A 72,089-nucleotide genomic window follows, 5' to 3' on the forward strand; every position below is an offset into this window, starting at 1 on the left:
TCCTACTATCTTCGCAATCTGAAAGGCGAGGTTCTCCGGCATCCTTGGAATGCTAAGTGGCTCAAACCGTACTACCCATAGGAGCAACGCAGCTTTGCATCTGCGTGAAGACTACCAGAAGAAGAAGGCAGTGTAACCGCTCTACATGTTTCTATCTCTGGACGAGGAGTAGCAGGCCTCAACCTATCAATCAAACAAGCTTTCTGAAATTCAAGTAAACAGAACTTATCAACAATATTGGGGAAAGTAGTTAATATACAATCTCTCAGGGCTCCCCCATCAGTGTCCATAAGTGTAAGACCGGGGGGAAGGCACCCAGCAGAAAGAGATACCCAACCAATCTTAAGGCAACGGGTCGACGAAATGGGTGTATGTAAATATTTTAAACCCATATCCTAGAACGTTGCCTCGACCCCCAGCGTCTGGGAACCCTCTGGCCAAGGGTTCTCCAGCGGGGTGACAGGTCTCAAGACGATCACGAAGGTACCTCCCTTCGGTATCGCACCCAAACACTTAAAAAACTCTTCTTTTGTTTTTAGTTTCCTTCCTCACAATGCTTAAAATAAACAACAAACTGATATTGCAGGTATATCAAAAGAATGATCCATTTCATAAAGGATTGGTTACAAAAAGTGGCAAGGACAATACAAGGAAAACACATCAAAAATATTCTTTTTACAAAATACTAGCAAAATCTAACGGAAGGCTAATGATGTCGCGGCCTCTACTTAGATGATGCCGCCCCATCAGCAGGGTTGTTCCGAAGAGTTGAAGGGACGCTCCCACCAGATGAGGGTCCCGAGGAGCCAGGCAAGGAGGAAGGTACAGGACGACGCGGATATGTCTTCACGAGGCCATGCTCGGTCTTAAGGCCAAGCTCAATCTTCTCCAGCATCTTGTTTGTATCCTCAGCCAATTGACACCGAGCCTTATGCATAATAACTGTCGTCCGCTGGTGGGCTTGAGATAACAACGAAGATAGACGATTCACTTCTTTAGAAGCATCACCAACGGCCTCCTCGCGGGATGCCGCCAAACTCTTAAAATGATTAGTCTGTTCTTCCTGCTGCGCTAAGGAAGATTGAGCTTTTTCAAATTTTTCATTTGCAACGCGGAGTTGTCCCTCGAGCTCTGAAAAAGACAACACAAGGGAGTTAGCACAGAAAAGACACAATCACACTCGACGAAATAGGGTTATACCTTCGACACAAGCCGAAGCCTCTTCATACTCATTAACAACCGCATCTCACGCTTCATCAAGATAGTCATATTCCTCGGATAATTTCTTATAATCTAGTTGAAGGTTGGTGAGAGTAAATTGACTGGCATCTAATTCTACCTGCTTCATTGAATCCATGTGACGAAGGTGGTTGACTTCGTTGTTTATCTTTGTTACCCCTTTGCTAAGTCTGTACATACATACTTCAAGATTCCTCTCAGACTCAGCCTGGCGGGCTATTTCAGCGCGAGACGCGGCAAGGGCTTTGCTGAGAGCCCCAACTTCGGCTCTGGCATCGTCCCTTTCTCTAGTAAGTCACAGCATACTCTCCTTAATTCCCGGAAAAGGAAGGGAGCGAGCCTTTTGTAATTCCTCTTCCAGAAGATGTATTCTAGACTCCAACAACGAAGTACGCTCACGGGATTCCCGCAGATTCTCACGTGTCCACAGCAGCGTACCATTGAACAAAGTACGGTCATGATTATACAGATTCTGCATATCAACCATCTGAACATGCCTTGCGCGCCATCCCTCAGCTCGAGCGTCCCACTTTTTGGCTTCGCTCTTAATTTTTTCGACCAGCTCATTGATACGAGATTTTTGTCGGGCCCTTTCGTTTCGAAGCCATATCAGCTCGGGGACACCACCCACTGAAGATAGGGTGGGGAGGCTCAGACAGAACAACTAAGTAGTAGATAGGAATTGCGAGGGATAAAAGATGAAGAAGAACCAAACCTGTGAAAGCTGAAACTTGGCCGCGAGCTTGCTCTAACTCAGCACGAACGGCGGCAAGCTCTGAACGAAGACCAGCCTCCGCTTCACCCAACCTTTTTTCTCTTTAAGGCTTTTCTTCAGTTCTTCTATCTCCACCTCAGTCGCAGATAATGCCTTTTCTCTGTGACGAAGCTTAGCCACCAGCTTCAAAGATTTCGCTTTAAAGAATTGATACAGCACATGGTTACAATGCTCACTCCTCATCATCTACACGTCAAACGGCAAACTTATTACACCGAAGGATTCAATTGTCACGAAGAGATACATACGAGGACTTACTTCCAAGACACGCTGCTGGGAAAAACCATATTGGTACCCATCGGCTATGGCAATCATGTCAGCAACAGAAGAGGGAGGGTCCGATACGAGGGTAGCCTCTGGAACACTCAAGCTTTCCCCCCACATCTCAGCAACACGCGCCTTGGGAGATAGTTCCATCATCCGACGGGTATAAGCATCGGAATCTTTCTCACCAGCAACCACCGGAGCAGGGTGAGGAAAAAACAGCAGACTCTTTTTCTTGAGCCAATCCATTATGGCATCCTCACCCTCAAACATCAGCGAATGAGGGAAATCCTCGAAGGGAAAGTCAACCACAGACTTCCCCTTCAAGTTTCGGCATCACCACGCGCATTATGATCATCCGCGCCCTCATTCTGAACAGCAGCATCTTCCTTACCATAACCCACGAGCACATCCCAATCATCATTGGGAGAAAGCAAAGAAAAGTCTTCGGGAAAATCGAGGGCATCGTCAAAGAGTTCCCCCGCGGAATATATCATGTCAAACGAGAACTCTTGAGAAATGGTGGGGACAGTTTCCACAGCCTCACCAGCAGGAGCATACATGTCCGCGATAACACCTTCGTCAGCCACCGCGGCGTTATTCCTCCCTACAACACCATCACACCCCGCACCAACCTCTTCCTCGACATCAGGAGGGGAAGTATCAGTGCGTTCTTCCCCATCAGAAAGTTCTTCATCCTCGGCAAACTCTTCGTTCACCGGACTGGTAACTTCTTCATGAACCTCAGCCTCACCCGTTACAATGGTAGAAGACTGCTTGGGCCCAATATTTTTCTTCTTCGACACCTGCAAACCAACACACGTTCCACAAAAAGAGTTATTTCTTCATACAAAGTTTGATTTTCAAAAAAGGAGGGGCACGGACAGAATCTACAATAACCATACCTTGGCAGTAGTGGCACTCTTCGATGGAAGTATAGCACCAGAACCTTCCTCCTCGTCTCCTTCAACGACGTCAAGAGCATAAGGAAAGTTCATGCCTTCGAAATTTAAACGCCAAGGACAGAAATCTCCATAACGAGCAGGAGGAGATTCACGAGGCCTGCTGCTCTCAGAAGGACGCCAACCGCGCGGACCGGGAATCCAACCATACGCCCAAGGACCAACAATTTCAATAACAGTGGCGTGCCACTCATAATCCTGGTCACGCTTGATCCTTTCGCGCGCGGGAAAAAGTTTCCGCTGACTCGACCCCTCGGTGCCTGGAACATATTTCAGCTTGGCATCGCTCACCTCACTTAACAGACGAATTTCGCCCCGAGGAGCAGCGAGGTTCCGAAGGCTAACACTCCACGGTTTACGGTTCCTACTATTGACATAATCCCCAAAGGAGTTGTTGAAGTTTTCAGGAGTATACCATTCCCTCTCAGCGGGATTTGGAACGTAACATGTCATCGTCGTCTCCCCCTTACTCCGCAGATAACATTCCCTCAGTGCACGGAGATAATTCCCCGATAATTGCGACACGGAACGACTGTGAGTATTGGTGAAAGAGCCTTCACGACCAGACAACACATCGTAATAAAAGGAATCACCAGATTTGTACAACGGCAGCATAAGACCCGCCTCGAAAGCTCCAACCGTAGTCAACAGGTGAAACTCATCAAACTGATACTTTGAGATGAGCTCGTAAGTAATATCATCCTCAGGGGCATATAAACGAACCTCGAAGGCTTGAAGCTCATGCTTTTCCTTGAAAACTTCAAGGTCAATGTGCTTGAACGTGACTTTTTCTTGCTGACCGAAACGCTGCGTATCACCGGGGCAGCATCATCCTCTTCCGCGAGATCGTACGAACCAACAAAAGCTTCGGAAGCTTTTCTTTTCAAAGGAGGATTCTTAGACGATTCAGTTCTCGGCACACCACCTTTGGAGTTCTTCCCTTTGAAAGAAAGTACTGGAGGCGGCGACAGAGGGTGCTGCACGGGCGCTACAGAACGAAGAGGAGGAATATCGAAGGCGCCACCACGAGGAGGTGTCTGCGTACACCTCGAGTCATCACGAGGACGAGAAGCAACACGACCGGCAGCATATCGAGACCCGGAAGGACTCTTCGATGGATCCCCTTTCCTAGGAGGAGAGGCATTCGTCCCAGAAGAAGACGAAACTTTACCACCGCGGGGATCCATTTGAGATAATCTAGAGGGATCTCCCCCGGGTGGATATGTATCAGACTCTCTACGAGGAGGGGATCTCGGTAGACTGGATGCCGGAGTTGGATAAGGAAGCCGCGGACGGTCAGACATGGCTGCGAAGACGTACAACATAAACAAGTTAGAACCAAACGAGGACATCACCAAAGATCAAAAAACCACAAAATTAGCAATTCATCTTAATATAGCCCAGAAACCATAAAACTAGCATACATGCTTGAATTCCCCAAAACCCTAAACTTAAAAATCCAATCAAAACAAAACAATGCCCTCCTCGACTTGAGAAGAAGAACAGGGGCAAACTAGCATACATGTATCAAAAGATGTTCTTCATCACAAACAAGGGACGACAGCAGCAGAAAATTTACAATCAACACAACTTAAAACAACAGAAACGAAGAAAAGAAACCTTACCACCACAAACAAAATCCCGAAAGAAGACAACAAACCAGAAACAAAGAAGAAACGAGCGTGATTAATGCTAGGGCGTACAGAATTTAATGGTTGAAGAACAAAGAATGAAGACTGACAGGGAGAATAAAATTAATTTTGTGGAACGTTGAATGAAATTAATTTTTTCTCCTCTCCTTAATATACTCGAAAGAAAGAGAAGGAAGTTAAAGGAGGAATGGGAAACGTGCCCATTAAATGAGCAGTTAATGCACAAGTAAGAAACATGCCCAAGTATCTAGGAGAAGTTATTAGGAGAGAGGAAGAATATGTAACGTCTGTTTTCTTCAATGCTCCCACTAAACACTCAAGCCCGAAGAAAAGGGGCAAATTGTGTGTACATATTTCATCATAAAACACGTGTATACAGGAAGACACGTGGAGAGCATGCGGACAAAGTCATCAAAACATGATGACACACGCCCACAGCCAAGAAGCCCATCCCGTCGACGTTGGATCTTTGCCCGAACAAATCTAAGGGCAGAAGTCAAAAGATGTATCGAAAACACGATGTACCGCGGAGCACCAAATAACTCCCGAAGAGTTACTTTATCTCATCCCCAAAAGAAGCTAAGATCAACGGTGAAGAGAAGGTTAACTGACATGGATGTGACAGGGGCAGAAGACACTTATCTGACACGAGCATGCGTCTCAACTACCCGCATTAAACACTCTGAGCAGTATACGTGTCGATCAACCCGTGGAACGAACGAGGATGACTCTGCGTGATCAAGTAATGAGCGAAGATCTCCGCGTGATGGACACAAAACACAAGAAGATAAGGTTCCAACGGCCCTCAGAAATGGGTCCCACACTCTAACCGTATAAATACCCCCTCTCCACTAAGAGTGGGGGGATCGGAAAAACGGGGGAGAGAAGGAGAGAGAGAAGGATTGTGAGTGTAAGTTTTCCCTTTACAATACACAGACCTATGTAAACTCCAAAGTCACTCGACTATCTCTGTAATCATCAAGTACATAGTGAAACAACAACCCCGTGGATGTAGGCCTTAGTGCTGAACCACGTAAATCCCAGTCTTATTTACATTTCAGCACTTTATATTCGTTTAACGCTCCATGAGTTTTACTTTCATACTTCGTTTTCTTTATCTTTCCTTGCGTAAACGCCTCTCGCGATATTATTAGATGAGGCTATGATAAACCCGAAGGTTTTGAGCCAAGGGATCAATGCAATTGTATCATCAGTGCGACTATGTACCTAGAGTGCGAACATTGTTTGTGAATATATAGATACCTTCGTGATTTACGTGTTCACAACGCCCTTTGAACTGTTACACAGGGGGTTTGTTCTCTGACTTTCCCTACTTAATTGTCGTATGGGATTTGTGCATTTACATTTTAAGTGAACCATGTAATGAAGCAAATGCTTGGTGTGAATTACATTTTCTATTATTTTCCGTTCATGGCGATAATGCGCTGATTTTTGTTACATTTGGTTCTAAAAGTAAGAACTAAGCTATTTACACTAAGAGCCACAAAATGTGAGTAATAGAAGACAACTAAGAACCCGCCAGCTTTGTTTCATTTAAGGAGTATCTTCTTTCCAATTTAATTAGTGTGTGTTAGTTCGGTTGTGTGAAAATGGAATTCATGCTTAGGTTTATAAATATAATCTAATTAGTTAGTGGTTTCATTTCTCCAAACCTTTGATTTGAAAGCTCAACTACCGTGTGTACTTGGACTGTGTTAAAAAGATTGTTGTTGGAATTATTAGATCATTAATTAGAATGCTATGGTTTGTGCTAGCCTAGATGGACTGTAGTGGGCACTTGCAAATTATAGTTAAAAGTATATGCATGTGGTGGTGATAATCTAGACTCCATAAATAGATTCTAGTAACATTTTATTTTTGTATCTCTTTTGTCTTTTAATATTCAGTTTCCTTGTTCTGTTTTGGTGTTGGTTTAGTCGAATTTGGAACCATCTACTGACTTTAAAGAATCCTTCTCAAATTTGAGAGTTTGTTTTATGATTACGGTAAAAAAGAAACATGCGAGAGTATATATGAGGATACAAGACATCTAAGAATATTTGACCGTTTGTTGGATTTTCCATAGGAGGTCGGTGGTCTAAAAATATGCCTTTTGATGCAAGGATTAGCTAACGGTTGTTCCCTTGATCTACAAATTAGCTTACTAACTCTGTGTTTCGATGCCATATATTTTGATGATATTAGTTTCAACCGTGTTATTGCTAGACTTTTAGGTGTTCATATCCTTGCATTTTACCTTTTGCAAATGATAGGAACTTGTCCTATCATTTTAGAAAGCCGAGTGATGCTTCTTCTTCCTATCTGATAAAGCCTACTTGTAGTATATTTTGTTGGTCGTCGTTCTTAGTATTGTCAGATGACAATAACCAAGTTTAAATGGGTGACTTTTATTGTCTTTTCCCACTTGGACTTTACTATCTTCTAAGACCACGTAAATGGGTGATTTCAATTGTACTTGAATGGAAGAGAACCAACAAGAATAATTGTGCTGTATGAAGGAAATGTATTTAATAAGTTCAGTTGCTATCTGTTGTTGTATTTTGGGAAAATGGATTTTAAAATCATATTAAGTGAAAAGAGGATTTACAGTACATTAGTGCGATTTGGTCAATGACTAATTAGTAGGTATTCTTCCGGGATTCTATGTCACTTGCGTCTGGGCGGTTAGATCATACCAGTTGGACATGAATGGGACAAAAATGTCACAGGGATCTAATCTCGACATGTATGTATGTGAGACGAGTAAATCCTTTAGTCGACAAGTCCTTTACAAATCATTTGCTTGTCAGTTCTTATACAATTGAGCTCTTTTGTATCATTTTGTTTGGCATCTTTCGTATCCACCTGTTGGCTTGTATAAAGACTAATATCTGAATTTAGTTTCGTGATTACATTTACATCAAAATATTTACATACAGATCGGTTCACTGGTTTGTATTTGGTTTACTTACAAATAGTTTAGAGTTGATTCTTAAATTTGTATAAGAGACCGGGAAAATATGATGGTTGTGTTTTGGGGCCTCAATTTGGGATTAATGTTGTTGTGCAGTAATAATTGTATTTGCACCTGTATTTGGTCGCTAATCTTAGATTGGATATACAACACTGTTGTAGTTTGTTGTTGATCTGAAGTTGCAGGTACAGAGGTCGACACTTTAACATTCATGGGCAATTACTAAGGCAGTTGCTGGTGATAAGATACGCCAGGGATAGTTGTTGCTATGCATCTCATACTGTCTATGTTATTAACTTCCACGGTTAGCAGTTCATACTATCCAAGTATGAGATGATTGCTACGAAAGTAAAGTAGTTAATATCATCTAAGAGATGGTTGTTGCAATTCTGGGTAATTCATACTATCTAAGTAAATGACGAACTACGGTTGTGTTTGATCCCTTCGAGCAACGGAGAGGGTACGTAGGCAGCCACTTTGCGGTTCAACACAATTATGCGGGGTTGTTCATATCGTCGGAATAGGTTGGTTACTGCCTGGCAGTTCGTACCATCTATTTAGAGATGGTTGCAACCTTGGCAAGTGTATACCATAGGCAACTGGCCAATGATGGCTGGTAACCAGAACTACCTTGATTTTGACAACTGGTCATCTGTCATTTTTGGGAAATTAGCCCGTGTTGAGTTTGGAAACTGGCCGTCTGTCATTTTTGGGCAGTTGGCCCGTGTTGAGTTTGGCAACTGGGCCTCTGTCATTTTTGGGCAGTTGGCCCGTATTGATTTTGGCAACTGGTCGTCTGTCATTTTTGGGCAGTTGGCCCGTGTTGAGTTGGCAACTGGCCGTCTGTCATTTTGCGCAATTGGCCCGTGTTGATTTTGGCAACTGGACGTCTTTTTGGGTAATTGGCCCGTGTTGATTTTGGCAACTGGCCGTCTTTTGGGGCAATTGGCCCGTGTTGATTTTGGCAGTTGGCCGTTTATCATTTGGGCAACTGGCCAACTCTAATTTTATGTAGCCGATTGTCTCTTAGTTTTTGAAATCGGAAACCTTGTCGAATTTTATGAGTATTATGGTATGGGAGATATGCTCATAGAATTACGACCTTGAGACTAATGAGATTTCTACAGTGTGCAGGTTAAACGAAATTTTTACTTTAGTGGCATATTGGAGGGTTTGAGCTTGCCAAGCGGATCGTAACCCGACCCGCTGGAAGCAAAAATTCTCTGGTCCGTCACAACGGACTTAGCTTCTGGACATCCTGAACCAGTAAAGTACGCATATTTAGTTCAAGGATTTTAACCAGTAAAGTAGGCATATTTAGTTCAAGGATTTTGGACTTGCACAAGTATGAGTTCACATACAATGTTTATATCCATTCAAGGTTATATATTCTAAACTCTCATATCAATCATTGAAACATTCTTAAAGGATGTTAAATAGAGGTTATTCACACACTATTTTTCATCAAAGCGATTTTCAAGATATTGAAATAATCAACATGACTTTCGTCACTTGTAAAGATGAACTTGGCCAAAGCGAAAGCTTACCAACACATATTTCGAGAAATAGATAAGCGAGATAGACTCTGCTCGAAATATCAAATGTGTATAATCGAAGTCTATATAGCAATACGACTTTTGTCTCAAGATGGGAGATAGAGTAGATATACTTTTGAGTGATAGATAATTTCAAGTCTCCACATATCTTTTAGTCGATGAAGTTCCAGCAGTTCCTTGAGTAGTTCTTCGTCTTTGCATGATGAACGTCGTGGAGTCTAGAGCTCAACTACACTTTCTATCCTAGTCTGAGACTTTGCTATAAGTAGACTAGAAATCAAGACTTGTAGTTTTGGCAACTAAACTTGACAAACAAGCTTGAGATAGCAACGCTTGCGAGTTCGACCGAGCAGTGCTCTAATAATCTCCCCCTTTGTCAATTTTAGTGAAAAACTATCAATACATATGGAATACAAAACAGATAAACTTTGCAGCTTCTCTTCCACATGCATGATCTCCCAGGTTCTTCAACACTACTCGAAATCTTCGTCACTTCCAAGTACTCCAATGATTCCAAAGATATTCAAATCAGCGTCATCGTTGTTGAAGATACATAGCCATAACAATGAGAAAAAAAAAGCTCTAAACCATTGTCACACAGTGTCATAGTATTCTTACACAACATCAAAGTTCAATTGTATCACAACTTTGACAATAATACTATGGTGATATGTATCACCGCCCTTATTCAATACTTCATCTCACATGAAAACCACTCCTCCTTACATAATGATCCGAAAACCATATGTATTTGTAGTGTGGACTACACATTAATTCTTCCCCTTTTTGTCAATAGAATTGGTAAAGTTACGAAAACTAGTGGGGTCCTAATGAAATTTCCATAGAGACACTTCATGAACAAAAGAAAGCACATATCAACTTTTTAGATGCAATAATATAGCCGAAACAAAATGCATTCATCAAGGAGTTTATAAAGATACAAGATAACCTCTATAATATTCCACAGCCGCACTCCCCACAAAGATTTGGCAATTAAGCACAAGTTCAATTAAGAGCTCTCCCCCATAAAATGTCATTCCTGAAAGAACAACAAGAGAGACCTTAATTTCACAAGAAAAGAAGGATTTCTTTGGACATTAACAAACTACATAAGAATATGAATTTGTATCTAAAAATCTCAATTAAATTAACCACAAGAGAACCCATGACTAATTCAATCGGAAATGCTCACATAAGAGAACTTACGGAGCCACACAGTATTCACATCAAAAATATGGATCAGGGAAGATCAATACTACGGAATAAACATATATTCATTCTATTTCTCATTACCATTTGCACAATGACATATAATAGACTTAATCTTTGTAAACAAAAGCTCATCCTTTCTTCCATCAATATTTGAATAATGACATAAAAGGCTTAACTTTTTTTTGTCAAAAGTTCATTCAATATTTTATCAATACTTGCATATTGACATATGAAGGGCTTAAATTTTGACCACGTATGGGACAATCACAGTTCACGGACGCAAACACACATATCCCATAACAAGTTGCAATATATAAAACCATAAAGATTAATACTGCAAAAACAATCTTTGCCTTTAGAAGGTAGAGAATCAATCTTTTTTGCACGGATTTACACCAAGAGTGGTTACCAAAGGCGTATAAAAAGATTTTCTTAACAAAGAAGAACATACAAGTCATTAAAGACCATGCATCATAGTTCACATAAGATGATTGTGAACATTCAAGAATCTCATAGCAATGCGTACTACTGCCCATTCTTGAAATTCCTTCTTTGTTATTCAACAACATAATTCTTTTAAAATCTACAAATGAGCTTAGAAGAGAATTACTCCAAGAATCCAAGTGCCTAAGTCCAACAAAAATAGAACAAGTGCGACGAAACGGAGCAAAACACTCAAAAACAAGATACGGGACAAAGACTAACCTTAACTCATCCAAATTTAGGATTTCTCATCACCATTTTGAAGAGAATTCAAAGAAAAGAGAATGCAAAAATAATGAGGTCATTACGAGTTCGTACGAAGAAGTTATGGCCAAAACAAGTTTACCGTATAGACATACCTTTTTAGATGAATTCAATCGAATTTTACAGCCTTACCAAACATAATCTGTGCGCCCCGATTCTCGTGCTTCCCTCACCGTGTACATAGCAGGGAATTCCTTAGTGAGGATGCACTTTCAACATACTCAAGTTGTGTTGAGGTGAACAAGATCTTTCTCACCACAAGTGACTTTTGGATTATCATGAAAGAGATCGTTTTTAGAACCTTTCGCATCCAAATCCATCTTTCCAAAGAACTCTTTAAGTTCCAACATCATGGATACTGCCTTCTCCATAGTCATGGGATTTTCTTGGAGATAATCCCTTTTCAAACTCAAAACATCATTGACTTTCTTTGATATCCACTTCTGAGTGCGTTTAGGAACAATCAGAACCTTCTTCCCATTACTCTCTTATAGAATTCTCGGAAGAGAATTGGATTGACTATTCTTTTGCAAGTTAGTCTTTCTCCAATTGGGAGCATCGGATATTGTCTTTGTCTTTACGAAGTTATCCTTTTGATAACCATTACGATTGTGAAAAAGATTCGTATGACGTTTATAGGCAAATCTAGGTTTATCACAACACTGATTCCTTTGCCTAAAGGTTGGACAGTTACAACCTGTAACGTTAAGGGTATTAGTCTTAACATATGATCTTGGTTTCACAACTTCTTGTGATGCCCAAACAAGAATATTATGAAGTTTCTCATTCCTTAATTTATTTCCGCAATAATGGAAAACATAAGGAATGTTCTTACCTCGATCCATGTGTGATGACTTTAGAGGTTGATATACTTTTCTCTTTTGAACCTTGACCGCCGGTGAAGGTATTTCACTTTTGCCATCAGTGGAAACCTTTTGTTGAGAAGAATCACCAGCCTTGACAAATTTTACCTCTTTGCTAGTACTTGGAGCATCTATTACCTTATAACCCAATCCTCATGTACACGATGATTTTTAATTGCTCATAGCATATTGATTAATTTGCTTGAACTAGCATTGAACTTTTTCAAGTCATCTTCCAACATATTGATTTTATTAAGAGCATCAGCTAAATCAGCTTCAAGGCGTTTTTCTCGAGCGAGATACGCGCCTTCTCCGCCATCAAAACTTGCTTGCCGGGAATTAATCCTTGCTTCAATTTCTGCAAGTTTATCTTCTAACAATAAGTATTTTTTATAAACACGATCACATTCAAGTGACTTTTTACTCAGATTTTCCTCAATATCTTTGAGGATCGATTTGCAAGAGCGGTTCCAACCATAAAGACCTCCGTAAATCCTTTTCAATTTCCTGTTTTCTCGACAGAGAGGACTCAGAAGAGGTCTTACATGAGAAGTTGTAATCTTCTTCATTTTTAATGAATCCAAAATCTTAACATACTCTGAGACTTTCTCATCAACATCTCTATCAATATCTGAATCACCTTCATCAGAAAGTTCATCCAATTGTTCTTCTAGGCATGTTTCCCAATCAACAGTTTCTACATTTCAGAGAATGTTTAGATATTGACATAGTTGTGACATTTATCTCAGGTGAATTCAAGGTTTGAAAATCATCTGGTAATTTCTGACCTGGTACGTTATTAGAGATAGACTCGTCCATAATAATCAGATTGCTACAAACACAGACTTACGAGGTCTTAAACGTGTTTACTTGCTTTGATACCAATTTAAAAAGTGGGGGTCTAACAACCTCACCCAATATTTCGCTTAGCAATCTGTATGGACTAACTCCGATATACATTGAAGACAATCAACTAGAAAGTCAAACTCAATCTTACGAAAAGTATAGTAAAGAGTTATATCTCAATTTCTCGATACATCCTCACTCAAAAAAATAGAAATCTGCGAGTCTGATTGAATACAAGAGAAATAACTTGAATGGTACCAAAGCCCAATGTTCAAGGATCAATCAATTTCAATCAACAACTAAAGGTTGGATTTACCAATTGATCGATACAACGCACAACCTGTGATATTTCAATTATATAACAAAATATAATGTGGAAAAGAAATAACACAGACACCAAAAGTTTTGTTAATGAGGAAACCGCAAATGCAGAAAAATCCCGGGACCTAGTCCAGATTGAACACACACTGTATTAAGCCGCTACAGACACTAGCCTATTACAAACTAACTTCGGTCTGGACTGTAGTTGAACCCCAATCAATCTCACACTGATCCAAGGTACAATTGCGCTCCTTACGTCTCTGATCCCAACAGGATACTACGCACTTGATTCCCTTAGATTATCGCACCTACAACTAAGAGTTACTACGACCCGAAGTCAAAGACTTTAATAAACAAATTTGTATCACACAGAAATGTCTACATGAATAGATAAATCTGTCTCCCACAGAAATACCTACGAGTATTGTTCCGTCTTTTGATAAATCAAGGTGAACATGAACCAATTGATATACCGAAATTATATTCTCGAAGAGCAGCCTAGAAATATCAATCACCTCACAATAATCTTAGTCGACTAGCGGAAAAAGATATTGTGGAATAACAAACAATGAAGCAAAGATGTTTGTGACTGCTTTTCGATCTTGCCTATCGGGGAAATTAATATCAAGCCAATCTTACGATTGCACTCAATCACGACAAAAACAACAAGATCAGATCACGCAACTACAGATAAAATAGTTGGGTCTGGCTTCACAATCCATTGAAGTCTTCAAGTCGTTAACCTACAGGGTCTCGATAGAAACCTAAGGTTGGAGAATCGACTCGAGATTATACCACTACTATCACACAGGAGGTATGGAGATTAGGTTTCCCAGTTGCTAGAGTTATCCTTTATATAGTCTCCCAATTAGGGTTTGCAATCAATGCTACCTTGGTAACAAAGCATTCAATATTCACCGTTAGGTGAAAACCTAATTAGATTCAAGCTAATATCTTTCAACCGTTAGATCGAACTTAGATTGTTATACACAAATGAAATGCACGTTCATTTGGGTCTGTGTAACCGTACCTAAACGTGTACACCTAGTTGGTTCAACAGTAGTTAACCAATGTTAGCCGTATGAGCACTTTCATATCAATCTTATTCATCTTCACCATAACTAGTTCAAATGACTCATAAGAACTAGTTAGAGAGTTGTTCAATTGCTTAGATCTCATAAAAATATATAAGATACAATTGAAAAAAAAATGATTTTGATTCACTCGAATCTATTCATGAACATTATAGCTACAGTTTGCAAATATGCATTCCTTAGTTTATATATGTCTAAGTTCACGAATAAACCTTTTTTAGAAAATAACTCACTCAAGTATGCATACCGGTACGCATACTTAAGTACCCGGATTGAGTTTGTTTTCAGTTCATAAACTCCAGCATAAATTCACGGGATATGAACTTCCGGCAGTTTCAATCATTGAAACATTCTTAGAGGATGTTAAATAGAGGTTATTCACACACTATTTTTCATCAAAGCGATTTTCAAGATATTGAAATAATCAACATGACTTTCGTCACTTGTAAAGATGAACTTGGCCAAAGCGAAAGCTTACCAACACATATTTCGAGAAATAGATAAGTGAGATAGACTCGGCTCGAAATAGCAAATGTGTATAATCGAAGTCTATATAGCAATACGACTTTTGTCTCAAGATAGGAATAGAGTAGATAGACTTTTAAGTGATAGATAAGTTCAAGTCTCCACATACCTTTTAGTCGGTGAAGTTCCAGCAGTTCCTTGAGTAGTTCTTCGTCTGCATGATGAATGCCGTGGAGCCTAGAGCTCAACTATACTTTTTATCCTAGTCCGAGACTTAGCTATAAGTAGACTAGAAATCAAGACTTGTAGTTTTTAGCAACTAAACTTGACAAACAAGCTTGGGATATCAACACTTGCGAGTTCGACCAAGCAGGCTCTAACAAATATCTCTGGATCCGTTACAACATTTATCATTATCGACATTTTATAAACTAAAATACAATATACTGCCCTATGGAAAATGTAAACTCATTCAGTAATTCCTCACATTGTCATCCCATATATGTAAAAAAAAAGGTATAGGCTGGTTATCTCATTGGTGGTGATCATGTTTTGTATTTTGAAGGAAACACATCAACTCAGTTAAAAGGTTGTTTAATATGTACTCGTGCGGAGGTTACCATTTGAGAATTTTATAAAACTGGAACTCGTAATCAAGACTTCGTCATATCTTCATTTGTGTATCCAACAACTAAAGTAACAATCTGCATACAGATCCAAAAGAAAAAAAAAAGAAAAAAAACTTAGCATGGGTTGTTACTTGCTAGTTAGTAAATAGCATTAGCAAACCAAGCACAATTAGCAGATTTGCAATGAGTATGAACAACATGAATTGGGTTTTTGTGTTACTGAATAAACATCCAATCTCCTAATACATATATCTAAATTATCCAACTATTCATTATGTTCCTGAAAATAACATAATTGTCAATTATCAAGCTAAGGGTGTGCAGCAAAGTGAAGCATTAACTTCATATACCTAAAGCTTAAGCCAGCAAAGACTCCTACCCATCCTTGATTATGGAAAATAGTAGTAACCCCATGTATACATGTATCCATGACCACATTGTTACAATCATTGCCAAATTGGATCACGACTAATTTAAGGAAACATACCCCGATGCAAATGTTTTATTCAATCTTTTATAGTTTTTTCTAAGATTATGATCTCAGTTTGAGTTACTCATTATAGTAGAGATTACGCTTGAACATTAGATTGCATAAGTTATCTTCAAGCAGATGCAGAGGGTGGAGGAGTAGGAGTAACATCATCTCGCAACAGTTGATGGTACAAAACCATAGAATTTGCAAACAAAACAGTTAATCTCAGGTTTCATGGGATTAAGATCACTCCTCGATACAATATTAATCTCTGGAACTTGAAACAGTGAGATGAAAAATAGGGAGAGGAAAGAGGTAGCCTAGAAATTTTATTTTCTTTAAAGTCAAATATACGGCCAAACCAGTGATGGGTTGGGACAGGGCAGGGTTAACTTATGGTTCGATATAGTGGAGTGAGAGCAAGGAATAGATGAGTCGAAGTATAATCTCTGTCGTCCTGGAACTTAAAACAACGAGATGAAAAATAGAAAGAGGAAAAAGGTAGCCTGGAAATTTTATTTTCTTTAAAGTTCAAAATATATGGCCAAACGAGTTATGGGTTGGGATAGGGTGGGGTTAACTTATGGTTCGATATGGTAGAGTGAGAGTAAGGAGTAGACCGTTCTGTGTCCATTATAGACACCACCTTTCCTTAGAACATTGATTTTCAATAGTAAAAATAATTGATCACAAAAATAGTGCTAAAGACATAAGAACGGGGTAATACCTCGCAATACTGAATTGGTAACTCTATTTATCCTAACTCTTCTTAGTTCTAATTCATATTTGTTTCAACATAACTTCTTTCAGTTTTAATTGCAACTGAAAAAACGGGGGTCTAACAACCACACCCAATATTTCGCTTAGCAATCTGTATGGACAAACTCCAATATAATTCCAAGAGAATCAACTAGACAGTCAGACTCAATCAACGGAAATATATTCAAGAGTTTGTATCTCAATTTCTTAATTCAATCCGCAAACAAATAAATAGGAATTTTCCAGCCCGATTGAGTATAAGAAATAACTTGGACGGTATCAAAAACCAACATCTAAGTGTCAATCAATTTAATCAACAACCAAAGGTTGGATTCACAATTGATTGATTTTGCGCACAACCTGTGATATTTCAATTATATAAACAAATATAATGCGAAAAAGAAATAACACAAACACCAGAAGTTTTGTTAACGAGGAAACTGCAAATGCAGAAAACCCCGGGACCTGGTCCAGATTTGAACACCACATTGTATTAAGCCGTTACAGACACTAGCCTACTCCAAGTTAATTTCGTACTGGAATGTAGTTTAGCCCTAACCAATCTCACACTGATCAAGGTACAGTTGCGCTCCTTATGTCTCTGAATCCCAGCAGGACTATACGCACTTGATTCCCTTAGATGATTTCACCCACAACTAAGAGTTGCTACGACCCAAAGTCGAAGACTTGATAAACCAATCTGTCTCACACAGAAAAATTTGTTGAATAGATAAATCTGTCTCCTACAGATAAACCTATGAGTTTTGTTCCGTCTTTTGATAAATCAAGGAGAACATGAACCAATTTATATACCGGACTTATATTCCCGAATAACAGCCTAGAAATATCAATCACCTCACAATAATATTAATCGTATGGTAGCGAAACAAGATATTGTGTAATTACAAACGATGAGACGAAGATGTTTGTGGCTACTTTTTATCTTGCCTATCGGAGAATCAATATCGAGCAAATCTTAGAGAACATAGTACTCAATACGATAAAACAGGGTAATTTCAGAACACGCAACTACAGAGAAAATAGTTGGGTCTGGCCTCACAATCCCAATGAAGTCTTAAAGTCGTTAACCTACAGGGTTTCGTGAAAAACCTAAGGTTAAAGGAGAATCGACTCTAGTCGCAACTAGTATCACACATGAGGTGTGGGGATTAACTTTCCCAGTTGCTAGAGTTCTCTTTTATATAGTCTTCAAATCAGGGTTTGCAATCAATGTTACCTTGGTAACAAAGCATTCAATATTCACTGTTAGATGAAAACCTGATTAGACTCAAGCTAATATCTTTCAACCGTTAGATCGAACTTAGCTTGTTACACACAAATGAAAAGTGACTTCATTTAGATACGAGTAACCGTACCTAAACGTGTGCACCTTGTTGGCTCAACAATAGTTAACCGAAGTTAGCCATATGAACACTTTCATATAAACCATATTCATCTTAACCATAACTAGTTCAAATGACTCAAATAAACTAGTTCTAGAGTTGGTAAATTGTTTATATTGTCATAGAAGTATACAAGACACAATTGAAACAAAATCGATTTTGATTCACTCTAATCAAGTCATGAACATTATAGCCACAGTTTGCAAAAGATTGCATTCCTTATTATATGAATGTATTAGTTCAGGAAAAACCGATTTTAGAACATTATTCACTTAGGTATGCATACGGGTACGCGTGCCTAAATGGCCGGAATAAGTTTGGGTTTTGCCAGTGCGCGAACTGGTACGCGTGCCTTCCAAACTCAGCATAAATTCTCGGACCTGAACCTCACGCCAGTACGCGTACCGGTATGCGTACAAGGTTCCCGGGCTTTCAAAAAACCAACCAGTACGCATACGGGTATGCATACCATGGTTCCCGGACTTGGATTACATATACGCAAGTACGCACTCTATGCTTATATACAATTATTCTAAACTCTTACTTCAACCATTGAAACATTCTTGGAAGATGACAATAGCTGTCTCACACAAACTATTAGCTTCAAAGCAATTTTCAAGTGATCGAAATACGAAATATTCCGAGTCTACATCAAATGACTGTCTCACACAAATCATGTAAGATGTTATCAGGCGATTTTCACATGATCATCTTTTGACTTTCGTCAAGAATATAAGATGAACTTGGTTAAAGCAAAAGCTTACCAACACATATTTCGAGAAATATGTAAGCGAGTTAAACTCAGCTCGAAATATCAAATGTGTATAATTGACGTCTATATAGATATACGACTTTTGTCTCAAATAGGAGATAGAGTAGATATACTTTTGAGTGATAGATGAGTTCAAGTCTCCACATACCTTTTATTTATGAAGTTCCACAAGCTCCCCTTAGTAGTTCTTCGTCTTCATTCGATGAATGCCGTGAAGTCTAATGCTCAACTACACTTTGTATCCTAATCCGAGACTTATCTATAAGTAGACTACAAATCAAGACTTATAGTTTTGGCAACTAAACTTGACAACAAGCTTGATATAGCAATGCTTGCGAGTTCGACCGAGCCGTGCTCTAACAATCTCCCCCTTTGTCAATTTTAGAGACAAAACTACCAATACATATGGAATATAAAATAAATAAACTTTGTAGCTCTCTATCCAAATGCTTGATTTCCTTGGTTCTTCAACATTACTCGAAATCTTCATCACTTCCAAGTACTACAGTGATTCTGAATGTGTTCAACTCAGCATCATAGTTGTTGAAGATCCGTAGCTATAACAATAAGAAAACTGTTGCTCTCAATGTTATATAGTGTCATAGTATTATTACAATACATCAAATTCCAATAGTATCATAACTTTGACAACAATACTATGGTGATATGTATCACTCCCCCTTAGTCAATACTTCATCGCACGTGAAAACCACTCCCCCTTACATAATGATCTGTAAACCATATGTATTTGTAGTATGAACTACACATTAATTCTCCCCCTTTTTTTCAATAAAATTGGCAAAGGTAATAAAATTAGTGGGATCCTAATGAAATTTCCACAGAGATACTTCATGACCAAAAGAGAACAATATATCAACTTCGTTTAGATGCAAACATATAGCCGAAACTAAATGCATTCATCAAGGAGTTTATAAAGATACAAGATAACTCCTACAATATTCCACAGTCGCACTCCCCAAAAAGATTTCGCAATTGAGCACAAGTTCAATTAAGAACTCTCCCCCATAAAATGTCGTTCCCGAAAGAACAACAAGAGCGACCTTACTTTCACAAGAAAATAAAGATTTCTCTGGACATCAACAAATCACATGAAACATGAATTTGTATCCAAAATACTCAATTAAATTAACCACAAGAGAACCCATGATTAATTTAATCGTAAATGCTCACATAAGAAGACTTACGGAGCCGCACAGTATTTACACAAAGATGTGGATCAGAGAAGGACAAATACTGCAGAATATTCAAAGATTCATTCTATTTTTCATCAATATTTGCATAAAGACATATAATAGACTTAATATTTGTAGACAAAAGTTCGTCCTATCTTCCATCAATATTTGCATAATGACATAATAGGCTTAACTTTTGTTTGTCAAAAGTTCATTCAATCTTTTATCAATATTTGCATAATGACATATGAAAGACTTAACTTTTGACATATATGGGGCAATCATAGTTCACGGATGCGAACACACATATCCCATATCAAGTTGCAATATATAAAACCATAAAGATTAATACTGCAAAATCATCTTCCAAATAAACTTTAGAATTTAAATAAATAAATCTAAAAACATTGCAAAATCAAAATCGTTGGAAATAGCTATGTGTACTTCACAATAATGGCTATTCCAAACCCTAGTTATCCTTCTTAACACAAGAATAAATTGTCATAAGAAGTTTCCTAGACAAAATGAATAACTCTTAGGAAGAACAAAACCGAGACCCGTCAGATATGACCAGCAACTAGAGCTCGAACATAGACAATTCATTAGTTGCTTTGTTCAGTTTGTTTTTCAGAAATTCAAGATTCTTTGTTGCAATTCCAAGTTGTTCACGAACGACCTCAAAATCTCGAAGAAGATTTCCTACCAGTTGAGATGACATCTGAACTAGAAGTTTTTTTTCATGATCAACAGCATGATAACATGTTCTGAAAAAAGGGTTCTCGTGAAACTCAACAACCTTGCCCTTTTTAACTTTGCCTTCCATTTTGCATCCATCCATTGTGCACGCCACAAAAATTCAAGAGAACTTCTGATGTTACTGAATGTGTATGTATCAGGAGAGGAAAATCATGATACATATATATATGAGTGCATCATAGGGAAACCCTAGGGTTACTCGTACACGTTCGGTAAGGGACATATGCACGTACGCTCACGGTTGTGACCCAGGTTCAAAACCAAGAGAGTAATAGAGCCAAATTTAGAAGTAGTTTTAGAAAGTCAAAGACACCTTCTAAACATGTTGACATAATCTTAGCTCAAAAAAAACATAAGATAATTGTTGATAACAACAACTCACCCGTCAATTGGAAGACAACAAGAGTTTTCAAGGTAGGGAACAAAGAGAACATTCTCAAGAGTTATTGATCAACAATATTACATTATGTAATAATATACTGGAGCAGGTCTCAACAGTAATATGATCATTTTACTTAAGAAAAATAATAACAATATTAATATAACAAAGACCATATTCTCAAGACAAAGAACTTCTTGAGAATTATGAGCATCCTCACATAGTTTCGACGAGGATGCTTCTTTTTGGTAGTTAAGTTGTATTTTGATGAGCATATTGCTCATCAAGGACATTGACGTTTTCCCTTTTACTATCGTGAAGGTTTTCAGAAGAAACAAAAGGGTTAGTCAAAGGAGAGTTAACAAGAGGAGGGCAAGAGATACCTGACACTGACGCCTTCATTGCCTTCTTAATAATGCGTTTGAGTCTATTTATACTTATCTTGATCTCCGAGATACGATTATTGATATGAATGTAATCTGGAGCAGTCATTTTAGATTCAAGACTTTCTTCAGAGAGAGGAAGAGCGTTTGAGCTTTTCGTCTTCCTTCGATGACTTTTTCTATTCGCAGAGTAATTTGAAGAGTCAGTTGTCCATATGACATTCTTTTCTTTACAATTGTAAACAGGTTTAGTGTCACATTTACAATTAAGAACTGGCTCATCACAACATTTTTCTTGATTGCTGACAAGACCTTTTAATTCAGCAAAATGAGACGCAGGTTTGATTACTTATTTAGACATCCATACAAGAATGCTATGAAGTTTTTCATTCCGCAGTCGAAAACGACATCTCCTTTCAAGGTGACCTTTGCTCCCGCAATAATAACAGTTGTAGAGAACGTTTTTGACTGTTCTCATATGAGTTATTTTCAAAGGTGGACAATCATTGTTCATAGGAACATTAGCTGCTGGAGAAATTTTCTCACTTAGGAATTTGTCATTGGCACAGACTAAATTGATCTTACTAGTACTTGGAGCGTCTAATACTTTATATACCAGACCACGTGTATCACGATGTACTTTACATGCTCCCAGCATAGTGGATAATTTTGTAGAGCTAGCATTGAATCTTTTCAAATTCTCTTCCAGTGAATTGACTTTATCAAGAGCATCAGCAAGATCAGTCTCCAATTATTTTTCTCTATCGAGAAGACTGATTTCTGTGTCGTTGAAACATTTTTGTTGAGAGTCATATCTTGCTTCAGTTTCTGCAAGTCTTTCTTCCAACACAAAGATATTTCGACGAAGATTATCACATTCATAATTCTTTGAATGCACATCTTCTTCACTTGTAAGAGTTTGTAACCGCAATCATATCCCTTAAAGAGTTTTCACAATTTCATGTTTTCTTGACATGGAGGAGACATATATTCAACCAAACAAGTTGTTGACTTCTTTTCCCTTATAAGATGGTCAAAAAGCTTGATATATTGTGAGACTTCCTCATCAAGATCTTGTCCCTCTTCTGAATCACTTTCATTTGAAAGATCATACAACTGTTCATCTAGGCATTTTTCTCAATCGAACACAATTCAGTCAATGAAGAAGGTATGAGAGATTTCTCAGGAGACTCGAGACTTTTAACCAAATCAAAGAGCTTCTGAACTGGTGTTGTGTTGTCAGAGATAACACTACTGTCCATAGAGTCAGATCGCTGCAAACACGTACTTATGAGGTCTTAAACGTGTTTGTCTGCTTTGATACCAATTGAAAAAATGGAGGTCTAACAACCACACCCAATTTTCGCATAACAATCTGTATTGACAAACTCCAATATAATTCCAAGAGAATCAACTAGATAGTCAGACTCAATATTTCGCATAGCAATCTGTATTGTATCTCGATTTCTCAATTCAATCCGCAATCAAACAAATGGGAATTTGCGAGCCCGATTGAATATAAGAAATAACTTGGACGGTATCAAAAACCAATATCCAAGTGTCAATCAATTTAATCAAAAACCAAAGGTTGGATTCACAATTGATTGAACTTACGCACAACCTGTGATATTTCAATTATATAAACAAATATAATGCGGAAAAGAAATAACACAAACACCAGAAGTTTTGTTAACGAGGAAACCGCAAATACATAAAAACTTCGGGACCTAGTCCAGATTTGAACACCACACTGTATTAAGCCGCTACAGACACTAGCCTCCTCCAAGTTAATTTCGGACTTGAATGTAGTTGAGCCCTAACCAATCTCACACTGATCAAGGTACAGTTGCGCTCCTTATGTCTCTGAATCCCAGCAGGACTCTACCCACAGCTAAGAGTTGCTACGATCCAAAGTCGAAGACTTGATAAACCAATCTGTCTCACACAGAAAAGTCTATTTAATATATAAATCTGTCTCCCACAGATAAACCTATGAGTTTTGTTCCGACTTTTGATAAATCAAGGTAAACATGAACAAATTGATATACCGGACTTATATTCCCGAAGAACAGCCTAGAAATTTCAATTACCTCATAATAATCTTAATCGTATGGTAGCGAAACAAGATATTGTGGAATCACAAACGATGAGACGAAGATGTTTGTGACTACTTTTTATCTTGCCTATCAGAGAATCAATCTCGAGCAAATCTTAGAGAAGATAGTACTCAATACGATAAAACATGGCAAGATTAGAACACGCAACTACAGAGAAATAGTTGGGCATGGCTTCACAATCCCACCGAAGTCTTTAAGTCGTTAACCTACAAGGTTTCGTGAAAAACCTAAGGTTAAAGGAGAATCGACTCTAATCGCAACTAGTATCACATAGGAGGTATGGGGATTAGGTTTCCCAGTTGCTAGAGTTCTCCTTTATATAGTCTTCAAACCAGGGTTTGCAATCAGTGTTACCTTGGAAACAAAGCATTCAATATTCACCGTTAGATGAAAACCTGATTAGACTCAAGCTAATATCTTTCAACCGTTAGATCGAACTTAGCTTGTTACATGCAAATGAAAAGTGACTTCATTTAGATATGAGTAACCGTACCTAAACATGTGCACCTTGTTGGCTCAACAATAGTTAACCGAAGTTAGCCATATGAACACTTTCATATAAACCATATTCATCTTAACCATAACTAGTTCAAATGACTCAAATAAACTAGTTCTAGAGTTGGTCAATTGTTTATATTCTCATAGAAGTATACAAGACACAATTGAAACAAAATCGGTTTTGATTCACTCGAATCAAGTCATGAACATTATAGCCACAGTTTGCAAAAGATTGCATTCCTTATTATATGAATGTATTAGTTCATGAACAAACCGATTTTAGAACATTATCCACTTAAGTATGCACACGGGTACGCGTACCTAAATGGTCGGAATAAGTTTGGGTTTCGCCAGTACGCGAACTGGTACGCATACCTTGCAAACTCAGCAGAAATTCCCGGACCTGAACCTCACGCCAGTATGCATACCGATATGCTACAAGGTTCCCAGACTTTCACAAAACCAACGAGTACGCATACGGGTATGCATACCATGGTTCCCGGACTTGGATAACATATATGCAAATACGCATACTATGCTTATATCCAATTGTTCTAAACTCTTATTTCAACCATTAAACCATTCTTGGAAGACGACAATAGTTGTCTCACAAAAACTATTAGCTTCAAAGAAATTTTCAAGTGATCGAAATACGAAACATTCCGAGTCTACATCAAATGACTGTCTCACACAAATCATGCAAGATGTTACCAGGTGATTTTCACATGATCATCTTTTGACTTTCGTCAAGAATATAAGATGAACTTGGTTAAAGCGAAAACTTACTAACACGTATTTCGAGAAATATGTAAGCGAGTTAAACTCAGCTCAAAATATCAAATGTGTATAATTGAAGTCTATATAGTTATACAACTTTTGTCTCAAATAGGAGATAGAGTAGATAGAATTTTGAGTGATAGATGAGTTCAAGTCTCCACATACGTTTTGTTGATGAAGTTCCACAAGCTCACCTTAGTAGTTCTTCGTCTCCAATCGATGAACAACGTGAAGTCCTAATGCTCAACTACACTTTTTATCCTAATCCGAGACTTAGATATAAGTAGACTAGAAATCAAGACTTATAGTTTTAGCAACTAAACTTGACAACAAGCTTGAGATAGCAATGCTTGCGAGTTCGACCGAGCAGTACTCTAACAACAACTACCAGCTCAAAAGTAAATACATGAAAGGAAATAAAAAATAGACCTTGCTCCATATACAAGAATATATATCCATCAGTTGAGAGTATTCAGCTTCTAAGTTTGTGTCCCATTCTTTACTGTAACATTCTCGCCGCCTATATAATAAAAACAACAATTAATTTAAGTCATATGCATTTCTCAGAGTCTCCAGATAATGAATTAGTGCAATTTATAGAACTAACAATCAGTTAAATTACTAACTTTATTTACCAACTTTGCTTAGTTGTATTTCAGTTTTTTATGAGATCACAACTTCATTCATATTCAATACATGAATTGCAATAGAATCAGACCTTCTTCGTTTGGAAGATAACCATCCATAGGAAGTAGCTAGCTTTTAACCTTCAGTTCAGAGCCAAGCAAACACTCAGACCTATCCAAGTCGCTTAACCCGTGCTATTGTTGTTAACATTTGCTCTTTGCTTATTGCAGTAACTAGATGGAATAAAACTAAACACACACTAAAAGAACAATTAAATCTTTAGCTTAATCATCAAAACAAAAAAACTGATTATGGAAAAGAGGAGGTTAGGGTTTTTGATATTTTTTTTCCTAAAAATATTTTTTGATTTTTTTTATTCTTTCGTATAATTTTGTTAATCTTGTGAATAAACAGAGTGTTATCTAAGTTTTAACCCCTCCCAGAATCCCGCTAAATGTCCTTATCAAGTTAAATATTGAAGTTCTTTTCTAAACGAAATATTGAAGCTCTTTTCTAAGCGAACGGTGACGCTCACCATTCAACGTGGGGCTCATATGAGTTAGGATTCTTGGCAACCGAACTTTTTCCAAGGGAGTGGTGGCTCAGTTGGCTAGCGCGTACGTACTAGGCAGACTGAATTCAGAAAGGGTATTCGTTTTTCCAAAACGAATAATCAACCGATTTACTGAACAAGGTCGATTCTTTTGGCACATCACCTTTTGAGTTGCCGTTAGGTTAAAAACCCTCACTAGTTTGAATTTCCCACTTCCAAGTGAAAATAAAGATTTTTCTATTTTTCTTTTCTCCGCTGGATGAAGAAATTACTTTCTTTCTCCTCAAATTTCACTTCTAACTCAGCCTAACTCTCGATTTCGAAACCCTAACTTTGTTGAAATGGTTCAAATTATTCCTACACAAACCTTATCTTCACCAACATTTATAATGAACAAAATTTCTGCTACTATCAGTACAAAAATTCCAATATTTTCTTCTAAATCGAGGCTTTTTTCTGATTCTTCCGTCGATCTTAATGGTACTGGAAACTGTAGAAATAGGGTATTGAGAGTTAGCTCTAAGGTTAAGGATAAAGTTTCCAGTGCCGAGCTTAAAGAAAAATGGTTAACTTCTTTGTCTACTCCTTTACATGACGAGTCTGAGAGTAATGATAAGAGATTAGTAGAGTGGGTGATTGGGGTTGATCCTGATGTTTCTGGAGCTTTGGCATTATTAAGAAGTGATGATTTTGGTTGCTCCGTTCAGGTAATGAATTTGATTTACTTAACCAGTTTTATTAGTTTGAGTGAGACACTTGCAAAAGGAACAAAACAACAGTTTTTTCTAGTTCCAGGCTTAATATGCAGATGTTGTAAACTTTTTTTTTTTTTTTCCTGTAGGTTGATTAGAAAATGTTGGTATTTGTTGAATGTTTTGGTTTAATTGCATTTCTATGTATTGGTGTGTTTTTTTTTTTTTGTAATGTGGTAAAATTGTGTTCTTCAGTGAGGTGAATTGAAGCAATTTGTTGATTTTTTTTTACGAACTCATTGTTGATTTCCCCGTGAATGTAATTTAAGAAGGTCTCTCATTACTCTTCGTTTGGGACTCTTTTTTCTCATTTTGCAAGGCTTCGAAGAAGTATATTTATCTCTCTAGTCGGAAGTTGTATTTCTGGGCTCCATTTGTATCCAGAAAATTTTGCATGGTGCTAATGAGATAGCATGATAAGATTTTTGCTCATTTTGCAAGGCTTCGAAGCAGTATTTTTATCTCTCTAATCGGAAGTTGTATTCCTCTTGGGCTCCATTTGTATCCAGAAAATTTTGCATGGTGCTAATGAGATAGCATGATAAATGTAGTTTGCATCGAGCCTTAAGATTAAAGGCAAAAAGGATATCCAAATTTCCACCACCCTTTCTGCCCCTCGACTAGTCCGAGATGCAATTCATAATCAAAGTTTTGTGTAGCATCCTACATAAGTAAAGCAGTTTTCCTAGTTTGTATCATCTAAATTTTTTGCCGAATACCAAGATATGTGTCTGTATAAATTAAGAAACATTTTGATGCTTAATAATTGTATGTTTGGTTTTAGGTTTTTGATAGTCCTCATGTGCGATTGTTGGTTGGCAAAACCATGCGAAGACGTTTGGATACAAGATCTATCGTTCAGTTGCTGCGTAGCTTTGATGCTCCACCAGGTATAATTGAATTTTACTTTCTTATTGAGCTTTTTAGATTCTGTTATTTAGAACCTTGGGTCGTATGTAGATTAGCGGTAAGGCTATGTTCGGAAGTAAAAAGGTCATTCTTAAATACTCCCTCCATTTTTGGAAAAGAGATACTATCACTTTTCAATTTGGCCTATTTTTATGCTAAAATAAAAAAGTGATAGCATCTCTTTTCCAGAATCGGAGGGAGTAACTCTCAAGAATCTTTTGTTCACTGTTTAAGAGTATTCCACTATATATGAAGGATTATTCAATAAGGACTGAACTCGGACGGTATCTTTATTATTATTATTATTATTATTATTATTATTATAAAAGATGCCACTAAGGCTATATTGACGAAAAAAAAGTTAATTACAAAGATTTGGCAGGGAGTCGAGCAACAAGTTGTGCTCCCACACCTTTTTGAATAATAATACCTAATCTATGGAAGAGAGAACTACCCAAGTTATTATTAACATCATGACTTGCCATACAGTTTTTCAAACGATTTACAAGGACGATAATGTCATCACCTAACTCACCTAAGGTTGAGAAGGCTAGAGCCCCAAATTCATATCCATGAGTCAGACATAGACTGGCGTATTTGTTACGTTTGCGAGTAATAGCTGCTGATATTGCATGCCCTGGAGTGAAGGACCGATTCCCACCTTTAGAAAATGGTGAAACACCTGTCACATCGAAACATGTATCTTTGCCATTCTCCCAATTGAAGACCATAATATCTGCTGGTTTAAGGGGTGTGTTCGTGTTGGAGGTAAGTCCTAACGAAGCTTCCTTCCTGGCTGCCACTCCGGCTTTATAACATAATTCCACAAAGAGGTCTCGTACCATATCATGTCTGTATTTCAGGCCCACTTCGCTTGCACAATGGATTGCGTGATCACCAAAACGATCCATTTCGCGTTTACAGCATGAGCATGTACTATTCTCCTCAAAAAGGGGGATACCCAGTCGGTATTGAAGCACTGATCTGAACTGACGTGGCCCGATGGACTGGTTAAGACCTTGAATTGGAATAGCTTTTAAATAATCCTGTGCGTGTGGTTTTTTGTTACACTGCCATAAGATTGAGTCCCTCGTAGATAACGTGTAAGAAGTGCGTATATTCCTAGTGACTACTTCAAAATAACGACTCGCCAGTTTATGCATAGGCTGTGGGGTGAAATCGTTAATGTTAAAAGTAGCAGGGCATAAGTCACAGGTACTTACGTAATCATCTAATGCTTCTTGGAAGTTTGGACTCGGGTCTGCCGTACACTGAAGGATGGAGCTTTGGAGTTGTCTTGTTTGGAGGCATGATGCAATATAGCAATACTTGGTGGTATCAGCCATGGTGTATATTCCCAAACCTCCATCAGCAAATGGTAGAGTAGCGATCCTCTGCTGTAATGGACCGAAACCTGGTCCATCTCCTGTTATTAGATGCTGCAGGAAACGGATAAGGTGCTGATCGAACTGAAGTCGTGAACGCTGTAGTACACTTGGTCTGGTTGTTCGCATCGTGAAATAAAGCTTTGAGACACCAGCACAGTTGCGTAAGAGTAAGAGCTCGCTTTGTGGATCTTTAAGCCTTTTAATGCAGTCCATTAGATGTGTAGTCTTATCAATCCTGGCTGAGATGATATCACTGCAGTATTGGTTGTTTGTACTTACAGGTCCACCTAATAGTTTTACTCCATCACCAGGTCTTCCAACAGCAGATGGGAACACACCATCTTCACAACATCTCGGGTCTGGTGTAGGCCAAAAAATTTCAGTCTTCCTAATGTTTAGGCATAATCCTCTTGCTGGACCATCTTGTTGTAAGATCTGCAGGCCTTTTGCAACTTCCAATGTGTCTCCGATTAGAGTGCCATCGTCTAGATACCACGCATGAAGATCCAGCTTGCAAGTGGAAGATATTTTGGTTACAAGAGGCTGGAGCACCAGGGAGAAAAGCAATGGACCTAGGGGATCTCCCTGTTGAACGCCTTGTGCAGAAAACAAGATGGATTCGTTGTAGTACAGTTTTGCTGGCTGTGCATAACAAAACTCGACCCATTTCGAGATGCTTGGACAGCTGATACGCACCTCGTTGAGCATGGCAGTTCTGTCGACAATGTTGAATGCATTAGTGAAGTCGATCAGTAACATTGTTGTGGTGTTTTGATCTCCTTTAAGCTCTAACAATCTGTTGACAGAATGTACGATGCCTTCACCTCCGCAGGGGATTCCTACCCCAAACTGGTGATTGCCTAGATAACCTGTCATGTCTTTGAGTACAGATGTTGCTGCTAGTTTCGAGCATAATCTTCGCCAGATCGTTCCAACAGCGATTGGCCGTAGACCACCACCAGGTTTGAGCAGACGTGTCAGTGGTGCGCTGGCGATGTATTCTCCCAGAGTGGACGGGCATTTGCCAGCAAGCCAGAGATTGATGACACCGGTAATGGACACAAGGAGTTCATCAGCCACTGCTGCTGCCGCTCCACTGGTTGCATCTAGTAAATGCTGAGCTCGAAGTCCGTCTCGACCACATGAGGTGCCTTTTGGGAAACTTCTCAGAGCTTTAATCACTTCCTGTACATTTACAGACACAGCATCTGCATTAGGATTGTCAGTTGGGATGATAGGGGCCCTTGCTTGTGGGTGTTTAAGCTGTAGTTCGTGGAGAGTATCTGTATTGGATTCAGCAACCCCACTAGAAGATAGAATACGCATTGCAGCAGTGTAATGTCCTTGGCTCAGTTTCTTCATGCATGCTTCTGTGTTGGTTTTAGGCTTTTTCTTCTTTGCAGGCTTGCGTCTCTGCTGCAGCGTTTCTTGTTCTTTGATCTTATCTAGTAGGCGCTGAATAATAGAGATACACCCACCTGGTTGGCTCCATTCTGTCAGGGATTGATTGATAGCAGCAATTTGGAGTTTCTTACGTGTTCCGGACCTTTCTTCAGTTGCATTGGTTGGCATGTACAGATTAAGTGTACAGATTGGAAGTAATAATAGTTGTAACCATGCCGATAGGTCGTGGTATTTGTTAAGAACTCTGTCTAATGCTGTCTTGAGAACCCTAGAAAAATGCAGTCTGCATGGTGGTGGAATGCATGCTGTTGTAGTTATCCGCTTCTGGTAGACTAAGTTTAAAAGTTCTAGAGATAATCCATGTGTTTCGTCTGTTACAGGGGTTGTAGAAGAGGATGCTCCAATCTCTTCAGTTCCAGGGGATGCAGCCACAGGTTTAACAATCCCGTATATTAGAATATCATTGTTGGGTCTGGTAAGGATGTTTCCATTATGTGGACGGCATGGTCTTTTCCAAGATTGTATCTTCATGCATTCTCCACACAACCACATCTGTAACTGAACCAAAAGTCGTTCCCATGCAATATAAACAGGTTCATGGGTTCTGATACGTTCTTTGCAAAGAAGAATATTGCTTGAGGAGTGCCAGTGTAGATCACGAATGTGTCTTAGGATTGATGTCTTGGCATAACCTCTGCCATTAACACCATCTTGGCATTCTTCGAAATTCTTGTAAGGGCAGTGAACCAGCATGTCATCAATGTGTTCTTCGTAAGAGAAGGAGTGATCACTAATGGGGACATTATCTTCAGTTTCATAATCCTGTGGGCTAGGGTTTCTTCGTGTTCTAGGCATTACAGAAACTCACGTAACTGCCGTAACTGCTAAAAAGATGGCGGTGGTGAGTGTGATGGCAGTGAAGGGTATCCTGAACAACTGATGCAACAACAGATGGCAGTTGACAGCTCTCTCTCACTGTTTTCTACTAAAGGTCAGTTGCATGTTCATTGGTTGAGAAACTAACTTCCCACACTCGTGCAAAGCTCAAATCTGGACTTCTTATCAAATTTTCTAAGCGAACTGTTTTCAACGTCCCATGCGCATAATATCAATGCATTAAATGAAAAATTGTTGAAGATGGATACTTGTTTTTGTTGTACTTTTTACTTCATCTTTGTCTTTTTTCTTCCTCGACCAAAGGCAGTATGAAATTGGCATAAAACTGCATCATGCTGTCCTTTCACATATTACTAACTGTCATAGTATTATGTCCTCTTTTTGTGCAACTAACTTATCTAATCGAAATACTTTTTTTACACAGGAACAACTGCCTATATTGAGCAATCAACCCCTTTTCCTACAGACGGGAAACAGGTTCAGTAGATAAAAACTTGGTTTCTTAATCATCTTGAATGGTCATGTGTGTGCACTTATAACAATCGTCATTCGACTTAATTGAATTTCTGAAGTGGGCTTCATGCTTGTGATTTTGGATATGCTTTATCTCATACCGATGGAGAAAGATATAAATGTTTTGAGGTATTCAGAAAGTACTTGTTCATGACACTTTTGGATATGCAATACAGGGATGGTGGAGTGGAGGATTTGGATATGGGATATGGACAGGGGTCTTAGTAGCCTCCGGATTTTCTGTTGTTCCGGTGTCTTCTCTCATGTGGAAGAATCACTTTGAACTTGCAGGAAGCCGTCTGAGTAAGGTGTGTCCGATCCTTATGTTACATGCACACGCAACAAATCTTGATTTTTGGAAAATGCTTAGGTTAATTATAATTAGTGTCATCTAGTTTGACAATTTTCAAGAATGTTTGTTTGGATTCTAGAAATACCATCCTAATCGCTGTTTAATTGGAACCAGACAGTGTCGCATGACACACAATTTATTCCGACGTTAGGGTGATAATTGGGTTTCTCATGTTATAGTGGAACTATGAATACATCATCTGAAAAGCTAAATTAGCTCCTGATCTGTATCATTTTTCTTAGTAGTTTTATCTTGAGGAAATGTTTCAGAAGTTAATTGGTACGTAGCCGGTATTTTATCTCTGCAATTCTGCCATTTAAAGAATTGCAGAGAGATGGTTGCCACTTTGAAATATTTGTGTTGTTCCATGGATCAATATGCGAAGGGTGTCACAGTTTATTCTCAATATGGGTCTTTCATATAGAATCTTTTTTGGGATTTGACCTCACCCCCTTGACCTGATGCCATCCACGGAAGTTTCTTTGTATTAGTATCTTAAAGTACCAAGTTGCGCTTGCTTGCAGGAATTTTGATTAAGCTGACCATTTAACGTGGGAACTTTTTGGTTTTAGCTGTAGTTTTTGTTAAGACTATCACTCTCTTATATTTTTCAATTTCAATTGTGCTCAGTCAAGCGCTTCCTCTGAAACCATCAGTTAACCAGGATGAATTTTGTATTTTATCAGGATGATAGCAGAAAGGCTGCGTCAACACTATTTCCATCTCTTAGTTCCCAATTGACGAGGAAGAAAGATCATGGTACATGTTTTCTTCTTATTAATCATAAAACATGAGTATCTTACAAGTTCGCTCTTTTTTCGGTTTGGCTTTAAGGGACGGTTTGGCTTAAAGGACAAAATATACGCGCTGCAGCAAGATATGAAACCTTGCTATTTTGTGCACACTGCAAATATCACTTCAAAACCTGTTATCAAACAGTGCATTCTGTGCTTTGTAGTTTTTCTCTCTGCCCATAGGAACATTGCAACTGTTTATGTGTCCTTTAAAATGGTTCTCGACACAGCAAGTCTGTACATTACTTAAAGTTGTGTCCCATACCCATCTGAACAAGTTGAATTTCTCTCACGCTCCATACAAACGTAAAGTTTGTACAGCAGGCTACCTAGAGGTCACGTGGTTGTTGAAACCTAGTGGGAAGAGGTTGGGTGGTATACCCCTCTGCTAATAATGTAACGATTGACTTGTCTTCCTTCATGCCACCTCCATCACTGGTAATTCTTTTGATTTTTTTCTTTCTCTTTGTTTAATATTTGTAGGTCGAGCTGAGGCTCTTCTCATTGCTGCATACGGTAAAGGCCTTGTACTGAAATCTGAAGAACTTTTAAAACCTGAAGCCCTTCTACCAAAATCCGAAGAATGTCTTTCAGAGTCGGATGCCATTCTAGTGAAAGCTGGATAAAATTACCTAAACATTGATCGACTCTAATGTTCAACCCACATTCAGCTTTTAGTTACCTGAGTGTGTCATTGGTATTGCTGAGGTATGATATGAGTTGCAATAGTAGTTGATATGTATCTTCATTATATAAATAGATGAAATTTGTATTCAAGTTTGCAAAAGTAATAATTTCGTTACATGCTGGAAACCATTGGTTAAAGCTGTTTGTTAATAGTAACCAATGGCAATGATCCGAATGCTTCCAAATGTGTACACACATCAGAAATTTATTTCCAAGATCTGTGTGATAGAAATTGCCGCTGACTTGGTCATTCGATAGAACCAACTACACCTGTATAGAAAGAAGATTACCACATTCTGCCGTTTCAGAAAGAAAGACATTATTAGATGGTGGTGATCTGGGGGGAGGATATAGGAAACTGGAAAGATGGTATGCGTCAAGGTTTTTATGCAATCCGGCATTCATCAAACTTCTGGAATAAAACATGGAGGGCGGTAGAGTTATAAAATTTTCTATATCTGTGGGCAAAGAGACGGAGATGATCTTTCAACTTGCATGTTCCAAAGATGCAAAAATAAGAACATACAGAATCCAATGAGTACAAATATAAAATTAATTCTAAGAAATTACCCTAAACCGATAAGAACATACAACTATAACCCAATTCTTATGTTTAAGTATACCATCTTTGGGAGCTTGAAAGGTGTAAATTGCTTAAAGTACTATCGCTAAGAGCCTAGAAGGTGTCGACACTCCGGCCAATTGAATTGAAAAGGCTGGTGTTACTGTCAGGACAATAAATTTAGATCAAAAACTTGCATGAAATAACAGTACAATCTAATAACAAAAATACTATCGAGATTCTCATGCCCTCGAACACTCGAATAGGAGAAGTCAGATGTGATTTGTATCCGCTAGCTCTTTTCTTTTGAGTGATTCACCAGGAAAGCATACTTCAAATCCTGTTTAAAATTGATCTGATGGACGTCTCCCTAGAATTCCAATCAAAGAATGACGAATGCCATGGAAATCTTAGGTCGTTCTATTTGAGAGTTATCTCATAGATAACTCCCTCATAATTTCGAACCACGGACCGGGTCCCAATTACTTCATTGACAAGCATTCCATGTTTGACGGCTTCCTCTATAACCATTGCATCCATCCTGCATCAGTTAAATATTTAGGATAACTATTATTTGGACAACCGTTTTCTTGTTTGATCTCAAAAAAATATCAGGAAAAAACACTCTTTTACTAGATATGCATGTTAAAATATCGAACTACGTTACTGTGGTCGAATACTGTAAAGTGGCAGGGAAAGTAAGCTAGCTTGAATCTGCTAGAGGTTCTAAGCCCAAGCAAAGTTCCTAAGAAAATATATTACAGAAATGAAGCTCCAAGGAACACCAAATCTTCAACTGCTAAAATAATATACTAGATTATACTTTGCATTACAGGCCAAACAAATTTATTATACTATGACTTACCTAACATCTTTGACCTTTGGGCTCACATACTAATCCTATTTGCTCTCATTCGCTCACTGTCTATCCGATTGATGCATAAGTTTAATGAACCAAAAACAAGAACAAGTTACTCTTCGTCTTCTCTGTTACAGCTGTCAGTTTTTTGTCGTCACCTAGTTCTTAATTTTCAAGGGAACATAAGGAAGTTTTATCTTTTCGGCTTTCTAATTCCTAACAGGGGAGCCTTGTTTTCTTGATCATTACCTCATATAGTATATGCAGTATAGTGTATTTTTGATTTTTGATTTTGTAAGTGCCTTATTTTTGTTTTTACTTCTTATTGAGTATCCCATGTTTTCTCAATCTAAAATTCCAAAAATGCTCAAATAAGATTTATCTAAGCCTTACCTGAAAGAATAAGATCTAAAGTTAAAGGCTCTGAGACCTGAGTGTTGTGCAGGTACTTACGTCTTAGCCCGAGATACATAGCCCAGGATGAATTTGCAGTTGTCTTTTCCTCGAAGTTGAAGTAGCTTTTCCACTGTGTTGAAAAGTGGGGGAATACTGGATTGCTGAAAGCGTGTATATTGTTAAGGAGGAGAGACAAGTAAACATTTAAAAAACTAAGGGAAGTCATCTGAATTTAAAGCTAAAGGCAAGGATATAAATGTCAGCTCCAAGAACCAAATCGAATCCTGTAGGATATTTTTGTAAGATTTGGCTGATTTGATCGGCATTTCCCCACTCTAGCTTCTCAGATGCCAATCCTAGAAAGAATATCAAACCAGGTTATTACTTTATCAAGATTTCCATGATTTTGCTCATGTTATTTTCTCTTACCAGCACAGCAGTCATGGCTTCCAGTGGATGTATTCAATTCTATATTTTTCTTCATGATCTGAAAGTAGACCCAAAATATTAAAGTCAGAAAAAGAAGAAACCATTAATGGACTTGCAACCAATTCCAATGGACTTTTTGTTTAGCTTGCCTTGACTACTTCGTCATTATGATCAGTTAAAAGAACCTCTCGACAAAATCTGCTGCACAATATACCAGTCACACCTAATGAGCACAGGAAGCACCTCATATATTAGTTCAAATTTAGATTATCCACAGTGTAAGCTCCCTATGAAGAAACAGTAGTAGGCTAGTAGCCTATAAATGTTATGAGGGTTGAAATGTGAGGTTCCAAATCACCATCAAACATATAAATACCAGGAAAAACTTATGGAAAAACTCCAGAGTTGTTTTTCTACTTACCAACACCAGAACCCAGTTCAATAACTGAACATCCTTGGACAACATGAGGGTTTTGTGAGAGGTAATTGTTCAACAGCACACAACCTGGCCAGACCATTTGACCAGTAAGATCATAATCAGCTGCAACAAATTTGTCAGTGAATTAGATGAAGAAAAATTAATGTGTTCATTTCGTCGAAACTGCACGTAGGATAAAGATATTTCTTTATTTTATTTTTTTTGGTTGATGCTGAGAGTGAAAACCCAAGAAAGACACATACAGGTCAAGAATTTATTGTAGCATCACCATTTTAGTTTTGTAATGTCTTTGAAGTTGAAAAGTCATAGTGATTACCTTATTAATACTGCTATCAAAATACTCAAATAAATATTTAATCATGGTAAATTTTGATGGCAGTTTGATTCAACGAGTAACAACCAACCTAACTAATACAAGCACATATACACTAAAAGACTGACGTAAATGAGGGTTGAATGCAAAATGTAAAGCAGGGAATTCTGAAGGAAAAAGAACAAACAATGGAAGTTGGAATTCATCAATTCCATATGCCACAAACCAAATTTATGTGTGAATATCTAACATAGACTCGAGCAAACACAAGTCGATTAAGCAGTAATCAGAAAGAACACATAGTTGGCATGTCATTTACTAAGGCAAGAAGAATTTTTACAATTATTCGCTAAACTTTCTGTTTACTGCACATAATAAATTCCTAAGATCATATTTTCTACAAACCCTAGGGTTTGGGTATTCTATAATTATAAGTTCTTGAATTTGAAACTTGCATATGATTTAAAAGGCAGAGTATGTTATGATCGGCAAAAACTACTCCCATCTTTTTTTATATTCAGAATCACCCTAGGTTTAATTCTCCATTAATTTCAAACAAGCCCAAAACATAACATATTGAGCACAATGGATTGATATATACAGTGGGAATGCGTTACCTGCTAAACTTTAAAATTATTCTTCAAATTGACAGTAAGACACTAAGACTTACTTGAAGCTGATTGAAGACACAGTAGCTGAAGTTCTAAAGACCCAAAGGTGAAAGTGGTAAGCTCGTAACTGTAAATCAAACAATAAACAATCATTATCAGACTGTACTGTTTAGATATAAACAGATGGAGACAGAATAGGTTTTTACTTGTCATTCATGAAGAAAGACGCATCCAAGCAAACAACATCGTCCTCTTCTTCTTTCTCCTTCTTCATAATTTGATTTGCTTCCGACTTCTCTCTCGAAGACATGTCCGCCAAGAGGGATTTACAGACGCTAATCGCTGTGAAGCAACAGTGGGCTATGCCGCTTTGTGCTACTATCTCAAATTCTCAATCTTTGGTAATGTTTACAAGTGACTTGGGCCAAGCAAGTCTTTATAGTGGAATCCAAGCTACTAAGTGTGGAAAAAATGTGGACTGTCAAGTCAAATAATTTTCCGAAATAGAAATTAAGAATTGTGATTTAGGGGGAAGGAATTACGTCGGGGGAAGAAATAGGTGACTCAACATGGTTACGAGATAAAAATAAGCTATCCCTTATAACCCAAAACATGGTTACGAGATAAAAATAAGCTATCCCTTATAACCCAAAACGTTAAATACTAACCCTCTTCATGAGATATATATCAAGCACCTTATTCTTCTAATTCTTCTCTGAAAGCGTCAAGTAAAAAAAATCTAGGTTAGTTTCATGAATACGAAAGAAGAAAACCATCATTACCTGGATGCAGTTGAAATACGGGCCAGCAATAGAAAAAACTACTTACAATTTCGATCACATTAACTGCATTTTAAATCCCTGATAATCAACAATTCTTTTGAATCCATCAACCTATAAGTAATTCTAAAGATGTTGGACAAGAATTGGGTGAAACGGTGGTGGTCTAGTGTTAACTGAAGAAAATGATATGCGAAGGGATTGCGAAACATTGGAGGCTTTAAGTAATGTCAAAGAAGATTGTAATGTTCACTCGCGATGTAAGATATGTTTCATGGAAGAAGAGACCAACAACCATATTGTACTTCACTGTTTATGAGGTATGGAGTTACTTTCTTAAATTTACAGGAGCTGAGTATGGGAATGCCTTCCACAACATGGGTTTGACTTGATGGTTGGACAAGACATTAGTCTAATGTCGTCCACAACTTCATCTGGAATGGTCTTCCACGGGCTCTTGATAGCTTGGAATAGAAGACTCTAGTCGAAATGAAGTTGATACAATAATTGTTGTTAAACCTCATGAGGACCCGTCTAAGATGTTTTGTGGGTTATATTTTGATGACCTTGTACATCGTTGGGAGGAACAATTTTACCTGAAAGTGCTTACGTTAGTATTGCTGGATTATATAGCATTTTTGGATGGGGCATGTAGTTCTGTTTGATTTTCTCTTTTAATTTCTATGTTTTCCACTGTAATTGTATGCCTCCTCGGCATCTAGCTTGTTATCCATATTAACCCCCTTAAAAAAATTAGTCCCAATTGATTTCTAATTTTAGGCGTTCCGTTGATGTTGGTGCTCGCATCATGAGGATTTACTGAATTTGTTTGTTTCTTTCCAGATTTTCAATCAGATTGATGGTTTTTCACGGGCAGTTTTGATGATATCCACGGATATATAGTATCTCCACATGGGGCTCAGTTAAGAAACATGTTCTTCGTGGACAAGAATACCAGTGTAATGGATGTGTCAGTGGTTAAATCCTATTAAGAATGTCGTTCTACAATTGCATAGTTCTTCCGCATCCGCGTAAGTTAATATCAATGTAGGGAAAATGAGAAAAAAAAATGAACCATGACTTGCTATTGACGATGAAAAAAATGAACCATGACATGCTACTGAATTTATAGGAGGAATTAATCGATGAAAAAAATTCTGAAATTGTTGATTAATTGACGATGAAATGAAGAAGTTAGAAAAGAACAAAAAAAGTGAGATTGAAGGGGTATACCAAATAATTTAGGTTTTTAGGTTTTCCGTTTTCTTTTTTCTTTTTAAAGGGCACCATTGATATTTCATGGAAAAAAGTACTCCCTTAATCAACACTCAGCCCCATATAACCGTTAGTATCCCCAAACTTGTGGAGGTATATCCCCCAAATGTGGGTTCATTATAATAATAAAGTATTAGTAAACAGAACGATAAAATATTGGTTGATAGACCAGTAAAACATTGATAGCTAGATCAATACAAAATATTTCTTCGCAGAGCAATTGAATATTGATAGTTGAATCAATATGGAAAATATTGCTTCGCAGAGCAATTAGATATTGATAGTTAAATCAATATGGAAGATGTTTCTCCGCAGAAAAATTTAAATATTGATAGTTAAATCGATTGATTTATGGATGAAAATAAATTGGTTGTAAGACCGATATTAAATAATTGATAGCTGGATCAATAAAAAATAATTGGTGTTTGAACTTAATTAAAATTATGCTCTGCATAACATTACGTTCAAAACCCGACGAGTGAACAAAAGTATAGTTGCAAGAGTACCGACCAATGGGTAGAGCGGGACTGACCATTGGTGATGGTGGGACCTGCCTTGCGGTATCCAAGTGCTTTACAAAGGATTTACCGATTGCAGAGGATTTGGTGTAAAATGGATTGATTGGTTTAAAGAGGACCAATTAATGATTAAGGAGGAACCAGTTATTAGTGGCCTAGGGGACCGATCAGGACCGACTATGGTGGTGCACGGACCACCATGGTGATTGCGAACCATTCCTGAGTGTTTTGCTATTTTAGTGTTCTTTCAATCATTATTTTGGTATTCTCATAAAAGTTTGATCTTGACTGAAACAATTAATTTTTCTTTGAAGAAAAACTTACCAAGTAGATTTTTTCTTTAAAGACGAATAACAATATTTATGGTGTAAAGACCTAATGCTAGCGGGACCATTTGATTTGTAAACCAGGCGGTCTATGGAGTAAGATTTGATAAGATATGGAGAATCAAGAATTTGCTTTAAAGAGAAAGTCTGATAAAGGAATGAATAATAAAATAATTAAAAAGTGAAAAAGGTGGGGATCGGCCACGGCATGATCGGTTGGCGGTGGTCCCGGTACCACATGTCACCTTTTTTATTATTATTTTATTTGTTTCTCTCTCTCATCCTTTTGATTTATATTTCATATCCTCTTTAATATTTATTCTGGGATTCTCTTTGAAGCATTATTGTTAAGTACACATAAGCATTTTCTCGATGCTTAATCGTTGGTGGCCCGTATGCTCGAAAGGCGAATATTCGTTACTAGTTCATTGGATTCAGCTGAGAAAAACAATGAATTGAAGCAATAAAATATTTTCTAGGAATTTAGTAGATGAATATAGTGCTATAATTTATTTATAAGTCGTCATATACTAGTAGGGAATCTATATGAGTATTATGTTTATTCGAGAACAAAGTACATGATGGCAGTAGCAGCGTACCCGTTTTAAATATTTATTTTGTATACTCCGGGAACACCTAGAGGGGAAAACTACTACCAGCACGAGTGACATCCTGAAGATATTTCTGCTCTACACTAGTGGTCATCCCATCAGGGAGCTGTCTAATCATTCTCGATTCTATACATAAGTAGCAACTGAGTTGCACATTATAAATGATGAAATATGTAAAATATTCAAAGCTCAGTTGAGAGATTCCAATATTTCCCTTACATATTTATGCTTTGAAGTGCTTACCTGGTCGTTCAGAGATCATTGTAACAAGAGTTTTATATCTAAAGTGTAAAATATGAATTTCCTATACGTTTCATACCGGGTCAGAGATATATGAAAGTATGATTTTACAATTTTAGTCTTCCTCAAAAATCCACCATCAAAAGGGAGATATTGTTCAATTCAACCAAGTGAAGTGATCATAATGTGAGTGATGAACAACATATTTAGTTCCCCAACTTTACACAAATTGAAGTCTGGTGGAATATACGTGTAGGGTTGAATTTTTTTGCTTACAAAGCTATGCACTCAGAACGGTAAAGGACCCAAATCATTTCGACGAGATCGAAAGACTATTTATGCAATGGGTACTTGACCATGTGTGTTTTCCCAATGCTAACACAATAACAAAAATTTTTTGGCTTTAAGCCTTGGAAAATTTGGACGAAGCGACACCAGATAATTCCGACTATGCATATCCATATCTTCCCGATGCTAGCACAATGGCAGAAATTGGTTGATCTCGGAGTATTGGAAGATTTGGACAAAGTTTCACCAAATTCAGAATGGGAGACTGCTATTTTTGTGGATCTATAAGTAGCCCTCGATGATTGTGGTATTAAGAAAATAAGATGTCGACTATGCATATCCCAGATAATGCATATCCCTATCTTCCCGATGCTAGCACAACGACAGAAATTGGTTGATCTCGGAGCATTGGAAGACTGGGACAAAGTTTCACCAAATTCAGAATGGGAGACTGCTATTTTGGTGGAACTATAGGTAGCCCTCGATGATTGTGGTATTAAGAAAATAAGATTTAATGGTTTTTGGGGTATCCGGAGGTAAACATCAAAACTCGTTTGCATTATTTTTTTGTTTAAAATGTACTGAATAATAGTTATTACTTTCAATATTTATGGTATAATTACTTTCGTGTTTGTGTACTTGATCTTTCGGACAACAACATATTTTTCCAGAAATAAATAAGTATAAAGCGAATAACTTGGAGCATGGTCTGGATGATGATGATCACAAATACGGCTTGAGTCATAGAATTCAACAACTTTATAAAATTAGCATAATCTTTCAACAATATATGGTTTAATGAGTTAAAGAGTGCAAAAATGTTTAGGCCTTGAGGATGTTAGACAAAAGCTTGTGTCGACATGTGTTATCTAGTCATATGGAAGAAAAAGGGGTTTGGTTCTTTATTGAAAGAATCCCGCTATATCTACAAAACGGAAAAGTGAAAGTCATCATCCCGCTTCCACAAGGTCAGATTCCTCATGTCGATTACTTATAGTTGTTGCAAAATAGTCAACCTTGGGAAATAACTGAAGAATTGGTCCAAGATATTGAATCAGATTGTGAATATCGGGTTTGGTTTAATTCAATTATGAAGCCTACCATAGCTATGGATCTAAAACACCATGCTGGGATGGATCAACCATCATTAGGTAGGATCCCACTTATTCCAAATTTCCTTTTTGCCTAACCTCCTCCAGAGTCGGCCTCTATCTTATGCACATATTCTCGTCAAAAGATTCATCATCGTCATCTACGCCACCAGCTCATTGGGATATGTAGAGCATAACTTCACATGGAGAGGATACTACAATTCCATTAGTTTTTAAAGGTTTTAGTCGGGTTGAATCATATATTTGGAGGGGGGGGGGGGGTACAATCTAATGATGTGGAATGGAAGACAGGGTGTAACAATTATCACCATCTAGTGCAACAATTTCATCTTCCCACTTGAATATGACGAATAAATGGAGGACTGGTGCCATGTTGTTTGGCTAAAGTCCATCTGTTTTCACTCAGGTTCATGTAAATCACACTCAATCTACCGATACTAAGGATTTAATCTCGAAGCATCTCAACAACAAACTCTGATTACCCTCATCGGTATTCCAACCATATGATAATGTCTATTGCTTGTCGCCACCTAGTACTTCTACTCATGCAGGTATCTCTGAGTTATTAAAAAACAGTTATTCAGAGGTTCATGGATGAAACCATTTTAACCAATTACAACAGGTTAGATATAATCTTGAATAGGTTACAAGTAATGGTCGAGATGGTGATAGTCGAATTGGTGATGGTCAAGTTGGTGATGGATATGAAGATGGGAAATATGAAGGAGATGAAGAAGATGAACATGAACGTGGTTATGTAGAGTTTGACAAACTATAAACAAAAGATATTTTTCATTGATTAAAAACTTAAATTACATTCGTTCATTCGAATATTGTGTTGTGATAGGTGTAGAATACACCCTATTTATTATCTATTGTTTATGCTTTCTTTGCTAGTTTTTCTTGTAAATTATGTATTTTACGTTCGTTTTGAGTTTTATAACTACTCTGGAGTCATGCGGAAGAAAAGAAAGAGAAATCATCCAACTTGAGCAAATGGGAAAAATTGTCATTTCACAGGAGAACACTATCTGGAGACCAGTCAAGGTTAAGGGGCGACTCTCTCTTGAAGAATGATTAAAGGCAGCCAGTTGTGGTTAAGGGGTTGTCATTCAGGGTATCCCTTATCATTTATCGGAGGGTGTAATATCCAGCCCTACCTTGATTTCTCCTATACCCTAAAATCGAGAGACTCATTCCTCTCATTCACAAATTTCACCTGAATTTAAGTCAAGAAAAGCAGCGCAACTGCTGCTGTTGAACTCAAGAGATTCAGATCGAGAACTCAGTGGAAGAATGTGTTGATTCGAATTATGAAATTGAGAAGTTGCTGTGAATAATGAGTTGATTAGAAGACGATTCAATGAACAAGAGAAAGGGGATCTGAGAGTTGCTATTGTTGGTTGGTCCAGGGAAGATTTTGAAAGATGGGTCTAAGGTAATTTGATCTGTAAAGGTTCAGTTCGAGGAGTTATGAAGAAATTGAAGATGTTCTCGATGTTCAAGAGATGCTGATGAAGGTTGGAATTGGGTTTGCTGTGGTCATGGAGTTTCAAGACAGCTGAGAAGAAGAGCTGGTGGTACTGTGAGGTGCAAAGACTTGAACACAGGGAGGAGAAATTGCAGACAAGGGTAGCTGGTGAGATGTTGTTAATGTTTGCCATGGGATTAAATGGGTGATGCTGGTATGAACTGCTGCAAATAAAGTGAAATAGATGTATGTTAGGTTTGTGAATGATTGTTACAGGTGAAGACCACAAATTGAGGCCTGAACTCGGCCGCGAATACACTGAGAAACAAACAGAACTCCGCCTGAGTAATTCTTCAGTGAGTCGACTCAGGACTCGCTAAACCTAACTCGGAATTCAAACAATTCAGCTGAGTTAGGTCGAATGACTGAGAAGCTGACTCAGTGTCTGAACACCCTCCTCTTTGACCCAGTTGACTAACAGAAGACCGTCTTGACTGTTAAATGCGACGGAATCTGACGGAATATTCCACCGACGACAACAGAACTCAGATGGCCATCGGTGACTTTGCCGGCCGAATTCCGGTGATCCCGATAACTTTTTAGGCGATAAAAATTACAGATTTTTATGTGGATTCTTCTCATGGGTGTGAATACTTAGATTTGGAAGTTGGATGAAAACTTGGAGGATTTGGAGATTTGGCTTTGAAATTGGAATTAGGCTCAAATTGGGAAAGTGGTATTATTATGGAATGAGAATTCTATTCCTTAGAGGATTGGAGAGCCATTGAAGCCTATAAATAAAGGAGTTCTCTACAACTTTTTACACAGAACTTTTTTGGAGAAAGTGCACAAGGATTGGAGGAAGGAGCAACCAACATCTTTTCATAAGTTCTTCTTTCTTCTTCTTTTATTATTATTATTATTATTATTATTATTATTATTGTGTGAACTCCAAACTATGAGTAACTGATTTTCTTATTGATTGAGGATGAATTCCTAGTTCTTGACATGATTTGAGTTTTTGTTTTAAAATCTACCTTGAAGTTTTTTTCACATGGTTATCGTTTGTTTTTACTAATAGGAATATTTATACATTCATGGTTGTTTGATAGATTATTTAGAGTGCACGTTGAATTGATGTGTTAACTCAACCTAAATCTAGTAGAAGTTAGGGAATACGTAATAGTTTCTTGACTCTTTACACAAGTAAAAAACACGAGACCTTGCAGAGGGATTCTGTGGAGCAATTGTGTATGAAAACAACGCTAGAAAGTGGACCAAGCGAACCGAGTTTAATTACTAGTACTAAACCTAAATTCATAAATCTTAATGCGTTCTAGGAATTACATCTTGTAAGCGAACCTCAAGGTGGTTCTTTTGAATAAAATCTGATAACTAAGCGGACCTGTTACTCAGTGATACAAGGGATTTTGGGGTTAGCTAAGCGAACCTGCTATCCTACGGTTGCTGATAATTTGTGACTAATAAAAGGTGGAAAAAACATAACTTGAATCATTGTTTTGCAACGAAGAAGGATTCCTTGATCTAACTTCTCTTATTGATTTCAACTTTATCTTTTTAATTGGTTTGTTTACTTTCCTTTGCTTTTAAAATCTAAAACCAAAACCCCCCTTTTGTGACATTATAAGACAACTAAAACCTCTTGCTCCTCATGGGAACGAACTTGACTACACTATATTACTTGTTAATTAAGTGGAAAAATATTAATTAATTTGTTGTGGTTATGACACGCATCAAATTTTGGCGTCGCTGCCGGGGAGCAGCGGACGATTTTAGTTGTTTTTATTTCTTTTTTGATTTATTCTTGTTTCGTTAGATTCTATATCGTTTCTAACTTGGTTTTTGAGAATCTTGTTTTCAGGTACTTGATCTCTGGCACCTAAACAGTGGGATTACCAATGTTATGGGATTACAACTCGCAAGGGAACAATACTACAAGTACCTTTGAACCAGCAAGAAGAACCTTCTACATCAACAATGGTAGGCGGTACAAATAATCAACCACCACCTCCACCTGCGGAGAAGAAGTTGGGAGAGTTAATTTCTCCGAATTTGGATTCACAACCATGGAGTATCACAATAACTGACCCAGTGGATATGAAGTCGAGTCTTATTCACCACTTACCGAAGTTCAAGGGACTTCCTGGCGAAGATCCAAATCGTCATCTTCAATCATTTCAACACAAGATGACAAGTCTTGGGCAAGGTGACGAAGATAGGGATACATCTATGTTACAAGCCTTTCCATTCTCCTTACAAGACTTAGTAGAAGAATGGTTATATTATTTACCTCCAGGGAGCATTACAACATGGACCGAGATGAAAAAGCTATTCCTAGAGAAGTACTTTCCAGCTTCCAAGGCGGCTATGGTTCGTAAAGATATTAGTGGAAGCCTACAAATTTCAGGGGAATCACTCCATGAGTATTGGAAGAGGTACAAGAAGTTTTTAGCAAGCTGCCTACACCACAGTATATCACAAACACTCGTCATTCAGTATTTTTATGAAGGATTACTTCCGGAACAACGAAACTTGATTGATGCAGCTGGGTGGTTCACTTACTGAGAAGATGCTTTCCCAAGCAACTAGTTTGATTGAGAGTATGGCTGCAAATGCACAACAATTTTATGCCAGACATGATTCAAATATCCGAAGGGTTAGTGAAATGGAGGAATCTTCACAATCGTCTCAAAGGTTAAACAACATAGAGAGGGTAGTGCAACGAATGGCCACGGTAATTATTCCGGATGATGAGACCGAACAAGTAAATGCTTTGTTTCCAAACCAAAGGCCAAGGTACGATCCATACTCAAATACTTACAATCCCGGTTGGAAGGATCATCCTAACTTTAGCTATGCAAACAAGCAAGCGGCGGCTCCTAATCCATATGTGCAACATGGTGGTTTCCAACAACGCTTCCAACCACAACAAGTCAAGGAGCAAGGTTCTTCAATTGATGACAAGTTCAATGCATTGATGCAAGGCATACAAGGTATGACCACTACGTTCCAACAAACCCAACAAAAGAATGATTCGGCAATCAAGGTTTTGGAAACTCAAATGGGACAATTGGAAACCTATATGAACTTAATGAAAGCTCAAATGTCCACAAAGCTTCCTTCACAACCATTTGTGAATCCAAGAGATAATGTTAAAGGTTACTTTAAGAAGTGGAAGACAAGTGGAGAGTCCGGGTCATCATGAAGAAGCTAGTGAAGAGTTAGTCAAAGACAATGAAGAAGCCACACCAAAGGAGAATTCAACACCAACCGCCCAATCCAAGGAACCAGTTCCTACTTTCACTACTCCACCTCCTTTTCCTAGTCGTTTTTCTAAATCCAAGAAAGAAACTCAAGACAAGGCACTCATGGATATTTTTAAGAAGATCGAAATCAACATCCCATTCATGGAGGCCATCAAGACAATTCCAAGGTATGCTAAGTTCATGAAGGACTTATGCAAAAACAAGGATAGGTTGCTTGATAATGAAATTACTAAAGTTGGCGAGAGTGCGTTGGCTATGCTATTGAAGAAGATGCCTACAAAATGTACCGATCCCGGTGGTTTCACGGTGCCAATCACTATTGGTACTAAAAGGTTTGAACATGCTTTACTTGACTTGGGAGCTTCCATTAGTGTGATGTCGGCCGATATATATGATTCCTTAAATCTTGGACCTTTGAAAGAGACGAGAGTTATTATCCAATTAGCAAACAAGTCCAACATATATCCTAAGGGACTGGTAGAAGACGTGCTAGTGCAAGTGAATGAGCTAATTTTTCCGTTTGATTTCTTTGTGGTGGATATGGACAATAATGAGAATCGGTCATCTACTTCTTTACTTCTTGGGAGGCCATTTATGAAGACCGCGAAGACAAAGATTGACGTGGACAAGGGTACACTTACTATTGAATTTGACAAGGAAATAATACACTTCAACATATTTGAAGCCATGCGCTACCCAAGTGATGTGCATTCCGTTTACTACATTGATGTGGTTGGTTCATTAGCGCAACAAATGGTGGAATTGAGTCAAGAGGACGAACTTGGTGTCGTATTGCAAAAGAGCATTAAATTGGACGTCCATGGCTTGTCTAACTTGGATGTTGAAATCTCCAAGGAGTTAGTGGAGATGTGTGGTTCCTTTACGGCATTACAAGAAGCTAAAAAGGGTAATGTTTCATATATTTCTTTACCCGTGAATGATGAAGTACTTGTACCATCTATTGTGAAGGCGCCTAAGCTAGAATTGAAGCTACTTCCGGATCATTTGAAGTATGCTTTATTGGGAGATGGAGATGAGCTTCCGGTGATTATTGCAAATAACCTTACCGGTACAAGAAGACCGTTTGCTTAGAGTCTTGAAAGAGCACAAAACGGCTATTGGGTGGACAACTGCGGATATCAAAGGCATTAGTCCATCCATGTGCATGCATAAGATTCTAATGGAAGAGAACGTGAAGCCGGTACGTGATGCTCAACGTAGGCTTAATCCTCTCATGATGGAGGTTGTAAAGAAAGAGATACTCAAATTGCTAGGTGTGGGGGTAATCTACCCAATTTCCGATAGCAAGTGGGTTAGTCCGGTACAAGTGGTACCAAAGAAGTCCGGTGTCACGGTTTTTAGAAATCAAGACGATGAACTTGTTCCTACAAGAGTTCAAACCGGTTGGAGAGTGTGCATTGACTATAGAAAGCTAAATTCCGCAACCCGAAAGGATCACTTTCCTTTACCTTTCATTGACTAAATGTTGGAGCGATTGGCGGGGAATTCTCATTATTGTTTCTTGGATGGTTATTCGGGATACAACCAAATTGTTATTGCACCGGAGGACCAAGAGAAGACCACTTTCACTTGTCCGTCAGGAACATTTGCATATAGACAGATGTCATTTGGTCTTTGCAATGCACCGGATACCTTCCAAAGATGCATGGTAAGTACATTCTCGGATTACATGGAGTGCATTATTGAGGTATTTATGGATGATTTCAGTGTTTATGGCAATTCTTTTGATAGTTGTTTATACAACCTTGAACTAGTTCTTAAACGATGCATAGACACAAACCTTGTCCTTAATTGGGAGAAATGTCACTTTATGGTAAACCATGGCATAGTACTTGGTCACATCGTGTCCTCTCAAAGGCTCGAAGTGGACAAGTCAAAGATAGATTTAATAAGGAACTTACAATATCCCACTTCGGTGAGGGAAATCCGTTCATTTATTGGCCATGCAGGTTTGTATAGGCGGTTTATCAAGGATTTCTCCAAAATATCCATGCCGATGTGCAAGTTATTACAAAAGGAGATACCTTTTGACTTCAACAAGGAATGCAAGGATGACTTTGATAAATTGAAGGCAATGTTGACAAGTTCGCCAATTATCAAATCACCCGATTAGAATCTTTCATTTGGATTAATGTGTGATGCTAGTGATTATGCGGTTGGAGCCTTTTTGGGTCAAAGAGTGGAAAAGTTGTCTCATGTTATCTATTATGCATCTAGGACCCGTAATGATGCACAAATCAACTATTCTACCACGGAGAAGGAGTCGTTGGCTATAGTGTTTGCATTAGAAAAGTTTCGCTCATACTTGCTGGATACAAAGGTTATTGTGTATTCTGATCATGCCGCACTAAGACACTTAATAAAGAAGAAAGAAGCTAACCCAAGACTAATTCGGTGGATCCCATTGCTACGAGAATTCGACATAGAAATTCGAGACAAGATAGGTGTGGAGAATACCGTTGCGGATCATCTTAGTAGACTTTTTATGGCTCAAGAAGAACTTCCATTACAAGACCGCTTTCCGGACGAACAACTTTTCTCCTTGGAAGAATCAACACCTTGGTACGCGGATATAGTGAATTACTTGGTGACAAGGAAGGTACCTAGTACAATGTCCAACTTTCAAAAGATGAAACTTAAGAAGGTAGCCAAGCAATATGTGTGGAATGAACCATACTTGTGGAAATATGGCGTTGATCAAATAATGCGAAGGTGCGTACCTAACTCCGAATTTCCATATATTCTCTCCTTTTGTCACACCCTTGCTTATGGTGGCCATTTTGGTTCCAAACGTACCGCTCTCAAATTTCTGGAGAGTGGATTTTATTGGCCCACCTTGTTTGAAGATTCATATGTTTTTTGTAAATCGTGTGACAGATGTCAAAAAACGGGCAATCTAGGTGATCGAAATCAAATGCCACTCACACCAATCCTCGCCGTTGAGATTTTTGATGTGTGGGGCATCGATTTTACGGGTCCTTTTGTCAATTCGAATGGAAATTTTTATATACTTCTTGTCGTAGATTATGTTTCGAAATGGGTGGAAGCTAGAGCCACCAAAACTAATGATTCTCAAGTTGTTTGTGATTTTATAAGAGAAAAAATATTCACTAGGCACGATATACCAAGAGTGGTGATAAGCGATGGAAGCTCACATTTCAAGAGGTATTTCCACGCTCTCCTCAAGAAGTGCGACATAACACACAAGATTGGTACACCTTACCATCCACAAACTAGTGGACAAGAGGAAATTTCAAACCGTGAGATCAAGTTCATTCTTGAGAAAACGGTGAATACAACAAGGAAAGATTGGAGCTTTAAGCTCAATGATGCAATTTGGGCGTATCGAACGGCGTACAAGACACCGATTGGTATGTCTCCATATCGGTTGGTTTATGGCAAGGTTTGTCATCTTCCGGTTGAACTTGAGCATAAGGCTTATTCTGCGATAAAGAAATGCAACATGGAGTATGATGATGCGGGGAAGAAAAGAAAGTTACAATTAAATGAGCTAGAGGAGATACGTAATGATGCTTACGAGAGTGCTCGAATTCACAAGGAAAAGACCAAGCTTTTTCATGACAAGATGATTTCTCGGAAAAGTTTTGTTGTGGGGCAAAAAGTTCTTTTATTTAATACTCGTCTACGTTTATTTCCGGGTAAGCTTAAGTCCCGTTGGGTGGGACCATTTGTTGTCACTAATGTTTATGATTATGGTGCGGTTGAAATTGTTAGAGACAAAACAGGAAAACCTTTTAAAGTCAACGGCCATAGGTTGAAGCCATATTATGAAAACTTTCCAACGGAGCATGTGGACGTAATTGAACTTCGAGAGGTGCCCCCTCTGGAGGAGTTGATGTGGTTTTCAATGATGTTGTAATGATAAGATTCGTTCAAGACTTAAGAAAGCAGATTTTAGACTTAATTTTAAATAAAAAATATAGGAAACTTAAATAAAAGTGATATGAAAAATATGGAGAAGACTGGGGCTATGGATTCCACTAATTACCAATATCAAAGTGATTTATATTTTATAATTATAATGATGCAAATCCTTCATTCAAATTGATTCTTAATATTGCAAAAGTTGATTTTTTAGAAATAACAATTGTAAATCGAAAGTATGGGACATCAAAACCCTAGGCTAGCATGCTCCATCAATTTAAATAACAATTTTTTAACAAAAACCATTTTATCTATTTATTTATCAAGGAAAATAATCATATAATAATTGCATAAATTAAATAAAATAGAGATTACCACATTTCATTGGCGAAATAGCTTCCTCCGTCGCCCCAGAGGATGGGTTTAGCTCATCATTGTGTAAACTTTCTCAAAATATTGATTCATGCTCAAAATTTGCTTACAAAGATGAAATGGAGAGAAAATAATGAAAATCGGGTGTTTGCAAAGTTTATAATTGTTGCAAAACACTGTTACACAGAACGATAAAAAAGAACTGTTGTTGTTGTATCTCTGCGACCCTCGTGTGGCTGTCGTTGTCACTGTAGCATGAACGACTGCCTATGGTGGTCTTTTGTTCTTCGTGTTCTTGGTGCAGCAGCAGAAACAGAGTTCGGAAAACTCTTGAATCACGCCTCCTGAGCTCTCCTCTCGACCCCAAACTCTCCGTACCGCTTCTATGTGATCCTAGGAACCTATTTATACATCATTGCGACATTGAATCTCCCAAAATATCTTTATTTAATCCCATTATTTCTTTTATTCTCGAAAATATATTGTTTCCAAAAATCATTTTCCTACGCGTCTGCAACTGTATTTCTTTCCTTTTATACCTTCTTCACGCTCCAGAATATCGATCAAATCTTCCAAGCACGTGCAGTACACGTTTAAATTCCTCACAACTCGTGCAAGCTCATGTTTTTCCTCCAACTCCCTGTTTGGATTAAACCAAGTTATCCAGCCAAATTTAATCGAAACAAACACCCATACTAGCTCTGTTAGGACATATCACAACTACCCATGAAGTTTCAGCGATTGAATCACACAAAAACTCCTCCAAACATTCGGTCGAAATTCTGCCAGTGAAGTGAAATGTTTTCCCGCCAAAATTGGTTTTTTGAATTTGAGAAGAAGATGTCCTCCCCCTAATCCTGTACGGGTTTCCCTTTAGCACTTGCCTTATGGGGTGTAAATAGTAATTTTTGGGCGTAAATAGTAATTAATCTGGGGTTTCTCCGGCACATTTTTGGGGTGCTTCCAGTGCATTTCTGGGGTGCCTTTAGTACTTTATCCTGGGGTGTAAAACACCACTTTTCGAGCGAATTTTTGCCGCAAGAGCTTATTTCTCTATAAATACCTACAAAGACATAAAATAACAAAATAAATACAAAATCGAGCACTAACAATACATACAATTGAGACATAGTAGACACATAAATGCGTCTATCAGGAGTAATGTGAAGTAAGAGCTAAGTCGGGTCGTCGACTTTGAAACAAGCGCTTCATGGGAGGCAACCCATAGGTTTAGTATTTCTTATCCTTTACTTTTTATTTTTGTTTATTTATTTTTCTTGTTCCATATCATGTTAGGATTCCCACCTTGACTTTACTAGGAGGATTCAATTATATTGAGGACAATGTAAGGTTCAAGTGTGGGGGAGTGGTTAAACATTAAAAAAAAATGCATAAAACCTCTAACTTGTAGAGATTTTAGAGTCACTAGTATACTTATAGGTATGTTTACATAGAGAATTCTGACCGACATAACTGAACTTGGAAGTGTTAGGGAACTACGTTCGGATTTCTTGCTTGTTAGAGTGTTAAAAAATGGATTTAATCATGCCGGTGATGCAAATTAGGAGCAGAGAGAAATGCATTATTAGAGTTGCTGATCAATCACTAGTGGAGACTACCCGTATTTATATCATGTGAGGCACCGACCAAATTTTCTTTGCAGCGGACTAAAAAAGTTTTTTTTGAGTGTGTGTCACTGTACGTTAATTCCGGATAGAATGGTGAGATACCCAACCTCCCACCAATAGAAGCACTGCTCTTTGATCTCTTGAGTGCTAATTTTGTCAATCATGAGGGTGGCGTTTATAGATGAAAGCCTCCTTCTTGTAGTTCGATTTGCAGTTAGCACCATTCTCTCTCTTGACAACAACGGGTTCATAGAAACACTACCATCATCATCAACAAGGGAGCGACATCAAAATCTAAAGGGAAAGTTGAAAACGTTCAAGGTTTACAAGCAACGAAACAAGAAAAAGAGCAAATTTCATATCCAAGTAAAGCAACATACAAGGAGCGGAATTATATATACATGTTGAAGACTTATTTACAAGAGCAAAGCAATCAAAAGGTGAAAATTATTGAAGTTTATGATTTCAAGAAAATACAAGTTGTGAAGAATCAAGCGGTAAAGTATTTTTCCCACGGCTATGGTATTTTCACTTTGTTTTGTATTTTATTTCTCTTGTCTTCTTAAATTACTAAAAAAAAAAGACAAGAGAAATAATTATCATTGTTTTTAATTTTTATTTAATAAGCCGTGGGGAAGGAAAATCAATAAAGAAGTTTCAAGCGACAAGGATTTTAAGAATAAAGAGTTACAAATTGTCAAGGATCTGCGAAGTTAAAGAGATTATCATCCATAGTTGAAGCCGAAGCCGAAGACCAAGAAGATAAAAACGTTTCTATTGGATGCCGTGAGAGTGGTGTTATCATCGTTGCAATCGGATGTGAAGGTGAGTAAGTAATCTCATCCTCGATAATAGTGGTTGATTTCCTTTCTTAGAGATCGTCAGAAAAATGGTTTTTCAAAATGTTAAAAGATGTGGGTTTTTAAAATATTTCGGAAGTTGTCCTTCCCAACATTCAACGTGTTGTAGGATTTCTCTCTTCATTCCTACCTGCACAATGTGAGAACCATAAAAGTACGTCTTTTGAGTGCAATTTCATAAAATCCTTTTTGGTGAGGCAGAAGTCGAGGCGAAATACTTATTGATCGCTTCTCAAACACGCGGTCTCTCATTATGGTATGGTTATTTCTCACTCAACATTTAAGAATGAGAATATGTTCTTTAGTATTTCTAACTTCTTATTACTAGCATGCAGAAACTCTATGTCCTCATAGCTCTTTGGATGCTTGGGACGCTGGCACGCTTTTAAGTTGTAAGTTTAAGATTGATTTGCTCGAGGACTAGCAAAGTCCAAGTGTGGGGGAATTTGATAGGTGTAGAATACACCATATTTACTATTTATTGTTTATGCTTTCTTTGCTAGTTTTTCTTGTAAATTATGTATTTTATGTTCGTTTTGAGTTTTATAACTACTCTGGAATCATGCGTAAGAAAAGAAAGAGAAATCATCCAACTTGAGAAAATGGGCAAAAAGGTCATTTCATAGGCGAACACTATCTGGAGCCTATTCAAGGTTAAGGGGCGACTCTTTCTTGAAGAATGATTAAAGGCAGACAGCCGTGGTTAAGGGGTTGTCATTCAGGGTATCCCTTATCATCTATCGGAGGGTGTAAATATCATTGGGTGTAAGTATCCAGCCCTACCCTCATTTCTCTTATACCCTAAAATTGAGAGACTCATTCCTCTCATTCACAAATTTCACCTGAATTTAAGTCAAGAAAAGCAGCGCAGCCGCTGCTGTTGAACTCGAGAGATTTAGATCGAGAACACAGTGGAAGAATGTGTTAATTCGAATTATGAAATTTAGAAGTTGTTGTGAATAATGAGTTGATTATGAGAAGATTCGATGAACAAGAGAAAGGGGATTTGAGAGTTTCTACTGTTGGTTGGTCCATGGAAGATTTTGAAAGATGGGTCTAAGGTAATTTGATCTGTAAAGGTTCAGTTCGAGGAGTTATGAAGAAATTGAAGATGTTCTCGATGTTCAAGAGATGCTGATGAAGGTTGGAATTGGGTTTGTTGTGGTCATGAAATTTCAAGACAGCTGAGAAGAAGAGATGGTGGTACTGTGAGGTGCAAAGACTTGAACACAGAGAGAAGAAATTGCAGACAAGGGTAGCTGGTGAGATGTTGTTAATGGTTTCCATGGGATTAAATGGGTGATGCTGGTATGAACTGCTGCAAATAAAGTGAAATAGATGTATATTAGGTTTGTGAATGATTGTTACAGGTGAAGACCACAAATTGAGGCCTGAACTCGGCCGGGAATACACTGAGAAACAAACAGAACTCCGCCTGAGTAATTCTTCAGTGAGTCGACTCAGGACTCGCTAAACCTAACTCGGAATTCAAACAATTCAGCTGAGTTAGGTCGAATGACTGAGAAGCTGACTCAGTGTCTGAATACCCTCCTCTTTGACCCAGTTGACTAACAGAAGACCGTCTTGACTGTTAAATGCGACGGAATCTGACGGAATATTCCATCGACGACAACAGAACTCAGATGGCCATCGGTGACTTTGCCGGCCGAATTCCGGTGATCCCGATAACTTTTTAGGCGATAAAAATTATAGATTTTTATGTGGATTCTTCTCATGGGTGTGAATACTTAGATTTGGAAGTTGGATGAAAACTTGGAGGATTTGGAGATTTGGCTTTGAAATTGGAATTAGGCTCAAATTGGGAAAGTGGTATTATTATGGAATGAGAATTCTATTCCTTAGAGGATTGGAGAGCCATTGAAGCCTATAAATAAAGGAGTTCTCTACAACTTTTTACACAGAACTACTTTGGAGAAGGAGAAAAAGTGCACAAGGATTGGAGGAAGGAGCAACCAACATCTTTTCAATAAGTTATTCTTTCTTATTTTATTATTATCATTATTGTGTGAACTCCAAACTATGAGTAGATGATTTTCTTATTGATTGAGGATGAATTCCTAGTTCTTGACATGATTTGAGTTTTTGTTTTAAAATCTACCTTGAAGTTTTTTTCACATGATTATCGTTTGTTTTTACTAATAGGAATGTTTATACAATCATGGTTGTTTGATAGATTATTTAGAGTGCACGCTGAATTGATTTGTTAACTCAACCTAAATTTAGTAGAAGTTAGGGAATACGTAATAGTTTCTTGACTCTTTACACAAGTAAAAAACACGAGACCTTGCAGAGGGATTCTGTGGAGCAATTGTGTGTGAAAACAACGCTAGAAAGTGGACCAAGCGAACCGAGTTTAACTACTAGTACTAAACCTAAATTCATAAATCTTAATGCGTTCTGGGAATTACATCTTGTAAGCGAACCTCAAGGTGGTTCTTTTGAATAAAATCTGATAACTAAGCGGACTTGTTACTCAGTGATACAAGGGATTTTGGTGTTAGTTAAGCGAACCTGCTATCCTACGGTTGGTGATAATCTGTGACTAATAAAAGGTGGAAAAGAACATAACTTGAATCATTGTTTTGCAACGAAGAAGGATTCCTTGATCTAACTTATATTATTGATTTCAACTTTATCTTTTTAATTGCTTTGTTTACTTTCTTTTTCTTTTAAAAATCTAAAACCAAAACCCCCCTTTTGTGACATTATAAGACAACTAAAACCTCTTACTCCTCGTGGGAACGAACTTGACTACATTATATTACTTGTTAATTAAGTGGAAAATATTAATTAATTTATTGTGGTTACGACACACATCATGTTGTAATAACACGTTGTATATCTTATCGTCTGATTAGACTTAGTATTTAGGTTGAAGAAAAACAAACCAATCGCATTACGTAGCATTACATAGCCAAAGAAAGTGTTAAATATATAAAAGATCATTTTTAGCCATTATGTGATAGAACCGTTGGAAAGATGTGGTCTCAGCCGCTGGTGGTACCGAGCAGTCGAATTTATACTACCCGGTAGAATTTTCTAATCTGCTCATTCCATGATGCTCAAAAAATCGTAAATTGGATGGCTTACCCACCCTATAGGAATTGACATAACAAGTAAAGTTTGTAAACGAGAAATTTCAGGGTTGCTCAAATTTTTGGGGATCTTTTAGTTATTCTCATTAGGGCAGTAGGATGAGATGAAAACAAACAAAGTTACCTTTCTCTACCTTACTATCTTTATATTATCGATTTACTTTCATATGACTAAATTACTTTTTGCTACGTACATTGGGACTCATGGGGCAATAGCCTCCCTTGGAATGGGGTGCAGGGTAACCCACACCAATTTTTTATGTATCTTGCTCTCTACAATTAATTGAGATTAAATTTATTAGTAGAAAACCGTTGAACACCATCCATAGTTAGTTGGATACCTTGTAAATATTGGTCGGATTACTAAGTATATATATATATATGCATAATTGGATGTATGAAACATATGCGTAAAATAACGTGAATCATTTTGATGAATTCTCAATCTGAAGTTTGAGAGACACTTTCATTTCTGAAAAATTTATGATAAATGTTGGAGGCCTTGTGAAGACGAAGCAAACTACCTATAGTGGTTCGAAAAAGGCTATAAAGATAGTAATGGTGAAGATATAGAAGACTTGTATGGGGTGGGACATGACTGCGATTTGAAAACTCATAAATACCCCATAAATTTTATCATCACATCCCCCACCGGTGATCCCAATAATGTTCATTTATCCAAAAAGGGAGTTAATTTACCTCCCTAGATTGGGGATTAGGGCATTTATTTGGGGCATGTTCCTAAATGCAAAAAAGGTCATTAGAAATTAATTTCACACAACCCCTTATCCACCTAGTTAAACTATGTTTGGAAGGCACATCCGGGGGTATATTTATGCTCAATACCACGGCTTGAAAATACTTATATAAACTACCACGAGCTTTCCAATATACCGGAGCCGGGTATTTATTTTATTAGCGAATTTTAAATGTGTCCCAAAGAATCTGTCGCACGTATGTCGCGGTTTAATGGCCCGTATAAATCAGGAAAGTACTGCATTTTACCATACTGTTTCTCTCTCTTCAAATATTGGGCGAGTATCTCCCAATATATCCTTCAAACCCTACTTCTTGGTGCAGATACCGCGACATAGGTGCTTTCACCCATAAGTTCATTAAAGCCGTGGTATATTCCATCCCTATCGAGGATATGTTAGGTAATCTATGTTTTGTTGGGGGAGAGTTATTCAAACAATAAAATGGAATGCTATTATGTTAAGTTGTGGTATTTTGTGTTTCGTTAACTTCTATTATGGTACCAGACGTTCATTTGCCCTTATCAACCTATCTCTTTATAACCATTTTACCCCTGATTAATTATTATTAATTAGTCATTTTAGGTTTTAATTGACCGTGTTAGCCGTTGATCAACTAATGTAAATAAATCTTCAAAACATCAAACAAGTGGAAATTTTTGATTTTATTTTCTTGAAACACTACCCAGAATCGGTTTACGTTCATGCTCTCTTAAACCGATTCTGAGTTAATATCTCGAAATTTATAGAGGACATACATAATCGGTTCACTATGCATATATAAAATCTGATTATTGTAATCTTATTTTCCCTAGTCATATATAAACCGATTATTCCATTTTCATACGAAAAAAAAATCCTTCATACTTTCATTCATTTCAAATCTACTCATTTTCGTAGGAATTACGGATGCACTTAGGACGTGCATTAAGCTTTTGAACCCCTAGGAGACCCTAGTGGACGAGTTATAGTCTCGTGAGGGTATACATTGATATCTACCCACAAATTTTAAACAAAAAATCCTATAAGTATCAATCTTCGTCCGAGGAATCCAAGTCTGATTCACCCACCATAAAGTTCGAGGAAAACTCTGGTATTTTGGATACCATGAAGTGATAGCTTTCACCAAATGTGAATGTTTCTCCATTTTCCTCCAAGTAGTGCGCTTTCACAGCTTCGTGCTATAAAAACACACACCAACTTACTTTGTTAGTTACAATTGATATAAGTAAATTATGTAAAATAAACCATAAAAATACTTACAAATTTTTGAAGGGACAAGCTAAAGTGTTTAGCGTTCAAAAACCGTCGTTGGATATCTATAAAAGCAACTATCACATTTTCGACGGATTTGCTGAAGACTTCTTATTTTCGGGTTCCCGTAATCTTGCCTAAATTATTATATATCTTCGCCCAATTTTTTTTGGATTCTACCCTTACGGGGGAGTGATCTACAACTCGAATTTTGGCGTACCATGCTTTGATAATTGCCAAATATTCACCGGAGTCAAACGATGCCATGCTTGTATGTGGATGTGTGAAATGATTAGTTGTAGAGTATATGGAGTGGGAGTGAATAGAATGACCAAGTTTGAGGGAAATTGGGTCCAAGGATGAGGTCTCTATATATAAAAAAAAGACCCCAGCGACTAGTTTTTTAGAAAAAAGTGAAACAATTGAGCACAATCGGTCCTCTTGAATGTCCTAAAAACCCGATTGTTGTTTGATGCCAATAGAAATCGGTCTTTGTGTTTGGCAACATAAACCGATTGTGCGCCTGTAAAAAATTGGAATTTCCACCGACAGTAACCGGTTTCTATATTTGCACATGTAATCCGATTCCGACTAGAAAAAGATACAGAAAAACTGTATTTCCAAGACTTGAAGAATCGGATTATACTAACACCCACATAAACCGATTACCTGATGAAGACTCAATAATCAGTTTATAGGTGGAGTCGTATAGCCTGATTGTGTGCCCGTATTTTCAAAACAAAGTATGAAGCATGCATAAGCTTGTTTTGTCATAAACCCATTATGCACGTAATTATAATTAAGAATGTAAGTGCATTAAGTTCATAAACCTATTAAACCATAATCATCCGAAAATATACCATCCAAACCACTAAAAGTCTTAAAAACTTAAAATTAAACACTAATTATAATATACAGAAGATAGTATCCACATCATGGAGCTATAACATCACCATCAGCACCAGAAGCAGTAGCAACACCATCTGCAGCTTCTGCTGCAGCTGTAACCATTTCTTCTAACAGACTATTCAAATGTCTATTGCGTGCCCTCAAAGCTTCAATCGCATCCCTCCTTCTCATGGAAAACTTGATGAGCTCAACGAGCTCTTCCAATGCAAGCTTATCGGCCAGCGCCAGTGTGATAAGTGCATAATTCATATGATTTTTAGTGTCCATTCCATACTTGTTTTAGCTATTATTCTTGCATATTTTTGTATTATTACTCTTGTTTTCTCTTATTTGTCTCTATTAGGTGAACCATCCGAAAAAGAGCTAAAAAGTGCTTAAAAGATATAGGAAGATAAGTATTCCAAGTATCCGTGCCCAAGTCTACGAGAACCGGAAGAAGTGCGACGAAAATGAGCAAAATGCTCAAAATCAAGAGACGGGCCAAAGACCGAGATTAAATCATTCAACTTCATGATTTCTTATCACCATCTTGAATAGAATTGAAATAGGAAAAGAATGCAAAAATAATGAGTTCATTCCGAATTCGTACGAAGAAGTTGTGAGCAAAACAAGCTTTTTATCGAATACCGAAGACAGGAAAAATATGCAAACATGTATGCGAATGGATTTTCAGTATGCATAGTTATTTCCCTGGATTTAACTGAAATTTAAGTATGCAAATGGGTATGCATACTGTTGAAGGCCAAAATTCACAGTTAGGGTCTTTCCTTCGTAATTTCGGGTCGGGTTTCTTAAACGACGGAGATACTTGAAGGCCAAGCAATGTAAGCCTATATAAAAAGGTATCAGGCCTTTCATCAAGATAATATATAATCATATCATCTCATATCACAAGCTAGGGTTTATTATACATCAAAAACCTAGGGTTTACCCCTTTAAGGGGAAACCACCATTATTCTTCTTCTTTGTAATATGAGTAGCTAAATATTTTGTTGATTAAGGATGAATTCAATGTTATAAGCGTGAATATTTATTATTAATAAAAATATATTGAGAGTCTTTATCATCATCGTTTATCTTTACCATATCTAGGGTTTATGAGTGATTCTTAAATTGATTTGGGATGCATACTAGATTAGTCTATTGATCGTTCTATTGCTAGTAGAAGTTATGAGATAAGTAATCGTCGATTAACTCTCTACACAAGTAGAAATCGCGAGACCTTACAAAGGGATTCTGTGGAGCAATCGTGTGTAAAATCAACACCAGCAAGTGGACCTTGATCTAAGAGTTCAACTACTGGGATCAACCTAAATTCAAAAACCTTAAGGCGTTCGATTGGATTACACCTTCAGTGATCTACTACTTGGTGGTTCGTTGGATAAAATCTGGTAGTCGAGAACTTCCATATCCAGTGATTTAAGGAGTTTTGGGGATAACACTGATCTAGTTGTTATTCTACGGTTGGTAATGAATGTTCTTACGAACAATAGATAAGTATTCTAATCCAGCTATCGCTTGGTAACGGCGAAGGATTCCTTGATCATCTCTTTTATTTCTTATTGTCTTTTTATATTTATCTTACAACCAAAACCTCCTTTTGTTATTTACTTTATTTTTTTGATCAAATAACCTATCAATTACACAGCTCTCTGTGGGAACGATCTCTTACTACCGCTATATTGCTAGTTAATTATTGGGAAATATTTTTATTAATTTGTTGAGCCTACGACAGCCCATACACAATGCCTGATCCAAACGGGTCTCCTTCCCATAGGCGGACTTGTACAGACTTCTAGGTATAATAGTTTGTGGTATCCTGTCAACATTCTCATGTTGGAGATCTTGAGAATAAAACGCTAAGTGTACGTAGTCAATACCTACGGAATAAAAACAAAACCTACTTCAACAACCGGTGCATAAGACAACATATGTAATCTGATTCTAACCATAAAAACACACAGGAAAATGAAGGTCCCAAAATCGGTTTATATGACACATATATAAAAACCGATTCCTGGATGGGAATCTGAACAAACAATTTCCAAAATCGATATATGAACCAAGTACATAAAAATCGATATTAAGAGCACATATTTTAAAAAATAAATATCATAATCATTTATGTTTATGCACTTATAAACCGATTCTGGTGATGTCTTTTCATATTCCGACTTCAACTCAGAACCGGTCGATGCTAATCATCCTATAAACCGATTCCTTTGCATGCTCTTCACGGAGCGAATAACAAAACACAGAATCGGTTGATACAGTAGATCTACATAAGTCGATTCTGGGTAAATAAGAGATTTTTATTTTCACAATTGGGATTTTAAACATGTAATCAATGAATAAATGCTAACATATAATGGGTTGATGGAGATTTACCTTTTCTTGGTTGGATTGGAGATCGTTGGAGAAGAATATCAAAAAAATTGATTAGGGTTTATGGAATTTGGAAGGATTATATGAAAATAATTTTTTTTTTAAGTTGTTAAGTTTTATAGTTTTTACTGAAAATAGTAATGGATTAGTATTTGTATGGGTTAGTAGAAGGATTATTTTTGAGGTTGGAGTGGTCTTGTTGCCAAGTTTGACACCCCATATTCATTTGTAAAAGTTGGGAGAAGAATTTGACAGGTCTCAAATAAATACCCTAGGCAAACTAGGAAGGTTAATTTATTTCTTGAGTCTCAATTTCCACTATTGGTTCGAGAGGCATCAACTATTACTTAATCTGAAAAACGTCGAAATATCCTAATTGTTTCACAAGGTCTCAACCCATCTAATAATTTCCCAGGTATATCTATAACGAATAAGTAATTGGTGGAACAATCCAATAAAATAGAATTCCAAATTTGTAAATAAAACATGTTTACCTAGGGAAACTATCGAGAACGAGGATCAAGAGCATAACCGTAGTTTGCTTATTTGATTATCGTTTGAAAAAGAGAACATGAGTCAAAGAAATCATGTAAACCAGTTTTTCCGCAGAACTTTTTCATGTTACAATTTGACAAAAAAAAAAAATTGGTATGTGCTTGGTGCGCCGCATCATATAGAGAAAACTGGTATTGTAGGACAGTTTTAAAAATAAATAAATGTTTCTCTTTATTATACATAGGGTGATGAAATTTGGGTTGGAGCATATTTCAAGTGAAATTAGTGTGAGATTAAAATAAATTTGTATGAAATTAGAGGAAATTTGTGCGACATAGAAGGTATACAAGAGATATGAGTTGAAATGAGAGTTGATAGATAAGGCCAAGCGGCCCAAGCATAGCCGTCATGGCTTCCAGGACGAACATCAATCAAGCAGTCTAGGCTTAGTTGTTTGGTTCTAATTTATCTACGAACTACGAACTCTAAAATTTAAGAGCATACCAGTTTTGTTTGCTAATTTTATAGTCCCGGCGATAACGATTATCACCACCATTTATCTAGTATCACAATTAAATGGACAAGATAAATGGATCTTGACTCAAATCACAAAACAGTAAATAGAAAGTAGAAGCATAAACAGGTAAACAAAATATTCACACAGAGGATTAACGTGGCTCGACTAAGCCTATATCCACGGTAAGGTATACGGAAACTTCATTAAGTATTGGATCTTTTACATTTGGTAAGAATGACTTCATCAATGAAGTTCAGAGAGTAGAGAGAAAACGAAAATCCATCCCCCTTACTCGGACTAATCGCATTGGTTTATAAAGGGAAAGAAATATGTGGTTGATTACTTAGGTGCCCTTAACGTCACTTTGAAGCACTCTTAAAGCTATTTCGGTGCATGTTGTTGTATTATTATATCTCCTGGGCTCATAATCACCGTCCACGTATACGGTGCAGAATATGGTATCCACAACGATAAATGCGGATTACCAATTTATCGATCCATTAGAATCACCCTAGTATCCTGAAAATAAAATGGATCGCCCATTAATAAAGAATGAATGACAGGGCTACAGCACGGCGACCTGGAAGAGTGGATGTGTCCTGAAGTCCAAAATAACAATAAGCCACCGCAATAACAAAATACAATTTAAACGCTCCCATAACTGCACTTTCACATCATTATATTTTGAATGCTAACTTATCACCCCCTAAAAGAATTGGAGAATACAGTCCGCGTTCAAGAATTATGACCGTATAAAAGTAAGATTTTCAATCGACAAACTAAAGGAGTACATTGGATACAACCCAGTCCTTTCCTATTTCCTTCTCCTCTCCGCTCCTCTTCTTTCTTATCCAAAAAACCCTAGAAATTTTTTCTTCATATCTTTCAATGGCGGCCTACTCAGATCGTGAGTAAAAATTTAGAAAATCTTGGGGGAAGGTAGATCAAGAGTAAGGGGTTCTTGAACTGATAAACTGATGGAATACACAGATGATTCAAAGGTTTATTTTTTCTTTTTTTTTTCTTTTTCTGAGCAGCGATCTGAATATGATTTTGTTAGGACTAGTTTCTCATTTCTTGTTTTAGGAGAGGGGTTTTATGTTTGAAAGGTTCTTAGTTGGTTTAATGGGTTTCTGTTTTTTTATTAGGTTTATTTGTTCTTGATTTATATATCTAGGATTTAAAGGCTTAAATGGTTACAATGGTTGAGCTGAGACCACCATGGATGCTTATCTAATCTTTTTGATGAAATGGCTTTTTGGACTGTTTAAATCAAGGCTAGAATCTCCCGGATCTGCTTGTTTTCTAGTCTGATTTCTATTGTGGTTTGGACATCTAGTTCGTAATATAACGTATTTTGTTTCTGATCTCTATCTCTTTTTCTCTTCTCTTTATGTTCTCCCTTAGTCTTGGGTGATTCAAATCCCTGATTCTTTCCCTCTTCTCTTGGTTTATCTGATGCGCGGTGTGATTTAATATCTCGAGGTTGTTATGGGAGCTAAAATCCCTTGTTCTCCCTTTCTTCTATTGTTTAACCTGAAATCCTCTTCTTGATTTTTTCTCTCTGATCTTGTCATTATGGATTGAGTGGTATTCTTCAGAATGAATGACTTTCCTCTTATCTATCTTATTTCCTCTGTTTTCGGCCTTGGGAAAGTATTATCCCTTAGATCAGTAATCTCTTGGTTTGTCCCTTGACCTGTTTGATGAAAGGCTATGTATCTTCCTCTTGTGCTGGTCTATGCTCTGTTTAATATGGATATTAAAAGATACCATGTTAGATATTCTTAATAAATCTGTTAAGTCTGTTAAGCATAACCCGTTTCTTTGTTTATAATATGTGTTGGATGTGTGGTTTTAACATCTACTTGATGATGTAAGTTCTTTTTGATTGAGTTGTTGTTGTTCTTCTTCCTTCTTATCTGTTCTTTCTCTCTTTGCTTCTTCTCTTTGTCTTCTGTTGACTCCCGATTATTTAAGTTTGTATTTTCCCTCTCGTTAGATTTTTTTTGAATTCTCTCCAGTCTCCTTTCTGCTTTTAATCCTAAAAATCAGTTGTGTGTTAGTTTATCAGTGGAGTTTCTTTAGTTTTGATTATTTGGTTTCTGGGTTTTTGTTTACCCTTTCTAGTTTAAGCTTCTCTCTTTCTATCCCAGTCTTTCTCTTTTCTTCCCAATTTCCTGTTTTTATATCCTAATTCCCTAGTTTTTTGAAGAGTCTTTTGTTTTAATCAGTCCCTTTTCTTCCTTACCCTTTGATGGTCTGTGTTAAATATTAAGAGTAATCATCAGTTCTAACCCCTGCTCCTCTGATTGAACCAACCCCCAGGTAAGTCCACTTAACTTAGTGTTGCCTACTTATATTTCACTTAAATCCCTTAGTCATTGTTTTAGTGATAGCAAGCTTTAATCCTCTCTTCCAAGTTGGTGTTGTGGTCAGGTTTGGAGTTCCTTTAGTAGGGTGTTTTCTTTAAAGCTCAGCTCATCTCCGCAAGTTATAAGAGTCGGGCCTATTTCCATCTTGATAGTTTTATCTCAAGCAACGGTGCTCAATCTTCACAACATATGCGTGTCCAACACCTTTAGGTGGTTTTATCATTTATTTTCCTTGTAATATTTTTAATTTGTTAGTTGTCATAGATGGCCATACTACTATTATAATGTCGACTCATTTTGAGTCTTAGTTTTTAATGAAATACCTAATTCACAAAAAAAGAAGAAAAAAAAAACTTAATAAAGGAGTACATGGATTATTTGGTAAATCTCCAAAAACTCCTGGCTGGATTTCAAATAATTATGAATTAGCAAAAAAAATTCAAGCATGCGACTGTCTTCTGTACTAACAGTTCGTACAATAATTTTGGAACCCTGATTTTGGGCATACCAAAATCTTTCAAGGCATACCACATGAAGACAAAAAAGGTTGTGAAATAGCAAAATCAGATTACCCCTTAACCCAATTTTTTTTTAATGGAAAATCTGCCCTTTACGATTAGTGTTAGTAATATTGATTAGTGATTAAATATTTTGTTTAGTGATTAAGATAATTTTCAGAATTATAAAAGGTTGTTTAGATGATTTTTTTGATCATGGTTCGGCGAAACATGTTGAGGTTCGGCTCACATCTATGGACCGAATCTACCAATTGATGAACGGTTCGGCTCACATCTATGAGCCGAACAACATCCTGAATAGCCAAGAAAAATAATAATTACTGGTTCGGCTTATATTTCGAAAATCGTATGAGCCGAACATCAATTTGTTATTTTTTGGGTTAACATATTGTTATTGGTTCGGCACATATTGAGAATATCGTAATAGCCGAACCTCATAAATCTGCTAGGTTCGGCACATATTATGATTATCGAATATGCCAAACCCTTATGCATCTCTATCTGTGACTAGGTTCGGCTTGAAATTTCATGAAATTTTAAGCCGAATTGTTCATATACACTTACAGGAAGCTTTTGTGATGAACAATTCGGCTAAAAATGCAACTCAATTTTGAGCCGAACCCAACACTGTAACCGTCATTTAATCGATTAAAAACAACAAATAGGAGATTGGGTTTGTAAAACTTACTTTCTTATCCTTATTTCCGGAGTTGGAGATGCAGTTGGTTCAGTTTCTGGTTCAATTGGTGGTTGATTTTCAGTTTCTACACCTTCATCTTCAATTGGTTCTTCTTCTTCAATTGATGGATTAGAAGACGATTTGGTTTGCCTAGTCCCTAGTTTTCTTTGTACGAGTCATTATGTGGTTGAGTTTAATCGACGATCAAATTTTTACTAATCGACAATTAATCACGATGATGAATTTTTTTTCGCAGGAGGGGGAAGAGTTCGGCTAGAGGAGGAAGAAGAAGAAGAGATGTTAAAATAAACTGATTTTGATTAGAAAACTGATTTTAAATTTTTATATTAAGGGTATATAGGTAATTGAACTACCCATATGGTACCCTTTATAAGGTCATCCAAGATGGGACTATTGTTTTGTATGCCTTGAAAGATTTTGGTATGCCCAAAATCAGGGTTCTAATTATGGATTAATGAAAACATTCAGCAGGCATGGGAGCAAAGATATTTCATAAAAGCCCAACAAAACCATGGGCTTGAGTTCACACATATTCATTAAGATTGCTGAAAGTACCTCAGCCTCCACTGATCTTCCGGCGGTCAAACTATTGCCCCAAAATATGTCCTTAACCGCCATCATGAACCATGCCGCTCCTTGTATGAATATGGAGCGGAGGGAACAACAAAACAAATGAGAAATGTTTATGGACCCCTCTGATCAGAGTGGGACCAATGTGTTGCATTTTGAACATACTACCACTGTCATCGGTGGGTCATATTCTCCACTCAGACTTTTACCTACCAATATTACAGTCAATAAGAAAGAAACAAAAATCGAAGGTGGAGGAGAGAGAGACGAAACACATGAGACATGAAAAGACTCTCTAATGCTGGAATTACTGCGCCAATGTAAGACCATCATCCCCTATGATCTTCTTTTTGGCATCTCACGCGTGTCTTTTTTATCTGCGTGTCACGCGTTACACTGCTCATCATCACCTTTTTTCGTGTCTTTTAGTACAACTCTTATGATTTTTTGTTAGGTTCCGTAAAACCATGTTTCGCTTGCCGGCTACAGAGTCTGTATCAATCCGGTGAGACTGATCCATGGTGTTCTTGAGATTTTCTAAGACATGATGATACGCTTAAGAGCAATCGTAGTGTTGTTGCCAAAAGCTATATTTGGCAAGGGAACAGGGCGTACTCTTTGATCTCAAATATTATATTTGTATCTAAATTCTCAAATTGCCAAACAGAGTTTCTATATTTGGCAACTGTATTTGGCAATTTGAAACACCATTTTTAATTTCGTCTCGAAAATAAAAAGTATATAGAAACCCGTCAACCGCGTTAAATTATAACGTTTTTATAAAATGCGTGTAAGACACAAAAAGTTAATAATTACGTTTACATACAAACGCATTTTTTAACTACGTTGTATGCCCAGAGTTTGGTGTGCCAGTACGCCATGATACCAAATTTCCAAATCAGATGCTATATATGAGATAGCAATTTAACAATATAGAACTTGTACGCTGCAGTTTCTCTGAGTGTTTAAAAGTAGAGAAATGGAGATTAATTTTTCAAACTGATCTTTTCAAGTGTCCGTACTGTGGAAGAAAGAGGGAATGGGTCGGTATAATTCCATTCATTCTTGTGGAAATTGAAAAAAAAATCCATCAAAATACATAAAAAAACATAAAAAAAACGAATTAAGTATAGAGCTGCACCGGAACCGAGCCGAATAACCGGACCGTCCCGGAATCGGTGGAACCGTACCTATTTTTGTACCGAACCGAGAAAGAGATATAGGTACCGGTACTAAAATTGAGAACCGATCTCTGGGAGTGACAGGTACACGGTCATTATCCAAGTCCCGTACCATTCCCGACCGAATGTACCGAGTCTGAATCATCAGATCTTATCCGTTAAAAGAAAAGTTTGGTGAAGATGCCAGGCTTAGTATCAGTAAAAACACCACCAGGATCAACACCATTGCGAATTCACTTGTCAGATGAAAATCAAGAAGAATTGTCCAATAACAACAATCGTGGGTCTACATCACGAACACCAATCCCAAAAAGAACATCATCACCATCGCCATCGACGGCATCAAGAAGTAGACGTAGACCATCAACTGGAACATCTTCAGGAGGAAAGAAAAAAATAAAAAAGAAACCTGAAATTGATGAAACGGCATTAGACAATCCAGATCTAGGACCATTCTTATTAAAACAAGCCAGAGATACAATAGCATCAGGCGATAGTCCAATTAAGGCATTGGATTTTGCAATTAGGGCTTCTAAATCATTTGAAAGATGTTGTTCAGACGAACCAAGAAATTTGGAATTAGCAATGAGTTTACATGTTGTCGCTGCAATTTATTGCAGTTTGGGAAGATTTGAAGAGGCCATACCTGTTTTAGAACAAGCAATTAAGGTTCCTGATGTTACAAAAGGATCTAATCATTCTCTAGATGCTTTTTCTGGGTATATGTAATTGGCTGATAAACAAACAGGAAGTACCGACTGGAACCGGTATCGTGCCTGGTACCATACATGTATGGTATGGTACCGGAATCGAAGTATAAGGTACAAGTACCGGTCCAAAATTTTGGAACCGAGGATAGGAAATACAGGTACTCGGCCTCGGTAAGAACCGAGCCGAACCGTACCGTAAACACCCTTAATTTAAGTACATGAAAAGAAAAATGAGGACGAATACTATTTGTTCAATTATTTAACGTTGGAAAATGCGAAGAGAAAGATATGTAAACACGTTACTTTTACTAAGGATTGGCAAAAATTAATGGGGGTCTTTAATGGTCTCTGCTTATGGGCTAGCTTTTCATTTCCTTCACACCGAAGAATCAAGGATACGGAACTCTGTTCAAAATTTTACTTAGAACAGGGACATGAAATCTAGCTCCCTAAAAGTCAAGGTTTTACACTGGTAAAACTGATGAAGGCACAAAGCGAAGTGAATGCAGACATAAACAAATATTCAAAAAATGCCCACACAGTATGAAATTAGTGATATTTTTCATCGAAATATATAAATTATGAATCTAATTTTAGTAATAAATTACTATTATTATAAAAAAATTATAGAAAAATAAATATAAATTAATGTATATACAAAAAAATTATGAACCCTGAATTAATATATATACAAAAAAATCAGACACCTTTGGTATATATTTATATTAAGATAATATGTGACATATGTATGTGATTTTATCGATGTGTCTGACGCGGATACATGTGCGTCCAAGTGTCGGACTCGAGTTTAACGCAAACACATCACCATTTAAGATCTGTTGTGCTACATAGATTATTGCAATTCACAATTTATCCATGATTTACATCGTCCAGTAAGCCCACACTTGCTTTTACTAAAATGTTATTAAAAGTTTTACAATTCAATTAACACAGCTTCGATATAGTAATTTATTTATTTATTAAGATTCAGTAGGCCATGGAACCTTGTGAAGGGGAAATTCAGACGATCCTTTTATAGGAAATCGATCGGTTTTGTGACATGTCATTTGGATTTTTAAGGATTCGTAACATAATTGTTTTCTTTTGATGATAATTGAGCGTAAAAAATCGTAATATACGGATGCCCCAATTTGTGGTAACGGTCAAATGAAAGGTTCTAGATCGTCTGTAGCAAGATTTACATGTACTTTATGTGTCTGCCAATATGTGGACGACACCTGTCTTGTTTTGTTAATAGTAGCTAGCTCTTTTATCCTACCATATTTGTCTCTTTTTGAAAAGGGGATATAAGTTATTACAAGCTAATTAATTTGTAACGACGGTCGTCTCCTGAAGGCATCTGTTTTGTAGTGTAAAGAGAATATGATTGGGTTTTCCTCTATATACCCATTTATTACGAATGTTTCTATAATCTACTGATTCTTCTCGTACTCCTGAAATATACTCCTTTAAATAACCCGGTCAATATAATCTGATTGATATTATGTTTTTTGTTCATAAGAAATGATTCATTAGCATGCCATCGATCAATATCAATCAGTGGAATGCTAAATTAAGCATGGGTGAGTCTTAGAGATACTCTGAGGTTCAAGATATACGACGTTTATGTTGATCAAAAAAAGGATATGCGATGATTATATTTGAGTTGATGAAACATTCCTAATAAGGATTTACGATTTTCCAATCACAATATTCACTTTGGATTTGGAGTTACTTATGTATTCATTTTACCAAACTTTGTATCCAGAGATGAAACTAAATAAACAAACAACTACGCAAACTACATTTTATAAGTAGCAAGGGAAATAAATTAACTTAACAATAACGATTAGCCAAACGCACAAACGAATGTCATCTTTAAGGGAATAGTATGAAGTAGAGACGAAAAACTAGATTATAAAAATCTAAATTGCAAGATAAATATGGAATCCTTTATCTTCTCGTGAGTTTTGAATATATTTTTCTTATTTATCAACGGTCAAATGGAGAAACGTTATGCCGTTAGTAACTATCCACCAAGCCTGGCATGTGTCGTGCACATATTAAAGGCATAGAGGTTACATGGGAGGCTTGGTACATACGATTTGGACCCAAAATAAAAACCATATCAGCCTATAGAAGTTGTATGTTTTGCCTGCAGAACAAGATGTGCTAAATAATTATGTTCTTCGGGTACATAAACAACAACCAGTTCAGAAAATAAGATTGGAAATAGTAAAATAAATATCTTTAAATAAGGCATCAGGTAATGGTTGCCTTCATAATTCCTTGCACTAAGTTGATTAAGGGGTGTCTTTTGTGTTGATTTCCGAACACA

The 72,089-nt window shown here is 37.4% G+C and overlaps 2 protein-coding genes across 3 annotated transcripts; one reads left to right on the plus strand and one right to left on the minus strand.

Moving 5' to 3' along the window:
* The first annotated feature begins 26,478 nt into the window (after window positions 1-26,478).
* Window positions 26,479-34,130, plus strand: LOC113320807 (Holliday junction resolvase MOC1, chloroplastic-like). The gene is made up of 6 exons (XM_026568698.1): window positions 26,479-26,995; window positions 27,825-27,930; window positions 32,063-32,115; window positions 32,328-32,459; window positions 33,190-33,262; window positions 33,781-34,130. The coding sequence occupies exons 1-6, from the start codon at window positions 26,630-26,632 to the stop codon at window positions 33,921-33,923; spliced, it is 873 nt and encodes a 290-aa protein (XP_026424483.1). The 5' UTR covers window positions 26,479-26,629; the 3' UTR covers window positions 33,924-34,130.
* A 381-nt stretch (window positions 34,131-34,511) lies between these two features.
* LOC113323054 (protein N-lysine methyltransferase METTL21A-like) lies at window positions 34,512-38,106 on the minus strand. 2 transcript variants are annotated; one of them, XM_026571300.1, is made up of 8 exons: window positions 37,800-38,106; window positions 37,653-37,720; window positions 36,652-36,735; window positions 36,380-36,453; window positions 36,231-36,288; window positions 36,056-36,157; window positions 35,859-35,970; window positions 34,512-35,087 (listed from the first exon to the last, which is right to left on the minus strand). In XM_026571300.1, the coding sequence occupies exons 1-8, from the start codon at window positions 37,901-37,903 to the stop codon at window positions 34,967-34,969; spliced, it is 723 nt and encodes a 240-aa protein (XP_026427085.1). In that variant the 5' UTR covers window positions 37,904-38,106; the 3' UTR covers window positions 34,512-34,966. The 2 variants fall into 2 exon arrangements, with proteins under 2 accessions (XP_026427085.1, XP_026427084.1); XM_026571299.1 differs by having other exon boundaries at window positions 36,652-36,771; window positions 37,800-38,104.
* Between the last annotated feature and the right edge of the window lie 33,983 nt (window positions 38,107-72,089).

Source organism: Papaver somniferum, chromosome 11 (assembly GCF_003573695.1).
Source record: "Papaver somniferum cultivar HN1 chromosome 11, ASM357369v1, whole genome shotgun sequence".
In the NCBI taxonomy this organism is placed as follows: Eukaryota; Viridiplantae; Streptophyta; class Magnoliopsida; order Ranunculales; family Papaveraceae; genus Papaver; species Papaver somniferum.

Excerpts from the sequence above, each read along its gene's own strand:
- LOC113320807 (XM_026568698.1), top strand. The coding sequence starts at position 26,630 with ATGGTTCAAATTATTCCTACACAAACCTTATCTTCACCAACATTTATA. Across the intron at positions 27,931-32,062 it reads TAGCTTTGATGCTCCACCAG|GAACAACTGCCTATATTGAG; the intron begins GTATAATTGAAT and ends TTTTTTACACAG. Across the intron at positions 33,263-33,780 it reads GACGAGGAAGAAAGATCATG|GTCGAGCTGAGGCTCTTCTC; the intron begins GTACATGTTTTC and ends TAATATTTGTAG.
- LOC113323054 (XM_026571299.1), bottom strand. The coding sequence starts at position 37,903 with ATGTCTTCGAGAGAGAAGTCGGAAGCAAATCAAATTATGAAGAAGGAG. Across the intron at positions 36,454-36,651 it reads TGAACTGGGTTCTGGTGTTG|GTGTGACTGGTATATTGTGC; the intron begins GTAAGTAGAAAA and ends TGTGCTCATTAG. Across the intron at positions 35,971-36,055 it reads GGTTCTTGGAGCTGACATTT|GCTTTCAGCAATCCAGTATT; the intron begins ATATCCTTGCCT and ends AACAATATACAC.